The 72089-nt window shown below is 38.8% G+C and overlaps 1 protein-coding gene and 1 long non-coding RNA gene across 2 annotated transcripts; both read right to left on the reverse strand.

Annotated features, from left to right (window-relative positions):
- Nucleotides 1-2458: 2458 nt before the first annotated feature.
- On the reverse strand, nucleotides 2459-42470 carry LOC137070512 (transmembrane protein 47-like). Its single transcript, XM_067437726.1, has 3 exons — nucleotides 42090-42470; nucleotides 22164-22304; nucleotides 2459-3323 (listed from the first exon to the last, which is right to left on the reverse strand). Exons 1-3 carry the CDS (start codon nucleotides 42283-42285, stop codon nucleotides 3142-3144), a joined length of 519 nt encoding a protein of 172 aa, XP_067293827.1. The 5' UTR covers nucleotides 42286-42470; the 3' UTR covers nucleotides 2459-3141.
- Nucleotides 42471-60607: 18137 nt separating this feature from the next.
- On the reverse strand, nucleotides 60608-66315 carry LOC137071726 (uncharacterized). The gene is made up of 4 exons (XR_010904478.1): nucleotides 66011-66315; nucleotides 65652-65696; nucleotides 63520-63584; nucleotides 60608-61226 (listed from the first exon to the last, which is right to left on the reverse strand). It is a non-coding gene; the product is annotated as an uncharacterized lncRNA (long non-coding RNA).
- Between the last annotated feature and the right edge of the window lie 5774 nt (nucleotides 66316-72089).

The following is a 72089-nucleotide window of genomic DNA, read 5'->3' on the forward strand; positions in this document are numbered from 1 at the left end:
TCCTTTTGATCCAGCTGCATGTTATTAGGCAGTATGCTGGGTTCATGTGAGGGGAAGTTCTCATAAGTATGCAGCGAGAAAATGATTAATATGCTGTTGTTTCATTCCACTATTTTGCGCTGCCTTTGTCCACTTCACGTGCTATTAGAAGGCCTGAGGAAGCACTATCAATATCCTGGCAGCTCATCTGGTGGAGCTCATTACAGCAGCATGAGGCTCCAGCCTTATGTACCCATTTTTAGATCTCATTTGTAATTGTATGTCAGTTGTTCACTTTCTGTACTTTATAAAGTTGTTCAGGTAAGATAATGTTTCATCTTTTCTTAAAAAGAAAGAGAGGAAAAATTAAGAGAAAAATGGTGCAAGTTTGTTACTTCAGACTTCTCACATCCTCACCCCAACACCTGCTTCATAAATGGCCCTTTTATATTTGGAGTGTTACATTCCTTTAACACTGGCTATTCCGGGAGTGGGAACCAGTGGGGGAAGTGGCAAAAGTGACAGCCTGACCTTCTGGAGCAGAGCTTCTCAAACCTGTCCTGGGGATCCCCACCACTCCCTCGTCCCACACGCTTGATTCAGGCCATCAGTTCATTAGTAGAGACTGCAAAACTTGTCCATGCAGCAAGAACAATGTTACATTGAGTCATACAGAATTGATCCATGATACATTGAGACATACAAAATGTGCAGTGGTGGGGGAACTTCAGGACAGGTTTGTAGATGCTAAAGCTTGCATTCATGCATGTGGTAAATACTTAAATACATTGATAGCCACTAAAACCGGATTTGTGTAAAATGTACCATATAGTACTGTACAAAGGTAACAAAATGTTCTTAATATTAAACATTATTAAGATGACTAACCACATACCCAAGGTGGAAAGCAGGATTCCATAAAATTATCGAATTCTTACGTTTACACGACAAAGATCCAATAAAACTGAAAAGTTAGATCACATTGTCAAAATGACAAAACAGTCCCCGCTCACACGGATCCACGAAAATTACTAAAAATGCTGTATTACCAAATGCATTCCAGGTCAGTAGGTGGCAATGTCTCTTTGTAAAGAACTACGCGCCAAAGAAACTTGCAATATTGCACAAATTCACATCTTTGGAGTTTACACAGAGACAGAAAAAAATTGCACTTTGAAACCAGTTTTCAAAAGTTTGCATTTTGTGGTGTAAAAGTTTCGTTGAAAATGTAAATGGCCCCATAGTCTAGTCTTACAAGAGTCATCTATATTTTTTCTTTAACAATAGTTATAACTTTTTTCAAAAGTCAGTTAATGCAGTCTAAATTTGGTCTAATCTGAATCTGAGACTGGAATCAAGAACATTTAGTCTATATTTGTGACCTTACACTGTTATCGGCTATTCAACTATTGTAATTATTACAAAAACTAACTTTTCATTGTCATTTCGTTATTTTGGATAACTGTAAGCATGTTAAATTTACCCAGTTTGTGTGACAGTGAATGAGTATTCATTTAAGTCAATACAGGAAATTAATAAAAAAGTTCAATCTGATTAATCAATATTTGTGTGTTGTATCTTTATGCTTAGAGTATGGCTTTCTTAGCTTAGCAACCTGTTAACCAGTCGAGTCGGCTTTTGTTTTTTCAGCAGTGTTTTATTGATCTATTTTTCAAACGAAGAAAGGAAACTGATATGTTTGAGCTGTAAAGCCCCAGTAAGGATCTTCTCCCTAAATCTAGTATTTCAAAAACCGCAAATATCAAACAACATGACATAAAATATATATCCTTTAAATCCAAACATCTGAATACTTTAAACACATTAACAAGATGATATGTTCTCTATCAGACACAAGAAATATACAAAATGGTATAAGCAACTATATATACTGGATACTTTTTCATAAAGAAAGCAATCCCCAGAGAACTTGCTCCATTCCTTTTCCTTCCTTATGGAAGGAGATCCATGGGATATGCTGCTGAAATGGTTAAAAGGACCAAACCAAGTGGGTATGGCACAAACCCATCTCTTTAAATGTCCATCAGGACATTTAATGTCAACACTGAATTCTTGCAGTCCAGTTCACACAGTTCTCTTCATACTTCATCCGCTCTGAAGCTTGTAACAACAGCCCATCACGATCATTTTAGGCCTTCACACTCAAAATAGAGTGGGAGTGTGTGTACTTGTATATGTAATATGCTAAATTGTGTGTACTTTTAAATGGCTGCATCCCAATTTGCATACTATCTGTCCTAAATAAGCATGTCCCAAATCACATTGAAAACCGTATAAAATTAGCACTAACACTCTTAAAAATATAGGTTTCAAAAGAGTTTTTTTTATAGCGATGCTATAAAAAGAAGAGCCATTTTTGTTTCCCCAAAGAACCTTTCTGTAAACAGTTTTTAAAAGAATCATAAAGAACCTTTTGTGGAATGGAAAGGTTCCATGCATGTTAAAGGTTCTTCATAGATGCCAATAAAGAACCTTTATTTTTAAGAGTGAATGATTCCCAGACTGCATACTGGTTCTAGTGGACTTTCAAAGTGTGCATCAGCACCGTCTGGACAATAGAAACAGAGGTGTTTGTGCTGACTCACATTTGAAAGTTTCATTTGTAGAAATTTGTCAAGGTTGAAGCAGCAATAGTCATGGAAAGAAGAATTTAGCACTCCTTTAAAATAAAAGTCCCAAAAGTGATGCCTTGGCAGAACCATTTTGGGTCCCCTAAAGAACTTTTAAGTACCCATCTTAAAATAACTATTTTGTTTTCTTAGTGTGAAGAATACTTTAATAATCTAAAGAACCCTTTTCAATTATAAAGAGCCTTTAGTGGAATGAAAAGGTTCCATTGTTGTTAAATGTTCTTCATAGATGCCAATAAAGAACCTTTATTTTATTTTCAAGAGTGCCCAAGCGCAAACAAGGCATATCTAAAGCATGTGCATTGGGAAGCAGCCAACACGGTTCCATGACAAGAATTTGGTTGCAAATTGATATGAAAATGCTTATGAATTCTCATGACAGGGGGTTGGACGTAGCCTATGTTTTCTTGTGGGTATTCTGTTCTTGATGTAATAGAGATTGGTTACTTGCTTGCTTTATCAGATATAGTGTTTGAGTCTACTGAGTGAGCATGAACATGCATCGGAGCTCTTAGTACATGGCATCTTCATACATGTCTGTTCTAAGGCATAATAGGATTCCTCCTCCCAGCATGAAGATGGTGGCGCCCCAGCCCAACCCGTAGCCCCAGTTGAACTCGTGATACGTTTGCAAGACTTTGCCATCGATGAATTTGATCGGGTAGAGAACCAGAGCACACGCCTGGAGGACCACTGCAAGAGAAAAAGACAACATATCAGAATAAATGCATAAAGGGTCACACTATACTTTTCTTTCAATTGACTTTCATTCAAACGCATACAAATGCTGCAGACAGAAAACACAGGAACACGTTTTTCAGCACGTTCCAAGGTTCAAGTTTGATGAAATCTGACCTGCAATATTTTTTTTTTTTTTTTTTACATTTTTACATTGTTGCAGCACCTCTCTTCCCAGTATGACAGCAACGCTCTTGTATCTCTTTCCGAAAAAGAAGAGTGTGCTCTGATTGGTCGACTGGACCAGTGTGTTGTGATTGGTCAACCGCTTTGTCACGCCGCTTAAAATAACTACAAACTATTTAAATGAGGGATATTGTGACACATATGTAAAGAAAAGAAAACTCAATTCAAGAAGAGTTCAGAAACGGTTTGCTCTGATACAGAGAATAACTTTCTATGGAGTGAAATTGTGCTTTGTAACTAATGTCCCCGCCTTAGTGTGTATGCGGGGACATTGTTGCATCTGCATTTTCAATTCCTTGTAATAATTTAATAGAGGATTTTGGCAACTCAGCCAAAGTTCTGTTGCAGTTAGTCAAGTCTCGATGTAATAAATGCAAGTACAAGCTGCTAAATGAGCCTTTGTGAGCATCTGGTGCAAGTGACAGATAGAGTTGTGAGCCATCTGCACGTAAAAGGTAAATAGTATTTTCTACAAATATCCACCAAATGGTATTGTACAACCCGAAATGACCTTGAATTCTCATAAAAATAACTAATAATCAAATACTTTAACAGAATTAGACCATGAGGACTTCTTTCTTCTCTATTTTATGTTCTGCACGCATCAGATTTACTGTTTTTCAAATATTTATAGGCATTCAAGCGGTGTTAAAACATAATAAACAAGTTTTCTTTTTAAGAATTTCATTCTTTCAATTAGATTCTATTGATTTTCTCCATTTTGATATCAGAACAGTTTTATCACCTTGACATTTTTTACTTTATGCCACAAAATAATAATAACAATAATAATAATTCAAATAATTTTCCAGCCAGAATATGATGATCATAGAAGAGGTGTATTCAAATAACTGTTAGAAAAGACTTTAAAGTATTCTCAGATATATGAAAGCATATTTTAATTAATTAATTAATTGAATTGAATTAATGCAATTCAAGGTGCTTTGGATAAAAATGTTAAAAGTAGATGTCAGTGTTTAATTCTTGGAGTTTTGTGTAATGTCTAATCCTAAGTATGAGCAATAATGATAGTAGCACTAAAAAGTAATTAGCCAAAAAAGTTACTACCGGAGGAGATCATGTCAATCAAATACATTTAGAGGACAGAACTCAAACCAAAGCTGTTTGAGTTAGCATGTCTCCCTCTGTAAACAACAAATTAATGAGAAAATTGTGCATGCTACCATGCTGCAGGGTCTGGCAGAGTGTGTGTAGAAGACCTGCCAATGTGACACACACACACACACACGCACAGGCTCATTCCCTCAGGGTCTCCTCACACTCCTCTGCTTCTCTATGCGAGACTGAAACAGCTTCTCGGTGCTGCTGAGTAATATACCGTAAAGCTCCTATGAATTTGTTCCATATAAATATGCTAATGAAACCACAGACTATAACAAACCCAATCTCAGTAACACAGCTTTCGGATCAACAAGTAACACAGCTTCAGACACATCTGCGGCTAAACAGAACGCCCTTCCACCGAATTTCCTCCATAGGCTGAGCCAATGCTGTTGTGTTGGGCTACATTTCCAAAAAGCATTAGGCTATCAGCCAACTATGGTCACAAGTTACCAAGCATTACCAACAGCAACGTTGAATGATTCAGTTTCCCCAAAAATCATAGTTGCAATGAACATCTGTAAACACAGCAATGCAAAGTCCGTCTCTAGGGGAGTACATACATCTCATACAATGTACAGGTACTGTATGTATATGGGAATTCCTTTTTGAGTGACTGACAGCTCCAGCCATGTCACGCCTCTTTGCTCATTGTCAGTTATCCAGGAGTGACGCGCGATGACATGCTGCCGAGATGGCAACGACCAGCTCGACCCTACTTTACGCTTAAGAACTGCTCTTCAGAATCCTATGGGTGACGTCACGGACACTACGATTGTCTATGGCTTCAGCGCATGCGGCTCAAACAGCAATGCATGACTAATAATAACTATGATTGGGACTGTCATATTACAACTAGGGATGGCGAAAATTAAACATTTTCTTGACCGACCACCGAGCCTCATTAGCCGGTTGAAACCAGTTAACCGTTTAGTTTAAAATATGCTGCGCTATTTGAGATCACAGCCACGAGCCACGCCTGCAATTTCGCAACTCTGTCGCATCTCTCTATGATCTCTCTGTCGCTCTGCCTCCCGCTCTCACACACACACTGTCCGGGCGGCGCCGCATACCTTCCACTCACGTCACTTTTAAAAAAAATACTCTACAGCGCGAAACATGAGTCCCGCAAACGCGGCGCCGAGGAGCTTGTTTGTAATCGGAGGACAAATGGCTCCTTAGTTTCGAAATGGTTTGGGTACGAGGGGATCGCGTTGAAAATAAAAGGCATTTGTCTAGTGTAAGAAGCTCATTTGAAACATTGCTCATTTAAGAAAACGACAGCTCCGAAGAGACGCCGCTTTAGTTCGAGGTAGTGCTAACAATAATAAAGAAAGACAATGATCAACACCTTATGTGTTACCACTGAAATGAAGATGTAATATATTTCCAAATGTAAGCCCATCTTACGTGGAATGCACGCTTCATACTGTCGCCTGCCCTGGCTCTAACCTCGAGTGTTTTTCGCTCACTTTTTGCAAACCTTATGAACATGCAAACCCAAACGCTTTGACCTCACGCCAAATGTTTTTAGTTTATTAAGTACAAACAGGCGAGTTATGAAAAATTGAGTGTGAGGGATTTGTTCACTTCACACAAAAAGATTTTGTAATGAGATGGCTAACTGTAGTAGCGTTTAGTCCACTGTCTATAATAGCCTAATTTAGGGTGCGTTCACACTTGTAGTTCGGTTCGTTTGGTTCGTTTTGTCCGGACCAAAAAACAAAAACAAACATAATAGTCCTGGTCCGCTTAGCGTTCACACGGGCATTTTTAACAGCGAACCTAAAGTTACCGAACCAAAGGCACCGGGAGACGCTCACAACCTGATTGGTCGGCTTATATGACGTAGGAGCTCGTTTACCGAACATTCAAAACAATGCTATGTGCGGATTACACGCGCGGGCATTTTATGCGTGTACATATGGCATTATTTTTTACCTGAGAACTCATGAAGAGCTCATGAAATATTCACAACATTCAAAACAATGCTGTGTGCTGGATTAAACGCGGTCATTTTATGCGTGTAACACATGGCATTATTTTTTACCAGAGAACTCATGAAGAGCTCATGAAATGTTCAAAACAACGCTGTGTGCTGGACTAAACGCGATCATTTTATGCGTGTACATGTGGCATTATTTTTACCCGCTGAGAACTCATGAAGAGCTCATAAAATGTTCAAAACATTCAAAACAGCAGCAGGATTTCCTCCGTTGTGCAGAACAGAGACGGCCGTTCTGTCGTCTGCACCTGATAATAATGGGCAACACAGGAACTTTGAAGAGAAGAGCCAGGTATGCTTTTTGTGTTTTTTCTAGCATTTTCGAAACATGCTCGTCTGACCAAATATTGATTAGGCACTCCTCGTTGCTCTCTTCGTTTGCCCTCTAATGTTAAAGTTACTCATTTTGGATACACCGACCTTTCCGCGTCGTCAAATCAGCTGCATTATGCGTCGCATCTTGTGACATTACGTCCGGTTTTTGGTCCGTTTACATGTCTTTGGTCTGTGTTGCGTTCATATATCAATCGAACCGCACCAGAGTTCGTTTGGAAGCGGACCGAGACCCATCTTTTTAGCGGTCTCGGTCCGCTTGTTTGGTGCGCACCAGGGTTCGGATGGCAGCGTTCACATATGTTCAAATGAACCGCACTAACCGAGCAACCGCACCAGGGTTCGTTTTAATCGAACCAAACATGACAAGTGTGAACGCACTCTTAGGGCGTTTTCACACCTGAAAGTCCGCACCAAGGTCCGAACCAAAGTTTGTGTTTGGACATTTGGTTCTTTTTGGTTTGCTTTCACATTGCAGTTATCTCAGCGCACCAAAGAACTTTACATGACGCACTGGCGTCCTGTCGTCATCATCTATGTGGGCTGCATCTTAACATTGATTGGTTTGTTAGCGGACGTGCGTCTGACGTCAGTGTGTTGTCAATTCAGCGGCTAACTTTGACAAGAATGAATGAACAGACGCATCGTTGCCAATACTGTTAATATTATGGCATTACTATCTGCAGCACCAACTATACTCGAGGCAAATTCACCAAATGAACGTCCTCGTTGTGCAAACATTTTATCGGCGCCGACATGAAAGGAGAAGCTCCTAGAAGATAGGCTTTTTAGCCAAACAATGTATTTTATTTTATAGTTATGTTTAAATATTATAATGTTATTTTTAAATTTCATCTAGGCTATATTGATTATGAAAAGTGCACAGATGTGCAATATATGTCAAAGACATCGAGTCAGAAATAATTTTGACCACTTCATTAAGATTTGTTTTGCAGAAAGCTTTATTTTATATCTTAATTTTAATAAATGTTTCATCGTTTGCCTGAATTTAATAAATAAGCTTAAATAAATAATATAAAATCCCGTGACGGAGTGATCATTTGCGTTGCACATGAACTGGAGCAGTCTCATAAATAAACCGAAACTCATATAGTCGAGCACTCTGTTCACGCGAGCTGACATGAGTACACAAGCGGTTCTGGATAAAATGCTGCGCGCTCCATCACTGCTGCTCACATGTGCTGTGAGTTTAATCTGTGTTTTTTCACTAATCCTACACCAGAACTTCCTGTAAATGGTCTGAAAGTCCGAACTATATAGAAAATGCTTTCACACAAGAAACGAACCGAACCTTTGTTCTGTTTGGTCCGGACCGAGACTACCTCTTGACGTCGGACCAAATTTCGTCTGTTTGGTCCGGACCATGGTCCGAGGGAGGTTTCACACCTGTAATTTTGGTTCGTACCAAACTGAAAAGTCCGAAAATCCGGACCAAACAAGGTAGGTGTGAAAGCACCCTTAGAGATCACTTTTTTTTTTAGCCGACAACTTTGATCGGTTAACGTTGATACGGTCAACCATCGGTCAAACGGTCATCGGTTAACATCCCTAATTACAACACCATAAGATAACCATATTGTGATAAAACGGGTTTAGTTTCTGCGTTTCAGCGGGATGAAACAGAAAGAGCACATACACAACAGGAGATCTGAGGCGGCCGTTGGTGACAAGTTGTATCAGCCATTATATTAAATAATAATTTAATACAATCACATTCACCCATTTTACAATCCTACTTGCCCTTAATTTCGACAAAAAAAGCTCATTCATTTTGAACATGCTGTTTTAAGCAGCATTTGCACACCCTGTCATGCTGCTGCTATAAGCCGTTGCTGTAGGTGCATATTGCAGTGTTAAGGCTAATGATTAATCGATTCATTGATCTTCATTTTAAACGACTATTAATCATGGGGATTTGTGTAAATTGACATCCCTAGGACTATCATTTAAATGTTAGTAGTAGTAAATGACACTTAATATAAAGTACACTGTAAAAAATGTGTGGTGGTTTTTGTTGGTTTAACTTAAAAAAGTAAGTAACCTGGTTGCCTTAAAATTTTGAGTTTATTGAAATTAAAAATTTGAGTTGATACAATGAAGGAAATTAGTTTAATAAATAGAAACTCAAAATATTTTTGTATCTGAACCACATAAAAAAATGTGATAAATCATGAAGATAGCACAATTTGGCATGTTTCACTGCGTCATCAGAAATAACACACACATAATTACCCAATATGCTTACAAAATCTTTTAAAAATCTTTTAATAAAGGTTGTCGAATCTCAAAAAATTTTCATTGTATTAACTCAAAATTTTAATTTCAATTAACTAAAAATTTTAAGGCAACCAGGTAACTTTCTTTCTAAATATTTTTTTACAGTGTAGGGGTGACCCCTAATAGTCGAAGATTCGATGCATCGATATGCAGGACCGGATTCGACCACTGATCTCATGGTCGAATCGCCCCTTTAAGGCCACTGAGCTTCGCACCTGAGCTTCGCACTCGCCGCACCTTTAAAATCAGAACACATTTACACACCTACAGCGGCATTTCATGCCTGTCCGCAGCGATTAAATGTATATTTCCCTTAAATCGTGAATGTACATTGATTTCACCCTGTGCTACAAGATACACCCATCCTGCAGCTCTTCTGTCAGAAGTCGATTCAAAATTGAGCTTGCGTGTATAATGTTCACGTCGGTCTGCCTGGTGTGAGATACCTGAGACACTGCGCTGAGCTTCAGTCCAGTGTGCGACCCCCTTTAGGCACAATCGGCTTAAGAACGTGCATATAAACGCACTCAAAGTGTTCTTTTCCTCTCTAGGCAGGTATTTTTTTAGGTTTATTTATCAAAATGTTCTTTTATATATTTGTGTGATGTTCTGTGTTTCGATCGCGGCTTTTAAATGTTATGAGAGAATGGTTACGAATGTGTAGTGTACCCTAGTTTTGACCACTTTATTAAAAGTGGTGGCTGTGTGTCGTGTGTAAAGTAAAATAAAAATAGTCTTAGCCTCCTGCTGACTAGTGTCCTGCCCTTCCCAACCCGTTTATACCGTTTATTTTTTTACGGTCTATGGTTTACACACACATAGATGATCGGTCGACCATAGAGAGATTTGAAAATTCTGATTCGAATGTGTAAATCCTTAGTCGGGGACACCCCTAATATAAAGTGATGCTGCATCCCAATTCACATACTATCCATCCTACATAGTATTCGAAAATAGAATCAATATGTCCCAAATCGTAGAATGTTGAAAAGAGTATTTCCAAAGATACACGGACTGTCTACTATTTCCAGTCAGAATTCAAAGTGCAGATCAACGCGCTAACGGCTGATACTGCCCACAACCCATTGCGGGTTGGACGAGGATTTGATTAGAACTACAAACGTGGATAAAGTGTGTTAAAAAACTACAAACATGATGGATGTGCGAGTCCGACGGTTAAGTAGAGAGATAAAGGGGTTTGAGTGACCAATTTTCAGTATTTAACCTGACGAAAAATGATTTATTCAGAGTTATCCACATTATACAGAGGTTGGTCGTATAATTAGAATATCATCAAAAAGTTTATTTATTTCACTAATTCCTTTTGAAAAGTAAAACTTGTATATTACATTAATTCATTACACACACAGTTCTGTAGGCTACACAATCATAGGGAAGACTGCTGACTTTGACAGTTGTCCAAAAGACGACCATTGACACCTTGCACAAGGAGGGCAAGACACAAAAGGTCGTTGAAAAAGAGGCTGACTTTTCACAGAGAGTGTCCAAGCCCATTAATAGAGAGGGGAAGGGGAGGAAAAGCTGTGGTAGAAAAATGTGTACAAGCAATAGGGATAATCGCACCCTAAGGAGGAATGTGAAACAAAACCCATTCAAAAATGTGGGGGAGATTCACAAAGAGTGGACTGCGGCTGGTGTCAGTACTTCAAGAACCACTACGCACAGACGTATACAAGACATGGATTTCAGCTGTCGCATTCCTTTTGTCAAGCCACTCTTAAACAACAGACAGCATCAGACACGTGTCGTCTGGTTTACAGACAAAAACGAGTGCTGCTGAGTGGTCCAAAGTTATGTTCTCTGATGAAAGTAAATTTTCCATTTCCTTTGGAAATGATGTTCCCAGAGTCTGGAGGAAGAGAGGAGATGCACACAATCCACATTGCTTCAGGTCCAGTGTAAAGTTTCCACAGTCGGTGGTGGTTTGGGGAGCCATGTCATCTGCTGGTGTTGGTCCACTGTGTTTTCTGAGGTCCAAGGTCAACACAGCCGTATTCCAGGAAGTTTTAGAGCACTTCATGCTTCCTGCTGCTGACCAACTTTATGGAGATGCAGATGTCATTTTCCAACAGGACTTGGCACCTGCACACAGTACCAAAGCAACCAGTATCTGGTTTAAGGATCATGGTATCCCTGTTGGCCAGCAAACTCACCTGACCTTAACCCCATAGAAAATCTATGGTGTCTGAAGAGGAAGATGCGATATGCCAGACCCAACAATGCAGAAGAGCTGAAGGCCACTATCAGAGCAACCTAGGCTCTCATAACACTTGAGCAGTGCCACAGACTGATCGACTCCATGCCACGCCGCATTGCTGCACTAATTCAGGCAAAAGGAGCCCCAACTAAGCATTGAGTGCTCATACGTTTCATGTTCATACTTTCAGTTGGCCAAGATTTCTAAAAATCCTTTCTTTGTATTGGTCTTAAGTAATATTCAAATTTTCTGAGATACTGAATTTGGGGTTTTCCTAAGTTGAGAGTTATAATCTTCAAAATTAAAAGATATAAACATTTGAAATATATCAGTCTGTGTGTAATGAATTAATATAATATACAAGTTTCACTTTTTGAATGGAATTAGTGAAATAAATCAACTTTTTGATGATATTGTAATTATATGACCAGCTCCTGTATTTCATCTGTGAACTTTTGTAATGACACATTTGGCTATTAACTTTTAAATGCATTATTATTTAAACTGCAAACACATGAGGAGAGTCTCTGCATTAAAGACCCACAAATGGCAGATCAACGTGCTACTACATTTCTCTCCGATAAGGTAGGAAATTAAACTGAATGTGGAGGATTTTTACTCTGACAATTGAGTTTAAATGGTGACGGGATGCCACAACTAAGCAACAGAGTCTGTTAAAGATGACGAAGTAGTACGCCCAAAGCTTGCATACTCTTCGGCTATGCACTCAAAAGCATGTCGTTTTTCCTTTACAAAAAGAGTACATACTTTTAGGTCATAGTACATGTAGACGAATTGGAACTTATGTTATTATTTCAGCACTTGCACAACATCAATAATGGCAGTTTTAAACTATTGAAACAATGTGGGAAAACAGTGACTAGCCTAGGTAATTAAATTCTATACAAAAGGGTCGTACAATGGTGATTAAGCAGTGAGTTACGTTGTTGAACAGGAAATGCATCCCAGTGCAATGACTTGAAAGCACCACAGAAACTCAGTGAATCAGACTGCAATTGGATCACTTATAGACTCATTTCTGAATATTAAGATAGGATAGGAGATAGTAAAAAACATTACATAAAAATAAAAAAAAAATTACATTACAAAATGTTTACATTTTTTACATTTACAAAGAATGTAAAAATAAATGACATTCTTTGAAAGGGCTGTGTGGACATTCCAACATTCCAAGCCAAACAAACTCAAACAATCCTATTCCCAAGGTATTGGTCTCAGACTCCACACCCACAGATCATTTGTGGATTGTCTGATACATAATGCACACACAAGTCCAAGTTCCAATACGACTGTGATATTTCCAGGAAGCAGGATGCACAGGTTTTTAATAAGGCAGCATAACTAAGAATTAAGAACTAGTTGATGGATTTACCAACATCTGTAAGGTTCATGTTTTGTTAGAGAGATAGTAGAACATAAAGGAGATTGTAATTAATGCACACATTGAACAACTGTCACATCGTGTTAAATCTTAAAAAGCAGTTAAGGGAAAGTAATATAATTTCTAGGTTGGGAAGATGAATTACAAATAAAATTTGTAAGATTGAAAAGACTCATTAGTGTCTAAAGAACGTGAACCCAAATCAAATATGGTACTTAGATTAATATTTAAATCACATTGGCATAACCTGGTCATAACAAGGGTGAAATTAAAAAAAAACACCTGTTGAGAAAATTACGTTTCAATTCATTCATTGACGCCAGTTATCTAAATGGATATCATTCCCACCCGCTGATGCAGTTCCACAGGAAAAGGAACAGAGAGATCAGTATCATGCTTTTGACAATATTTACCTCACATTTTATTACAGAACAGGATATTAAAGCCCAACTTCACTTCCCCTAGTAAATGCATGGAATGTCAAAACCGTTTTGGGACACATTCCTCAAAGCGTGATGCTGTTCCTCTAGAAATATACATGCTTTCATTTACATCCTGTTTTCCCAAAAAGGGAAGGGATAAGGTTTGTGAGTCAAATGTTCTGACTAAAAATGTTATGGCATATGTTCCATTCAATAACATTACCTTGTGACTTCACATTGCCGTCTTAAGGGAGATTACACAATGGATGGAGAGGAAATTTTCGGAGTGTTAACTCAGGTCCATTAAACTGTTAGTTCACCCAAAAATGAAAATTAGCCCATGATTTTCTCCCCCTTAAGCTATCCTAGGTGTATATGACATTCTTCTTCCAGACAAATACAATCAGAGTTATATTAATAAATGTCCTGGCTCTTCCAAGCTTTATAATGGCAGTGAATGGCTGTTTCTGTTTTAAAGTTCACGGCTCTCGGGGGTTATAAAGGCCTTCTGAAGCAAAGCGATGCATTTGTGTGAGAAAAATATCCATATTTAAAACTTAAAAAGTTTGTTTAATTTTACGTGGCATTGATTCAACAAGGAGCTGAAAGCATTCTTTAGAAATGCTGGCCCAAATTGATAGGATCACATCTTGCAGTTGATGGAGATTTGTGGGATGCACATCCAGGGCACAAAGCTCCCGTTCCACCACATCCCAAAGATGCTCTATTGGGTTGAGATCTGGTGACTGTGGGGGCCATTTTAGTACATGGTCAGAAACAATGCTCAGGTAGGACGTGACACCCAATTGGCACTAAAGGGGCCTAAAGTATTCCAAGAAAACATCCCCCACACCATTACACCACCACCAGCAGCCTGCACAGTGGTAACAAGGCATGATGGATCCATATTCTCATTCTGTTTACGCCAAATTCTGTATTCTGACTCTACCATCTGAATGTCTCAACAGAAATCGAGACTCATCAGACCAGGCAACATTTTTCCAGTCTTCAACTGTCCAATTTTGGTGAGCTTGTGCAAATTGTAGCCTCTTTTTCCTATTTGTAGTGGAGATGAGTGGTACCCGGTGGGGTCTTCTGCTGTTGTAACCTCAAGGTTGTGCGTGTTGTGGCTTCACAAATGCTTTGCTGCATACCTTGGTTGTAACGAGTGGTTATTTCAGTCAAAGTTGCTCTTCTATCAGCTTGAATCAGTCGGCCCATTCTCTACCTCTAACATCAACAAGGCATTTCCGCCCACAGGACTAACGCATACTGGATGATTTTTCCCTTTTCACACAATTCTTTGTAAACCCTAGAAATGGTTGTGTGTGAAATTCCCAGTAACTGAGCAGATTGTGAAATACTCAGACCGGCCCGTCTGGCACCAACAACCATGCCACGCTCAAAATTGCTTAAATCACCTTTCTTTCCCATTGTGACATTCAGTTTGGAGTTCAGGAGATTGTCTTGACCAGGACCACACCCCTAATGCACTGAAGCAACTGCCATGTGATTGGTTGATTAGATAATTGCATTAATGAGAAAAAGGTGTTCCTAAAAATCCTTTAGGTGAGTGTAGTTAATTTATGTAAAAAAAATGGAACCACATTGCCTTACATACATAGTAACTATGTATGTACCCAATCCATACAGTATGTGCTCATTATAGTCTTATTTATGGAGACAAACACTGGTGGAAAGTTGGTTTGTGCATAATTTTGTGTGTATTTTAGATACTGTAGAGCATATTTACCATTGTGTGTAAAAGAAAGTAATTTAGGCCTGTACAGTAGTACGTTAATGAGTGTGTGGGTGGAGTGAATAAAGTAAAGGAGACAAAGAGCTTAATTTAGCCATTAAAAGAAAAGATTGCTGAATTAGGTAAATCAAAACACTGTTTGTCTAGATGTAAAAAGTGTAACGCATGTCTTCATCAAGTAATGTGGAGTATTTCTGAGTACAGCTGTGTACATCTCCCTGGCTGTTCCATGTTCATGCGACATACATCTGCATCTTGGCAAAGTCTTCCAAGTTTGCAAGTTAGAAGTCAAGTTGACAATCACTGCACTCATCCAAAAAAGAAGTTGGAAATTCTGAGTTTCCAAGTAAAATAGAAATCAGCATATCTACTAGTACTATTCACCAAAAATACACTGGTTTTCATCATACCAAACAAATTCATCTGTGTGTCTGTGAGCGTGTACATTTCCAAGATTGATAAAAAAATTAAGCTTCCTTTCTTTTATTGCACAGAAAACAATCTCAGACCGATGGGTACAGAATCAACACACACACACGCGCGCGCACACACACACACGCGCACGCGCACACACACACACACACACACACACACACACACACACACACACACACACACACACACACACCTTAAATGACCCTTCCTGCTTGGCTCCATAAGCAGACTTTTAGCCACATAAGGCCAGAAAGCTATTACAGCCGGTGAAGAAAATGCAGCCATAACAACATCTGCAGTCACAACACATCAACCGAATGTTTAATCTTTTCACTTTATTTATACTTCAATTTGAGTAAAATGTGATAATTATATTTAATTACACTATATCACATATATTAATTATATAAAAAGGATAAACACAGACACGTTTTTTTAGGTCTTTCCATATTTACACAGCACTGACTGACGCAGACCAATGGCAACAGTCACCAGACTGCAGTCACTTCTTAGACATTCCTAGACCGACAAATGGCAATTCAACATTTCTTTTCCATTCAAATTGCGGAAGAGAGAGCCGACACTGATCCGACCAAACCAGATGAAGTGTCTGTTGCTATCTGTCATTGAAGTGTGAATTGGTCTTTTGATACACAAAACCATTTAGATGCGGGATTACATGTTTTCCATACAAGCATCACTGTTCATCCTGTCAGAGCATGAGCACTGGCCACAAGACCAGTGGTTTTCAAATCCTGGTCTTAGGGACCCATAGCTCTGCACATTTTACGTGCTTTTCAGTTAGAAAAGGCTTTTCTGAGAGCTTGTAGGATAGAGTCCTCTTCTGCATTAAAATCTAAAATAAGACAGTCTAGTAAATGTGCCTGGCTACGTCATAAATGTTTTTTTGCCCACACAATCATGGCACAAAAATTGGGGGAAAATAGTTCTAATGCAATACAGTGACTGAAAACGGTCTGTGTTCTTCCAGTGGTTTACTTTATGGACAGTTAAGCATGTGATTAACAAAAAGAAAACCACAATCCAGCACTCCAGTCAATGTTATTTATATAGCACTTATATAACACACAAAAAATTATATATTTTAAAGAAAATGGGTAATCAAATAGTTGATGAGCCCCATGGACTTCCATATTATGGGGGAAAATAAAATTATACTATGGAAGTCAATGGGGCCGATCAAATTACATTCTTCAAAATATTATCTTTTGTGTTCAGCAGAAGAAAAAAAAAAATGAATACAGGTTTGGAACAAGTTAAGGATGAGAAATTATGATTTTTGGGTATTCTTTAAGAGACTGAATCTGCCGGTATGGCAATTTGATAAATTGTTTACTCCGGCTGTCCTGTGATTTTCCATGTCTCTCTCTCACACTCCCCATCTTCTAACTTGTTGGACCCGTAGACTAGTGCAGTGGTTTTCAGTTCTGGTCACGGGGACCCACCTTTTGCACATTTTGTCTCCCTTAAAAAATAAAGGTTATTTATTGGCATTGACGGTTCCATTAAGAAATGTAAACATCCATGAATCCTTTATGGCTTCTTTATGGGGGGGGAAAGGGTTCTTTTAGATTTGTATGTTCTTCACACTTAGAGCTGTTCACAGAAAAGTTCTTTGAAGAGCCAAAAAATGATTCTCCTATGGCATTGTTGCAAAAACCCACTTTGGGAACTTTTAATTTTTAAGAGTATACTCTGTTGTCATCTGTCTGAAATAAGTCATTCATCTTTCCATCGATTCCCCTCGGTTTTCCTAGACAGCTGACAGCGTTACGTACACCAATGAGGAGAACTGTCTTACATAAGAGGAAATATGTCTTACATAATGTCAAAAGACTGTCGCCAAGTAGAAAGCAGACTTTTTTCTCAGTGGTTTCAAACACATGTGTGTGTAAACAGTGAGTGTGGTGCCCTGAGAACAGCTGTATTCCTGGTCCTAAATTAACACTTGCCAAGAGCCAAATGGGAGTAAATAAAACGACAAGTACATAAAATGCTATTTGCCAGTTGGTGGATAACATTTTCAGAAGCATGCTTTGAAACTGTACTTTCTCAAGCTTCAAGCAAACCTTGTAGTTACACTACTAAACTAAAGCCATTTAAAGGGTGAACATATTTTAAAAGAAAACTATCCGATTATATTAATTATTATTAGAGCAGCATTTAGCAAGCACAGAAAAAACAGGTTAGTTCGGTTTGGACCATTGTAATAAAGTGTTACCCATACTATTAGTTAAATTGTTTAGTTAACTTTTTTTTTTTTTTATGGTAATACTTTATTTCAATTGTCACTTTAGACAATCTACAAACTATTAGAACATGTTTTTTTTTTTTTTGTGGTGTTGGGGCAAACATTTTATTTTGTACTCTGTTAGCACTCTAGTGAATATTACAGGGTTCTGACCTCAGATCAGATTGCTCCTGTCCTCTGCCCCAGTACCGTCACAACATTGTTATGACAAAAATTAAAAGAGGTTCTGGAACAGCATGATTCCTCACATGCATTCCTGAAGTGCAAATTCAGATCGATCCACACACACACACACACACACACACACACACACACACACACACACACACACACACACACACACACACACACACACACACACACACACACACACACACACACATATAATAGCAGCAACTGAGGGTTTCATGGGAGCTAGCGCTCTCATTTAGAGCATATTTTATTTGATGTAGAGTCGGCTGTTTCTGAAGGTAATTTTCTGGCATTAGAAGTCAAAGCCACTGGAGACGTTGCTCAAGGCACATCAGAAGAAGCTTTTAAAATCCTTAACCTCTGTATTCTCTCTCTATCTTTTCCCTGCACTCTCATATAAGGATAATCCTCACACTGCCAGAATCCACCCAGAGCTAACAGAGACTAAGGCCGACTCCTGAATGAGAAAGTCAATGCTGGGAAAAGAGAGGAGGGGAGAGGGTGGTTTCTGGTGAGGGAACACATTTCTTCATGCGTTCAGTAATTGGTTGGTGGGAAAAACAGAACGAGGAAGGAATTTCTCTCACATCCTCCCTTTCTTTAATTCTCAGATCTACCCTTTTAATTGCTAAAATGCATGCTTAAATGAATAATTCGCCAAACAAATTAACATTTTTGACTCTGATGTCATTCCAAATGTTCTTCCATGAAACATACACGGAATTCCAAGGATATATTTTGCAGAATGTTCATGCTGTCGTTTTCCAGACAGTGAAATTGGATAGTGATTTATACTGTCATGGGTCATAAGGTCTATACTCAAACACAACATGCATACATTTATTTTATTTTTTTAAGTAAAACCCGACCCTAGAATTAGATCTAACTGTGACCTGACAGCATTTCTTTTCTCAGCTCAACTGGATGCAAATGTAAAAGGCCATGACCTGCATGCCTGTGGCGTGTGGTGACAAAATCGACATCAAATAAGCAGGTGTAGATTTAAATGTCATTTTAAAATGCAAATGTACATTTATTAATTTAGCAGATGCTTTTATCCAAAGTGTCTAACAAATGAGGAAAACAACAAATGATTCATCTAAAGGAGGCTATAACACGAGAAGTTTTAGCTATACAAAGTTTCAAACAAGCTAATATATAAGAAATAGTGAAAGCATAGAAGAAGTTTTATGTTAGCAGAATGCAGTTAAATGTGAGAGATGAGTTTTCAGCGGTTTCTTAATTGTTATGAAGGATTTGTCTGTCTTTATAAGGTTAGGAAGATCTTTTCACCAGCAAAGAACAGCAAAAGAAAAAGTTGTGGAATGTGATTCTGGGCACCATGAGACTATAAATAAAATAAATATACTCTGATCCTACTTTTTAACATTTACTTCAGCTACAGTACGTTTTTTAACCTATGTTGCCAGTTAATGTATGAGAACATGTTTTAGTGGATTTTAAAAAAATAGTTTTGTGTGAGGAAAAACAAAAATATACAATATTTTTTTTGTAACTGTATTCAGATTAGGCAAGGCAAGGCAAGTTTATTTGTATAGCACATTTCATACCCAATGGCAATTCAAAGTGCTTTACATAGAAATTAATTAAAACAGTGGTAACAAATGCATGAGAAAAAAAAAGAGTACCATATGGACGAATAGAAATTTAAAAGAAGCATAGTTAAAAACAGTTGTAAAGACAATAATAAGAATAAAAAATAAAAATAAAAAGGTCAGATCCCTGATATAAAAATAAACATTCTTCAGTTTACAGCCTACATACATGTACCATCCTTATTAGAGCACCTCTCATTCATTTCTTTCTCAAACACGTTCATAACATCCATTTTAATCACTATTCCCTGATTTTTACTCAGTGACCTTCTTGTTAAACCCATTCTCACTCATCATACCCTCCACAGATTTACACATACTCAAACCTTTTTGTCAAACTTACTATTTCCATCAAACCCAGTTTTCACTCATCATATTTAACTCAAAAGAACATATAAAATAAACAATAACCAAAGATAAGAACAAAGGTAAACTAAAAAGATTAGTCTACTGCAATCAGTTTATAGCAACAGTTGTTGTTTTTTTGCTTGGCCAAGCATTTCAAAGTAGATAAATTGCTCATTTAAAAGTATCATTTCATTTTTTACATAATTTTATTGTCTATATAAAAAAAATAGTATATTGAAAACAATCTCATATTATTTATGCAGATGTAATTGCCTTGTTAATGCATTCATGTCACCTGTAAGATGATGCACAGATCTAATATGGTTAGGGAAAAAAGTCCCTGGAATTCAATCTAAAAGAACAAATATCAGCCCTTAAAGGGACAGTTAATTTCTGTCACTGCCCTGTTTGCGATAAATCACAGAAAATAACTTTTATTTAATTTTTAAGTAAAATTTTCAGTAAATTGACATTTTTATTTATAATTAAACACTATGGTGTAAAAATTGTGGCTTTATATATGGTCAGACACCTACATGTGTCATTACCAAAATGTTGTTAATGATGAAGTTCTTTGCACAGGCTACTTAAGACAATATTGGCTATGATTTGATGACAAATGCTAGATTAAGACACTCTTCTCCGCTCCTCAAATATACACAAAATTAGCATATTATATATATATTATATTATTATATATATATATATATATATATATATATATATATATATATATATATATATATATATATATATATATATATATATATATATATATATATATATATATATATATATAATGACAAAAAAAGGTTTCTGCCCAACAGTGATTTTCTATACAAATAATATAATTAATGTTTATGCATCACACTTGTGCATTTACCTAACTGTTTTTTTATCTACAACATTTTTCTAATATTTTTTCTTATAACAATTCAGAAATTAAATAAATATAAATAAGTATTATAATAAATTATCATTGTAAATGTTTTATTCAAAGGGTTACTTCAGTGATTTAGCATTATGCTTTGTATTTAAACTGGGTCAGTAATTATTTTTGAATTTGGTGCCTTCTAGACTGAGAGAAGAAAGAAAATGTATTTTTGTCTCATGGGGATAAAAGACAACAACTCCCAGAATGCTTCGCTGCCCTACGAGGCCACTCCCAGAGCCTCCACTGCTGGATTACTGGATCACTTCACTTTCCCACCGCGCTCATTTTCATAAAATCAGTTCAGTAAGAGAACATACACTACTATTAAAAACTGAACGTGTCTGTTCAATATAATGTGTGTGATCCGATTGAGGGTCACAGCACAAACGCAGCAGGAGTCAGATTACGATCACAAGAGCTGAGGTAATCGCGACCGCGTCATACATGGATTCACAGCACGTGTTCAGTCTGGACCATTTTCAGTTCATGTCTTTGGAAGCTTAACTTTCACAATTTGAAAAGTTGAAACACTCACTCTGCTCCGCACCGTTTACATGAATGCTTGCAGCTGCGAGCCGAGTGCTGTGAGTGCGCTCTCCCACTCCCCATGGGCGTGTGGAAAACATGCGGAAATAGCTCATACTACTGGCTGTAGCCTTTAGCCTCTGGTCAAACAAATACTCCAATGATGCTAAAAAAGGATATATGCGTAATCTGAGTTTTTTTTTCTTTTCTTTCAGAAATAAATACATAAATATCTTATCTCAGGGGGATATGAGGAGGGGGAGCACAATCATGTGAATATACTTCCGGTTTTCTACTGATACAAAGCCATATGCTAATCGCTGAAGTAACCCTTTAAGTTCATTTCTGATGGAAAATAGGTAGGTTAAATATAGGTAAATATAAACTATACCTGTTTCTGTTATTTGGTACTGTGACTCGACATGCTTGATTTGTGTGCACTGCGAATTTAGACTCGACTCAAAACTTGATGGCAGGGACTTGAGATGTACATGTGTGAACCTTTGGTGTATGGGCCTGAGAGAGTCAGAGAAGCTGGGGACATTTTTGACTAAAGCAGTCTAATAACCTCAGGTGACCCCCAGGACCCAATGACAATTACAATATAATGTTTTGTGTTCTACCCAAAACTACCCACTTTCTCATTGGATGTTCTGCCAGGTGTCAACATTCCCAGAGTTCTCATGCTAAAGGCTTGTATTCCAGCAAGATGTTAATGTGGGTCTTACCTGCTGAGAAGAGGAACACTGCAACCATACGATAGTGCTTCCTGTGTGTGCCTTTACACAACGAGATCAGTGCGATCAGAAATGCCACTAATGTCACAGATGCCCCGGCTAATAACAATATCAGCGTCGCTATCTGCCAGTCTGAAAGAGAGGGACACAAGATCATGGGTCAGAGAGATAAAGAGCTAAAGAGATCCATTTGAAACATGAAAATTCACTCTTCCTTTCGCTTTCGGATCACAAATGGAGAAATAAAAAAAGTCTGTATAATGGCAGTGAACTGTGCCCAGCTTCAACTTTAAAAAAGGTTGGAAATGTATCACAGAATGATCCCTTGGGACTCGTGCAATATATTCCAAGTGTTTTGAGGGCAAACAATAGGGTTTTGTGAAAAACAAACCCGAAATGTAATTTATTATTAAACACATTTTTATTCCTTTCGATTTCTCAAAATAGTGCACTCATCAGCTTTTCCTGGACGGACTGGATTGATGCCTTACTGTTTCACTCTTTAACGAACATAATAAATGCTTGAAGAAAGTCGCTGTTCAGGGTTATTATATGGACATGCGTGAGTGGGACAATATGGGCAGGGCATTCAGAGTACAACAGGGTGAGTAAATTATGACTGAATTTTCATTTTGGGTAAACAATCTCTTTAAGCAAACACATAATTCTAAAGGGCTACTCACACCGAATGCAAATTTTCAAAGAAACAAGCCATTAAATGGAAACAAAGGACTCTCGGGTTGTGTGAACATTTGTTTGGTGATTAACCATTGAATCATGCTGTAAGTGAAAGACTGATGTATGATTTGTCACAAGCTTGATATGAATAGTTCTAAGATGATAATTTGTCGGCCATTTGCAACACTTTGTCTTGGAGTGAATGAGCTTAACACTAAGCAGAGGCAAACATTCTAAACATCTCCAACCCCACAGAGGCTATTAAGCAAACAGATGGGAGGAAATGTCATTATATTTACACTTGCCTCTATCAGCCAAATGGCAACGTTCCATCCTTTCCCCCCAAACACTCATTTAACACCCATGTGACACTGAAAATGTTCTTCACCTTTGGAGGTGTAGGACAAGCATCACACAACCAATTAAATGTGTTGACATAGCTGGACAAGGGCAATTTCACATTAAGGCAGTTTTTTTCCACTAAAACATTTGGTACTGATCCCATTTAAAGTCAAAGTTCAATTAAATGTAGTGAAACCTGTCTGCAAGAGTTAATATGGATCACTGCGAAACCATGATAATGCAATAAATACCTGACACTGCACATTTAATATTAATGCCAAGCTGCTATAATGTTACATTTTGCCATAGTACCAAGAACGGATTATGGCTGGATCAATGGGGCTGAGGACTGCCAGGGAACTCGAGAAAAGAGCCCTAAAGTGACAGCCAACGAAAAAGTACTGTGAAAGTAAACTAATGGATAGACAAATGGTGCAATGAATGTGTGCCAGTAACTGACAAAATGATAAATGTTATTCGTCCAAGGCACTTCCTCAGCATGAATGTGGTTTCTAAACGCATTTGTACAGAATGTTGTTAGCGATGCAATTAGATACATTTTTGTAATTGTGACCATATTTGTTATATATGCAAATGTATGTATTGGTTGGACGTTTTCTCACATTTAAGGCACTGCAGACCTACATGGATTTTAATTAACCACTTAATTTAAGAGGAGGGTTGGCGCCTCAGAACCTCATTTGGCTATCATGGGTTCACTAATAGAACAGAATGCAGAGGTCAAGTTTTTAACATGCCTTTTAAACTCACATGCCAAAGACTTGTTCATGTTTGCACAGACTAGCAATTAGAAAGCAATTAAAACGCATTGCAGACAGAATACAAGAATGAATCCGGAGTGCTATTTAATGTAGATTAGTGATATGGAAATAAAACAATAGCCTAAATTCTAAAGTCACTATTTGTTATCTCTACGTAATGCACTGGTCTGTCATAATCTCAGCGAATATAAAAATGTGCAATTAAATTGTATTGATATGAGCAATCAGTATTATTACTTATTAATTGGGGCAAATCTCAGCTGGAAAAAATGGCTGCTTATGTGATAGAAGCAAAGGCATTTTGTTTATTTTATTTTAATTTTTATCTGACTAGAGAAAAAAAGAAAAAGTATGTTGTCTTCCCTTTGGCCAAATACGTAGGAAAACTTAAACACCCATAATGCACTTGGAATGTCCAGTCTGCTCCTATTGAATAGGCAAGACCAGAATCAAATACCTTTATGGAGATTTCAACTGCTTAGCAAACTTTTGGTCATAATGCTGCATCAAAGAGAAAACTGGTTTCTAGTAAAGGATCCAGCATGTTGTAGGCAATGGCTAATGTCAACAAAAAATTGTTGTAAACGTGAAGAGAACACTGCAACTGAAAGTCTGAAATGAATGTGTTTAAATTTTACACTAGATGATTCGTTTGACCAAAAAGAGAGGAAAAACTGAAAGAAACTGCCATTTCATCAATATAAGACCTCATTTTCGGAACACAAATGAAGACATTTTTGTTGAAATTTGATGGCTCAGAAAGGCCTTCATTTGCCGCAAATGTCATTTCCTCTCTCAAGACCCATAAATGGCACTAAAGACAAAGCCAATCTCACTACAGTTACTCTACAATCATTTTATGAAGCGCAGAGAATAGCTTTTGTCAAGAAAAAAACCTAAATAACGACTTATATAGTGATGGGCCGATTTCAAAACACCGCTTCCTAAACCCTCGGAACTTAATAAATCAACGTATCGATTCATGATTCATATCGTGTGGATAATACCGTTAAAGTATTAGAGTATTAAAGTAATACCGTTAAAATCTTAACGATACCCATCCCTACACACGATAGGATAGCGCTACACCAACGAGAGCAACATGAAGGTGAAGCAGAGCTCGCTGACTGATTAAACATTCGCCGTATCCGGTCGGCTAAACTCCGAACACATCTTCCCTTTTTAAGAATGACTTCAGTGCCGCTCTTTGTTCTTTTCTCAGAGAAAAGCTTAACTCCAAGTCTTCCAGAGTCGCGGTCAGAGCTGATTCGAAAGACCGCCGCCGTTTGCCAGTTTCTATATTTACTAGAAGCACGCAAGCGCAACTCGGCCGTCGTCATTATGGCCCCGCCCGCCGACTCTATACAAGATGTGATTGGGCCGTCCAGATTCTGAGGAATACAGCTCAGATGGGTATTGAGAGTGCCTAGACGACACTTGCGGGCAAATTAAATTTGCTGCCGCTAGGGTGCGTCTAGATTTCTAGGCTACTTCACTATTTCTCTCTGAAATGATGATCGTGTTGGGTAAGTACTCTGTGTATCATTAAAATCTTTTTTTTTACAACACCGGCAAAGATTGTTTATTCCAGTGCGCATGCAGACAGGGTTGCCAAGTTTTTACAACAAAACGCGCCAACTACTAGCCCTAAACAATAGCTTTTTGGGGGGGTTCTCCGGGAAAAAATGTAGTTTGGGGGGTAAAATGTGTGTTATTTTGGTAAGGTTTCCTGCTAAAATTTGCATTCATGGGTCTATATATCACATAATAGTCGCTTCAACAAGCGGACATGGAAAACAACCCGCGGAAAAATAACGTGGACTTGGCAACACAGTGCAGTTGAGCTCTGTTGACATTTGACAATGCGTCGCTTCGTTGCTCTGATTGGTTGTAGGTCTATCCAATTGATGTCTTTTCTGGTTCAGTTGAAACACGCCCCAAAATCACAGCTCAATGGAGCAGTTTCAGACTCATATTCTGACTAGAATTGAGTATGACCATGTCAGTCTAGAAATATCCCTTTCATTAGGAAGAAGAGAAAAGGGGAAAAAAAAACAAAGCAAAACACTGTTGCTCTACTAGTCTCATTGGTGTGCTGAGGCAACACGTAACCCCATTTTATATATATATATATATATATATATATATATATATATATATATATATATATATATATATATATATATATATATATATAATGTTGATGAAAGAGTAGACAAAGTACAATACAATTTTCAGTGATAAACGTCCTCTTAGAATAACTGTTTTGTCAATAGCCCTCGGCTGATCCAACTGTCTGTGGGCAGGAATTCAAAAATGTGAAGTATAATCTGTAGTTTTCACGAAAACCCTGAGGCGGTAACATTTTGCATCATCCAGCGGATTTTTGCTGACAAGTAAACTATGTTAATTTATATTGTTAACAATATATACTACAGAAATTTTAACAATACAAAGAATTTAAACTTTTCTCTTTTTTTATTACTGAACAGAAAGCACAAACCAATACCCAATACCAATAAGAAAGCACACTGCTTTCTGCTGCAAGGCATTTGTTGTTCTGAGTGTGCTGGACAGTTACTGTAAGAATGCTGGATTTCTGATTCGCCATAATACCCTGGTGAAATGTTTTATCACACTAGGCATAAAGTGTATGCCACCCTTTTCCATAATTCCACTCTAATCCCACTTCTCTTGTCCCAAATAAGACAAAAAAGGCACTCAGAGTAAATTAGCCCTTAATTTGATCCTTTTACAATAATCTCTCAGGGGCTCAAGGAGTGTGTGTCTCACTCACTCACACGCACATACATACACTTTACCTCAAACACACACTCACTGATATCTCTAAGCACTTTATTCATTTGTGTCCTCCTGGGTGTTGTGTTATTAATGAGTTGTGCCAAAAAAGAGCAGTGAGCTCAATATAACCCATAACACAAGCACCATCAGTCACAACAGCCAATCATCAGAGAGAGTGTGTGAGACAGAAAAGACACAAGGGTTGTCCCAGGGTATCCATGTCATTGATTATGCATTGAGCCCTGTTCTCTAAAAACACCACGTAAAGTGGAAAAGAACCAGAGGGAGAGTCAGTAAAAAGAGTTTGAGATGCCTTGAGCTCCACCCAGCTCTTCTTACTTCTCATGTGGACAAGGAACAGATCAATCTTACAACAAACTTTACTTTGGTCTTTATATTAGCTCTTTATACGAAGCAGTTTATCATTTATATTAAGGACTGAATTGACTTAATTGTGATGAGAGTTTGATGCAGAATAGTGAGTAGTTTTGTGAACATCAATTAAGGAAATGGTTTCATTCAAAAATTATTTACACATGCACCGCAATATGATTTTATATGTTTTTCTTAAGTGGAATATGAAAACAGATATTTTGAAGAATGTTCATGCTGCACTTTTCTACACAACAAATTGCAATATTTTTAAAGACTTTTAAAGGTTTTAAATGTTACTCTCAAATCTCAAATGCACTCACACAAGATAAAAAGTCATATGGAATTGAAGTGGACAAAGGCAAGTAAATAAATGACAAAAATGGAGTGGAACTATTACTAAAAAACATTGCTATGTAGTTTGAAACTTTCAGAAACAGCTGAATTAATTATATCTGTTAAGGACTGATATACCAGCTGTCTAATTTGGAATATCATAATTTGATTATTATCAGCCTGTGTTAGTTTCCAGTGCACATTAGCTCAATCCACAGAGTCTGATCCAGAACTAAACCTCACTGTGACTAAACCTAATCTTGTTCGAAAAGACCCAGAGCAAGTCTTACCCCAATAAAATCCTCTACATTGTTAGAATATAACGCTGGATTACCACTCTCACTTAGCCCTGCATGAGCTAATATTAATTTAGTCAAATCACACAGTAAAGAATTAAAATCACATACAGTGGGATCTAAAAATCTGAGACTGAAAATCTGGGGTTTAAAAATAAAACATAAGTAAAATTAATTAAAAGGGGACCGCCTCTTTTTACAAAATGTAATATAAGTCTCAGGTGTTGCCAGAATGTGTCTGTGAAGTTTCAGCTTAAAATACCCCAGAGAGAATTTATTATGCCATTTTTTAGTAGAAGGAAAAACATGCTGTTTTAATGCAAGTATCTTTAAATGCAAATGAGCTGCTGCTCCCCATCCGCATTTCAGAAGAGGGTGGAGCCTGTACAGCTCATGCTCAGTTCATTCTGCCAAAAATTAAAACATCTGTTTGGTTTTGATTATCATCTCTATCATGGTCATGGTCACTCTCACATAACATTACAGTTCATCATCATCGTGAATGTTTATTATCTGCATGGGTTTTTTAAACTTCTGATATAAGTTTTTCTGAGCGCACACACCTGAAGCATGTGCACAGAAAGCTGGATGTCAGGCGGCACGTACCGTACGTATTAAACAAAGTTCTCTTTCACAAATTATTGTGCTTACACTATCAAATACATGGTTAAGTCAAAAACACAAAGTTCACATAAACAGTCAGTTATATCTGTGAATGTAAACAGCAGGGAAAGAAATTGCATGTGTATATTAGATCTGTGTAAAGCAGCATAAAATACTGTACCTACTGTTATTCAGTCAGGTCCACTTAAAGGAACTGTATGTAAGAAATGTATTTCAATTGATCATAAAAGTAATAAAAGCCCTAATATGTCACTAGACATTAAGAAATCATGTTAATTTCAAATACGTATATCACTGACAACAGTAGTCCGGCCAGGATATTGTCACTTAAAAGTTGTTGTTGCAGCCCTCAACTGATGTGGATGTTGACATGTTGTGTTTTGGCCTGAAGCTCCACCTATCGACCATCACGCTCTAGTTACCACAGCTGCAGCTACAAACGTTCCTGTTGGATCCTGCAAACTTGAGTCAGGGGAAGGGGGAGGGGGAGGGGGAGAGGGAGAGGGATACACCGCTCTACAGTAATTTGAAAGCGATTGCAGTATCAGTTTTGGCCACAATCGTACATTCCTTTAAGTCAAAACCACCATAGACAAACTATTAGTCAACTTTTTATTGGCATATTTTGCTACATTTACATTTGGCGAAGTGGATTTACATTTGGCTCTGTTCTAAATTCCCCATCTTTTTCATGAGCTCCATGAAAAGCTAAGCTTAGCGAAGCTAAGGAACAGCAGCAGCACTTGGGGACAACCTCCCATGTTTTTAAACAGAGAGGTCAGCGTAAATCCCATATTGAGAACAGAGCATGCATCAATGACAACAGAATGACATTAATTAAGTTAAACTCAGTTTAAGGAGGAGCTGGGGTGGAGGTGGGTTGCAAAGCAGTGTGCAGTGGAACCAGCCAAGCAGGCAGACTTAACTAAAGCTGCGCTTAAGTAAGGCGCCCTGTTTGAGAGTTGCCAATTGGGTGCATAAAGAAATCGGATCAGCTGATATGGGCAGAGTTGGAATTTTTCCAATCAGCTGATAGAGGAGCTTGACATACATGGCCTGCCTGAACTAATACAGAATGCATGATTTAATATGAATCAAACAACAAATTAAAAACAGAGCAATTTACTGCTCTACACTTTAAAAAATAAAAACGGAAAATGTACTACCAGTACATTATCCAGTAATTTTACGAAAATTTCCGTTAACCCTTAAAACACAAACTAATGCAATGTGTAATTCAAAATACAGGTAAAACAAAACTTCCTTCATATTTAAACAGTATATTGTGCCCTATTTTTACAGACTTTTTTTTTAAAGTGTAGCAAAAATATAAACATGTCAGACTGTGTACAGCTCACTCAGTGCGAGATCTATGGTAATAGGGCGGAGTCCGCCAGCAGTCGTGGGCGGGGCTTATACAATTTGACAGAATCTCCAAACGGCTTATTCTCTGACACTGCTTATCATTTATGGGGATTATTTATGGAGATTAAAAAAGAGGAGTGGGTGGATTTTTATCATTATAGGGTAGCTGTGTACACACACTACCAAAACATTTATTTTCAAACACCATGTAAAAGTAAACTCTGCATAATAGGTTACCATTAAACAAATTGTTTAACAAAGGTAATTTATTACGTAAAGCAATACGATTCTGCACTACTTTCATCACTCATCAGATATAAGCAAATGTGTGACATTGAGCATGTAAACCTCTTTCTACAAAAGATCTGATTTCCTTGCTTTCCTTGACATACACAAGGGCCCTGTTTACCCCTGGTATTAACATCTCGGGTGATACAATCACTAGTGGTCAAGGAGAGTCAGGTTAACACCTGGTCATAACATCATGTGCCTCAAATGGATCCCCTGTGAGCAGGTATAAAGGGGAAGTCTCTGATTTCACTCACATTGATTTTGTACCTTTTCCTACACCTTGAATGTCAGTGTGCAAATCTTAAAATAAATAAAAATATTTTCAATAACTATATGTGACCAGTCACGGAAAGTAGGGACACAAGTCGGTTCTGGGGCATTTTGAGTTATTCACAGATTCTGAAAGTGTATTCTCAAAGCTTTCCAACGATGTGTAACACATGGAAAACTGATAACATTTAGAGAAGTTATGTCCATCTGAATGTAGGCCTTTAGAAAAGTGTAAACGAGAGAAAACAGCCTCTAAAGTTTTGCAGTTCTCACCTGTTCTCACCTGCAGGGAGTGAAAATAGGGCTCATTTCCATCTCATTTAGAAAAGCCATACCCCCTGTAAAGCTGCATGGTTGCTAGTAACGACAGACGCAATGGGAAAAATCAGACCGCATACTATTCATCATAAAGGATAGCAAATGCTAACATTATCTAAAAGGCCATTATAGTAATGGTTTTTTTTGGCAAGTGATATGATGCTAACGATTACAATTAAAACGACAGTTAAGAACAATAGGTAGGTATGGGAAGGTCTAAACATGAGATAACGTGTGTGTGTGTGTGTTCTTAGAATGAACACAAAACGACAAACTTTGGTGTTTCTGGAACACTCCATAAGAAACAGAAAAGTATTCTTGCAAATCTTGTTGCCTCCAATGAAATAAGTCGTTCAGGCACACTTTCTGTTTGCCGCTAGTGGATGTACTGTGCATCTGTTCGAAGGGGATAAAGACAGAGAAATAGGTAAAGTTCTTAACCGTGGCTGTAGTGTAGAGGTAAGCACATGTCATTAAGTTTTGGCGCATATCGATCAGTGGTTTGAATCCGCCTTTTGCCACACACTCTAACACAGGGAGCAGCAGACACCAGTGATAAGCCTAGGCTCGTTTGGCGTACAGCTGGGCACTAGAGGTTGCTCTCGACGGTGGGAGGAGTCTTCTGACTCCATTGGGAAGTTACCGCCCACCTCAACCAGGGCAGCCCTGGGCAATAAGGTACTACCGTGCCACAACTTGCTTGCTTCATCAGGTGCGTGAAGCAAAATAGACAGGCTTGTTGTAAAATTGAGCACCAGGCAAACACCGAAAGAAAAAGAAAGAAAAAAACGCCAGCCCTGCAGCTGGCAACCTGGAACGTCAGAACAATGTGTCCTGGCCTTTCTGATGACCTCCAGCAAGTAGATGATGCCAGAAAAACCGCCATTATCGACCACGAGCTAGCCAAGCGGATGCGAGGATTGTCAAGCTCTACAAGAACAAGGGTCACCCAGCAGCAACTGTAACAACTATCGTGGGAGCTCTCTCCTCAGCATCGTGGGAAAGGTATTCGTCAGGGTTGTCCTCCACCGCCTGCAGGTACTTGCTGACCGCGTGTATCCCGAGACACATGGTGGGTTCTGGGCCAAGCGATCAACCATCGACATAGTGTTCTCCCTCAGGCAGCTGCAGGAAAAATGCAGCGAACAGCGAAGTCCCTTGTACCTAGCCTTCATCGACCTGACCAAGGCGTTTGACTTGGTCAGACAGTCTGTTCTCTTCGCCCTCCTCCATAAGATTAGATGTCCCCCCAATCTTCTGAAGATTGTTGAGTCATTCCACGAGAACATGTCTGGCACTGTTCAGTACGACGGAGCATCTTCTGACCCCTTCCCAATCAAGAGCGGTGTGAAACAGGGGTGTGTCCTGGCCCCAACACTTTTTGGCCTATTCTTCTCTCTGCTCCTGCGCTACACTTTCAGCAAGTCCAAAAATGGCATCTTCCTTCACACACAGAGCGACGGGAACCTATTCAACCTTGCCCGACTCAGAGCGAAGACCAAGATGTGCAATGTCCTCATCCAGAAGATGCTCTTTGCCGATAAGGCCGCCCTCACTGCTCACACGGAAGCCGCCCCTTCAGCGACTCATCACCCTCTTTGCGGGGGTATGCACAGAATTTGGCCTCACCATCAGCCTCAAGAAGACCAACATCATGGGTCAGGATGTCAGCACCACTCCCATAATTACCATCGGCGATCACACCCTGGAGGTGGTGGACAAGTTGTCATACCTCGGCTCTACAATCTCCAGCAACATTTCCCTGAATGCTGAGCTTAATGTGAGGATAGGAAAAGCAGCAACCGCCTTGGCCTGCCTAGGGAAGCCTGTGTGGGACAACCACATGCTGACCCTCAACACAATGATGAAGGTGTACCAAGCATGTGTGCTGGGCACACTTCTGTACGGCAGTGAGGCTTGGACCCTATACACGCACCAAGAACGAAGACTGAATGTTTTCCACATGCGCAACCTCAGACGACTTCTCGGCATCACCTGGCAGAGATTTGCGTCTCCAACGCAGATGTTTTGGCCCAGGCAGACATGTTAAGCCCTAATATTTGCCACCCTTTCCCAGAGGCGCCTGAGCTGGCTGGGACACAAATGCAGGATGGACGATGGCCGCATCCCAAAGGACATCCTCTATGTCAAGCTCGCCACCGGTACACGGTCAACCGGTCGACCCTCCCTGCACTACAAGGATGTCTGTGAGAGGGATCTGAAGTCATGCAACATCAACCCAGCAGATCTCAAAACAGCAACTTCTGACCGCTCTAGCTGGCGTGCAAATGTCATAACCGGCATCAAGCAGGCTGAGGAGCAGAAAGAGATCCAGCGCAAGGAAAGGAAGAGCCGCAAACAGCAGAGAACCCAGCCTACCACTGCTTCCCCCATAGTACCCACTAGTGTTGGGCGATATGCCTAATTTTCCAATCGTCATATCGTCAGCCTGTGAGATCGCCGATATGCGATCTTATCGCGTCGGGGCGGAGCATTCAGTGGCTTAACTTTGTTTTAAAAAGTGGGTGGGACAGTCTCACGAAAATGCGTATAGTACGAGTGTGCAATCTCGTGGAATGTATACGTCAAAATGAGCTTTGGCTTACAAATGGTAGGCTACGCAGTTTTTTGTGTGCATATGATACACACTTTATGGCGTATTATAAGGGGATGCATCTAAACACAATATAGCGTTAGTGTCCAGATTTTTCACGTGAATAAAGGCATAGATTTGCACACTTTAAATCCTCGTGTTTTTTCTCATTAAAACCGAATATCATCAGTGATTGTACATGAAGAGCAGGGACAGTTTTTGTGCATTTTGTTTAGTGATTTTACCAGAACGAATAAAAAAGTTAGATTAAAGTGCTCTGCACATGCACGAGCCACGAGAGAAATCTGCAGCACTGAAAACAGCGGCAACGAGCGCCAGATCGCCTCTTATTTAACAATCGAAATGATGCTCTTCTAGTTAACCAGATGTGTTGTGTTTGTAGGCCTATTATTTAGGTTCATCCGTGAAGCAATCCGTGTGCAACTGGTCGGCTGTTGCATACCACAAACACAGCATTTATTCATTATTTTTTATTTAAAATCCAAAAGTTTTTACTGAACATGGCTCGTCACTAGCCTACAGCATTTTATTCAATTAATTTATTCATATTTAGATTTAGCTCACACAAGTGGCAAAACATTTAAACATAGGTTATAGCCTAAATCACAAACATTTTAAATTAGAAACTTACAATAGGCTATTCAAAAACAGCCGACTCTCGTCTTTTCTTTCGTTTTTAAACCTTTTAAAGGAAATCCTGCAGTCTCGTTTCCTTGCTTAACTTGAGAAAAAAAGCCATGTGTTGACTTTGAAACAAGAGTAGGCCTATATTTTCAATTATACAATTTAAATAATAGCCTCCGTCAATAGCCTACCTGTTTATTTTAATGCGAACAATGTTCTGTCGTTTTAATGCAGCAACGCAGCGCAGCAAAAAATAGCCTCGGTACGAAAACGATCCGTGCACTGCTGCAGACGCACCGCTCCTGGAACGGACTGACGGACAGCATCCGCGTGCAGTATGAAAGCTGTCATCCGTTAACATGGGTACGGAAAAAAATACGCGCCGCACACACACTGCAGACGGAGTATGTGTGAAACGGGCTCCATCGGAACGCGTGTTCAGTGCAGCGGGCAACATACTCCCCACCGCAACCTTCTCAAACCCGAGAGAGTAAACCAGCTGGTTTTCTTTATACAAAACATTTTTGGGAATAGATACCTGAATTGCATAACAATAATTGTTGTCTTAATTGTTTGTGGCCTTGTGTTTGTTTTAGCAATAAGTTCATTCGAGTAGCCTATACATTTGAGGTGATTTAATTGTTTTGCCGTTTTATTTGAGTTCTTTCATTGTGTTTTTTATTTATTAAAGCCTATTTCGTTATTTATTATTTTTAGGCTACCGTCAACCTGGTGTCACAGCCTGTCTATTTTAATAAACTATTTATTTCTGTAGCCCATACAGCGGGCAAGGGCTAAAACACATTATTAGAAAATACATTGTCTGCTGACATTTAAGTATTTCACTGCACTTTAACAAGAAATCTTAGATTAACGGCCAGTGCAATATTTTTTTGCTCATTTGTTCGTTGTTCCGTCGTTAAGTCGTTTGAAATAAAGCTGCTTTTACTTTTTGACTGATTGCTCTGTTCAAATGTATAGGCTATAGCCTATAATTATAATATAGCAAATTGTTATTGTATTATTATAATATAAAATAAATGTACATTTATGAAAAAAAATGCTTTAGCCTGATGATGATGATGATGATGATGCCGTTTTCGCCGTGGCTTATGTGAATTTGTGAATATAGGGCTAGGTTGATCACCTTGCAATTAAATTCTGAAACTATGTAGTTTTTTCGTCTTTAAAAAAACATTTTTTTTCACTGAAGAGTAACTCATTTTTACATTTTAAAAGCGTGTGGTGTTGCACTCGCAGTATATATGCGGCACGTAGCCTGTGAGTGCAACACCACACGCTTTGATGTTGATGTGAATAGTAAGGCTAAGCAGAATAAGTACAATTAATGTAATGATGATGATAATAATAATAATAACTATGATCATAATATTTTCATTTAATAATAATTTTTATTTATTTATTATATTCATGGGGAACGAGCCAAATATCGCCTTGAAATCGCCAACAGCTTCAGCTTTCGGCGATCTCTCTGCCTATCGTCGATACACGATACTATCGTCTATCGGCACAACCCTAGTACCCACCACGGACTACACTTGCAGCAAGTGCGGCAGGAGCTGCAGACACCATTGTCTCTAGAGACAGAAGAATGCCAACAACAGTCTACAATTGAGACTAGAAGCATTTGTAGTTGTCTCAGTCTCACTGCCATCTGCCCTATTTCAATTCAAGGTTTTTCCAGAGCATTTTGTTTTGTCAAGTTCACTCTTTCAAATAGGGCTGGGCGATAAAACGATAACGATAATTATTTTAATTTTCACGATATAATTTTATAATTACCTTGATAAAACGTTAAGAACAGTTCAATAAATTCTCGATATAATGCTTACGCGCTATGCGTAATTCTGCGCATGCGTATTGCAGACCGGGCTTCTGGGTGCTGCACGCGCTGTTGTTTACAGTCTGTGGCTGACAGGCTTGGAGGATCGGAGTGAAGTGGAGCAATAAAAATGAGCAATAGTGAAGAAAATGCAGCCCTCACGACCAGCTCGGAGGACACAGATATCGTTGACAAGTTGGTTGCTCGGCTTCAGTGGTTCGGAGATATTTTGGCGATCCCATCCAACATTAAACAGAGCGACGTGCGTGGGCTGCTTATCATAGGTTCACCACGCGGAATTTATTATCGTACTTCTTCGAAGTACTTCCATATAACATTAAGCCCAACACAGCGGTAAATCTATAAACTACATTCACGCACAGCAGGCTTATTACCTTGTTAGTTGTAGTGGGTGACTTGCAAATTAACGCTACCAAACTATAATCACTAAAACATCGTACTTGTACATCCCTATCATAATTGTTTGTCTTTGGTGATGTATTAATGACTCAGCATCGCATGTATCAAAAGAGAAATAATTTAATCCGATGTTTAAAATTAATAAAATAGACTAGACAAAGATCTGGAGATCTGCAAATACTGAACTTAGCTCTCTCTCCCTCATCTCCCGACCGGCCCACTGTCGGTGAGATGTGTGTGTGTGTGTGTGTGTGTGTGTGTGTGTGTGTGTGTGTGTGTGTGTGTGTGTGTGTGTGTGTGTGTGTGTGTGTGTGTGTGTGTGTGAGTGAGTGAGTGAGTGAGTGAGTGAGTGAGTGAGTGAGTGAGTGAGTGAGAGAGTGAGAGAGTGAGTGAGAGAGAGAGAGAGAGAGAGAGATGCACAGTGGACCAATCCACTGTGAGGCAAGAGAGGGGGGACTAAAAATGTTTCTTAACTTAAAACACTTTCTTTTCTTTTTTCTTTTTTGCCTGTTTGCATTTTTAGTGTTTTACTACTTACACAATTATGTAATAATATTATTGATATAGCCTACAGTGTAGAGTAAAAAAATGCTTACCACAATTATTATTTTAATAAATAAATCTACCTAAGTTTTAATAAGTTGCTCACCTGTTGGGAAGTGTTTGTCATGTTTTGACAATAAAGGATAGTTTAAAACCACAGTTAACCGTCTGTTTTCTACATCTTTCACTCAGGAGCAAAAATATGCCTTTACATTTTAGAGAAATAAAAATTTTACATTTATCGTGATATTTATTGATATCGACTGATATGGAAAATTATATCGTGATAATTTTTTTGGACCATATCGCCCAGCCCTTCTTTCAAATAATCAGATATGATGTATGCGTATTTGGAGCGCTGTCCATGTAGAGGGCTCAGAGCTCTGTATTTGGCCTGAACCCAAAGTACTTCCCCGTATCTCTGGTTAGGAAAGTAAGCAGGCAGTGGAACCATGAGGAAGACGGGGGTGGCAGAGGGAAGCTGAAACATTGGTGAGAAACATTGGTGAGTTAACTGGGTATTTATATAATCCTCCACTTTGCAGATTGTGGGACCTGTTGATTACTGATTGCTGACAGCTGGAAGGCATGGCATGATGATTGGATAGATCATTTGAATGCGATCCTTCCGAAAAATGTTAATAAACATTTTGTGAATGTTCCCATGGGTTTGAGTGGTAGGGGTCACTACACTAATTTAAAAGAGACTAGTATACTGACCAACATGAATTAATCACAAAGAAGACAAAGTAAGAAACAAGTGGGTCCTTGAATTAAGCCAAATTCAGTTGAAAAAATAGCCACATCAAAGGCTATTTTGACATTGTTTAAGCAAATTTGTATTCACTATTCTGGTGTGTGGTTAGATTTTACAAACCAACCATTTCTAATATCAAGTTTCACTCAGAAATACGACATTGCAAAACTAAAATGGGTTGCAAACTGGTTTGAAGCTAAAGACAATCCTTACAAAATGCATCAACTACGTGTGTGTGTCTTTCTTGAAAGAAATCCTCTTATCTCTGTCCCACAATACACACAACCCCATCCAGTCTAAATTTAAGAGTGTATCCTCAAGCTTCCCCTTAGGACAGATCTGTACAGAGAGATAGGCTAATGATAAAAGATGGCGAAGACACATAGAAATATGAACTATAAAGCAATATAGCCATAATCCCACAGAAAGCAACTCTAGGGTTCTCTTTCACACCCTTCATTCCCTGTAAGGAGCCTGCTGTAGGCTCATTATCATCAGAAGCTGCTCTGGGACTCTTCAGAGATTGCCATCTTTCTCAGCAGTGTATGCCAGAAGGACAACAAGAGAGATAGACAGAGAGAACATAAGAGAGAGAACGCACCAAAAAAACTGTTTCAAGACAAGCCATGGACCAAACTGCAGCACAGCACCAAGCAAGAAGAAAACCAGTATCTTAAAGTTTCTATCTTTTCCTATACTGCTTGCATGCATTCTCAACACTGATGTGGTATGGACTGGCCACTGGAATGTACCGTTTCAATTTAAGGTCTGGTTCCCTGAAAATGATCACTTGATGTGATGTCAATATGTCTGAAAGAAGAAAAGCTCACTCAAAATTTTAAATTCTACTCATCCAAACCTGTGTGGTATTATTCTTCAATGACCATTAAGAAATTCTGAAGCAAATTACAATTACAATAAATAGGGAATATTACAACTTTTAGGATGCAGCAGTACCATAAAAGTGGTCTATGACTCATGCATTATATTTCTGCAATGTCTCCTGAAGACATACAATAGCTTTGTGTGAGCAACAGATTTTAATTAACATTGTTATCCAACCGATTATAACAGTGAGCCACACTATTAAGTTGAGGAACTGGATCCAGATTAGTCTGATTTCTGAATGAATTATTCAGTCAGGTTTTATGACTAGTTGATTTAATGGAATGGACTCAAACTGAATCATACACTACATTTCTCATTAACTGGCTAAGGAGAATGTAAAGGTATTCAGTAAATAATGACCTGGTCTTGGAAAGACGTTAAAAATACCACAAATGCATGTGTAAATGCATGGACAGCAACTGACGAGAGGCTGTGGTCTTTACCATCATTGTTGGTGCACGGCCTCCCACGATGGAGACTCGGGTTCGACTCCTGCTTGGAGCAGGTTGAGTTTGACTGGTTAAATTTGGTGCCGTGACCCGGATGGGAGTGATGTTTAAGGCCCTGATTTTTCATTATTTGCTTTCAAGTTCGAAATAAGTGAGCAGTAATATACTGTTAGCGTCCATCCAATGCCGCCCACTCTGCTGAGAGCAAAGCTTAGATGAATATGTAAATATGTGCTGTGTGCTTTCCTCAGTTACAAAATAAGAAAACACCATGCATTTTAAAAAAAGTATAAGAAAAGCATCTGATCAATGTGAATATGTTTGCACAAGCTCTGGAATTCAGCACTTAAGTAAAGCTATGTCACATTCATTTATATAGCAAGCCTGCAAAAAATGCATGCCAATAAACGCTGCAGTCACAGGACTTCACCAAATCAACAATGTCACCAAAGTGTGCTTTTGATGGGGCGGTCCCTACGATAAAAGTTCCCGGTCGTGCTTTGAAAGCAAGCGGTGAGTAAAACGGCTTCAAATGTCTGTGTGTAGTTGGATATCGTTGCGTAAGTAAACATCAGCAAACAACACGATCGTGTATAATCAATTTATCAATGGAGCATGCGATGTATGGTGTGTGTTTAAATATTTGTTCAGCTGACCACTATAGGTGTCTGTTTATTGTAAAAACCACCCCAAACATTAGGGGTCCGTTTACACAGCACACTTCTTCATTCAAATGCGCTACTATTCCATTGTTTTTTCTATGTACACACTAGTTTGACGTGCAAAACCGTTTCGCTTGCTACTGCCGTTTAGTTGCATACAATAGTCCATAAACCAAACAATGTCCTCATAAACCATGAGTAAACACACAGAAATGTTGACAATATGCTAAATACGGTAACAATACCTCAGAGACGTCCTGCTGTTGCTGCCGTTCCTGTTCAATTTCAGCCTCCGGATCTGATTCTGGATCATATATTCATGGTTGAATCTGATTGATAGCCATGGTTTATTTAGGGTAACACTTTCTTTTCCACGCTTGAGGATGGCACAGCTTTCAGACGCTCTCATGCAATAGCGGCACGCGCTCGTCATTCTTTAGCTCCACCCACACGATACGCCTCCATCCGCTCTGTTTTTTTCGGAAGGACTCGGTACAGCCGATCTTTCTTTTATAAATATAATAAAACTAAAGACTTTTCGGAGATATGAAGAATGCAATACTACTCTATAGGTACTCAAGACTGACATGAGATTGACTGAAACTGAGTGTTTCAATGAGTGTACTAATCTTTCCAGGGAACAGACATGATTAAGTGCCAAAAGAAATAATAACTTGGATTCGGAACAGACAGCATAGCCTGAAGACCCAGCTAAGCAATTAATGAATAATTTCTTTCTTTTTGTTTGGCCTTAGCTTCATTAGCTTATACTTTATTTTTTATTCCAAATGTGATGTACATTTACATAAGTACTGGATGTGTTGGGGAATTTTATTTATATTCTGCTGACATGAACAAAATGATTTTTTCAAAAAAAAATCATTTTGCAGAACGAGATTCAAATATCCGAATGCGTAAAATAATCCGAACTTCCCACTACTGTTACGAGTCGCTCGTCACTTATTCCGTAGTGGTATTCCGGTGTATCCAATTAAGTGCAGAGGCATTTTTTTTCCTGGTTCGGTTTAAACACGCCCCATAATTACAGCCCAACGGAGCATTATCAGACTCTGATACTTTCTACATGAAAGAAGGTGGAGCCTCCCTGCACTTACCCATTACATAAATCGCCACTGACCTATGGTAGTGCAAAGGTATTTACCAGTCGTAGCAAAAGTTTTTATAAAGTTCACTTTGGCAAGTTGTTTTGAACTCCTAAAATAAACTTTTTAAACCCAAATTAAAAAAAATTGGCCTGACATTAAAAAAAAAAAAAGACACCACATCAGTTCATTCTTTAATTTAGCTTGAAGTATATCAAGCCCTTTAGGGGCTTGAGGGAAACGGATGTAGCGGTATGTGTAAACTTCACTCCCCTGGCATCTAGAGGCATGCATCGGCTGGGGTCTTTAGTGTCCTTGTAGCATGCCTGCCTCCCATGCCGTACACCCAGTTCCAATCCCGCTCGGAGTGTGTCAAGTATGACCAGTTACACAGGTTTAGTTTTTGCCAAGTTTAGGCTTTCAACCAGGGCGAAGGGCTTCTTTACCAGGGTTATTCATCTATAATTCCCATCTGGGTTTTATGCATTAAGGATTGGTAGTGCTAGGTTAGGGGTTGGGATAGGGATATGGTACTTCTCAATTTTCATTGAGGAATGTTATTCCAGGATCAACAAAATATGTTGACCTATGTCTTACTTGGCAAAATCACACTAACCAAAAAGGTCATTGTTTTGAAACCATGAGAGGGGGAATAGCTTAAATGACCACAGAATGTCTGTTTTTCTTTTCTTCTTTTTTTCCTTGTACTCCAATGAATTAATGAATTATTGAACTTTACCACATCATTCTGTATGTGGTTACCAAAAAACGTCCCCCCCAAAAGGCATGAAAACAAAGACATTCCTGCCAGCTAGACAACAATGGTGAAGAACACGCCCACCCCGTCACAAAGCACACGGGATTCGACACGAAACCTCCCAGATGGTGAATAATTGCTCATCAACATGAAGATAAACTCGTGCAACAGAAGGGTGTAAAGGGATGGCTACACATCTGTCTTTTCCAGATGATTATAGTAGAAGGACTGGGGCTCATTTTGCGCCCAAGCAGAATAAAAAAGCAACTGAACTGCTGCCGCTAGGTGTTTAAAATAGAGAAATCGAGTAAACTAACAATGACCCATTGTTCGACCCAGTCATCTGTGACGTGCACCACGTAAATTCCGCACATTTCTCAAATACATTTATGACAGTATTGTATTTTCAGAAGTGGGACGCGTTTTTGTTTTGGACACATTTGGAGTCTGTGCGCTTTGATATTTTCTCAGCTATTTTACCATATGTAGACTATAAGTGTTCATGTGCAGACACGCAAAGCAAACCGTGGCTATAAAATGCAATGTGTGACGTCAATCGACGCTAATGCAGTAATCAATTAATAATTGTTGCTGTCGGAAGTTTTTGTTAATTTATTGTTTTGTTTGTTTGTCAACGGAAAAATCGTTTACAATGTTTACAGCTCGAACACCCACCGTATAGTTCTATTATATCTATAATAATTAGGCTGTACACAGCTATATTTATAACAGCATGCATTTCTTTCATGAAAAACATTGATAAGGGCACCGGGCTGCTTACCAGACTTGAGGGTGGAGATGCAGCTCCAGCCGATCTCGAGCTCCCTGCATGACTCCCATAGCGACAGCGCGTAACCGTCCGCCGTCACCCACGCGGGGCTCAGCAGCGCGACAATGTCCAGGCAAAGTGCGAGAAACACGCAGAGAAGAGCGATCAGTTTGAACGGCCGGAACACGTATACTTCATTCACGGACATTTTCTCATAGCAGACTGTCTCAGGGCTCGCTCGCGTTGGGATATGGAGCACTGAGAGGCGGTGTAGCGCTCGTACTTCAGCAGCGAAAGTTTGTCGGGTCTGTTAAGAGTTGAGCTCTGCGTGCCGATGTCACTTTCCCGAGCACTTGAAACGCTCTGCGCACAGAGCAACGCGCCAGGCGCCACCCAACGACCAGTCGAGAAAAACACCACGCGTAGCCTACTGGGGAGATGGATCTAATACATTTCTATATAGGCTATATATAACCCAAACGACCCTCAAACATTTAGTCATCAGTATAGTTTTTAATCATTATAGTTTTTGTCACGTGAAAAACCATGACCATGGTCTGACGTTACATGACAAAAACTATAGGCTACTAGTACTACTATAAAACTACTAGGCTATATATATATATATATATATATATATATATATATATATATATATATATATATATATATATATAGCCTATAGATAGATAGATAGATAGATAGATAGATAGATAGATAGATAGATAGATAGATAGATAGATGGATGGATGGATGGATGGATGGATGGATGGATGGATGGATGGATGGATGGATGGATGGATGGATGGATAGATAGATAGATGATAGATAGATAGATAGATAGATAGATAGATAGATAGATAGATAGATAGATAGATAGATAGATAGATAGATAGATAGATATTGTCCACTAATATTTAAGTAGACCTACAAATAATCATAAAACATTTTTTATTCTGATTTGCCAGTTTACCTGATGTCCAACTTTTGCTGAACTTTTTCTTAGAACATTTTTATAAATGTCAAGTTGAAGCTTGTTGCTGCCATGGAATAAAAATAGGTAATTTAATTTTTAATTTTAAAGTAAAGTTTAGTACATCTGGAAATTCTTATCTTGTTTTCTCAAAATGTGTGATATAAACTCAATTCTGAGAATTTTTTTTTTTTTTCATCAGAAAGCTCCATATAGAATTGGTCTTTATAACTCACAATTGTGAGTTTAGATTTTGCAATACTGAGATAATCAGTCAGAATTGTGAGATATAAATTAGGAACAAGCATCAGAATTTTGAGATAAAACATTTGTTTTTGTTTTGTTTGTTTTTTTGTGGCGGAAACACGGTTTTGTGTAGGTTTGTGTTTTAGTTATTTGGACTTTTATGTTGTATTCAGCCCTGTTCTGTTCCTGTTTCCTGTGGTACATTTTGTAGTCCCTTTGTAGTTTTGTTTTTGGTTAGTTTCTTGATTGTGTCTAGGAGTGTCTTGTTTCCTGTTCATTGCCAGGTCATTTCTATGCATGGCTGTCTTGTTGCTGATCTCAGTTCTGTTAGTGTTCTGTGGTTTCCAGATAGTTTATAGCTTTATCTTTGTTCTATTCTCTTCATTTTGATTCCTGCGCTCCCTCGTTTGAGTTCGACCATGTTACACAAGTTTAATATCATAATTTTATGTAATTCGTCATATACCATACCTCATTTACCATCCCTACATTACTTCACTGAAATGAAAATGAGTGAATTCGGACACTGAGTGCACAGCACTAGTTTGTATGCTATTTAATAATCACTTAAAACATGGCAAACTGGCAGCTCCAGTAGTAATGGAAAGACATTGGAAAATATAATGTATAAACTTTAATTAACCAATTTAATAATCAATTAAAAAGGAATTTACCTGTGATGTTACGTTGTTGCCAATGGAGTAGTGGTTTGGAAAATAGATGGACGATTCAGCCTGGGTTGAGTATAGGCCTACATCAGTTGTATATTCTTTGTTGTGGTGCATTATGTGATTAAATAAGTGCTCTCAATAATGTCCACTATGGTTTTGGACACCACTACAAATGGCTGTCCCATCAAATAGTGTCTTAAGGGTATAGGGGGCAATTTCAGACACAGAGTGTGTTCAGCTTGGCACTGCACAGACCGATCAGTGTTTGACATCAAAGTACAGCGAGAACAGATGGCTTCATTTTATCACAATTTCAGAATCATGCTGACTTTTGTAATGATTCCTGGGGAAAAAAAGAAAAAACTTAAATAAACTAGAATTAAATATTATATTAGATGCCTTTTTGATAGATGTGTCATAAAAATGGTATTCTTATCAATTCAATGTCAACTTGAAAAAGAAACTTTCCTCTTAGAATTGACTGAATACCTTTAAAACCTGTAATGCTGCTTGACAAAGCATTGCCAGAAAGTAACAAAAAAAAATGTTCAAAACGCTTTGAGTTTGAAGGTTATACAAGCTGACAGATAGAATGTAGGTAGGCAGTGGAATAAAAGCCTTATATAGCTTGATATTTAGAGTTTGATATCACAGACATTCTGTCAATCAAAATTAAGCTTTAAACTCACTGTAAGCCACGGATTCATGGGGCTTTTTATAAAATGGTTACTACACAAATAAACATGCAGCTAAATAATTTGCTTATATTTATATAATAATATCTCCACCAAGCAATAATTCTACCACCAATCATTTATTCAGCAATGTTTAGCAGAATGGTTGCCAAGCAACACATAACAGACCCAGAGGCACAGTAATAAAGCAATAAGCCCCAAGAAACAGTGGTTTACAGTGAATAACTGCTGAGGGGTGTTGTTAGGCACAACATGAAACACAAACCCCTTAGCTATTATAAATTTACTCTAAACCACAGCTTCAAGGGGTTTATTGCTTTTATAAAAGGTTCTTCCATAAAAACTGTTCCGGACTTGATAATAGCCTGTCATTTTCTCACTCAAACCACTGCCACCTGCTGCTGCTTCTGCTTTTAGAGGGAAAAGATGCCCATAACTGCTTATCTAGGATCTGTAATCCTTGTTTAGGTGAGTAATGTAGCCAATCACAGACATGTTTCTACAACGCATTGGGCCAATCACAGGTGTTGAATTTCTATGGTCGACTGGTAGTCGAATCGTGTTTAGTCGAACAACATTAGTCAGCAGGAGGGTAAAACTATTTTTATTTTCCTTTATACACTGCACACAGCAACAACTTTTAATAAAGCGACTAAAACTGCCTGCCAACTGACAGACAAACTGACAATGGCTTTCTTATTTAGGTTTAAATAAAAGGTAATGTGGTGGATAAACATTTGTAAAATGTTTTTTCATAACATTTCAAAGCCGCAATCGAAATACAGAACATCACACAAATATATAAAAGAACATTTTGATAAATAAACCTAAAAATGAACTTTAAGTGCGTTTACATGCACGTTCTTAAGCCGGTTGTGCCTAAAGGGGGGTCAGACACCGGGCGTGAAGCTCAGCGCCGCGCCTCAGATATCTCACACCGGACACGCACATTATATTAGCCTGGCTCTGCCCTCCTACGTACTTCTGCTCAATTTTCATTTTCCCTCAGTACTCCGTCTGGGACTGCGGTGCATTCTTAGGTTTTCTCAGAACAAATTTTTACCGGTCCAATCAGTAAACAGAGAGGCGTGGCTGAGAACGATGACGTTGATGTCGTGCGCTAGTTTGAGTTGTAGTTCAGTAATGGCGGCGGAGGAAGATGCGAACAAAACCATTCATTCTGTTGTGGCACCGCTGCCGAATATCCAGAAGTTGAAGCTGGAGCAATAACAATCTTTGCTGGGGTTTGTTGGTGGCCCTCCTCACCAACAGGGAGAATTCGGGAAAAGTTTGATTTTCCAGCTTGCTCCGTTAGTGTTGAAGGAGTTGGCTGAAGCCATTCGGATTCGTAATTGTTTCTCGTGGTTTCAGAAAGGTCGTGTGGTGATGTAATAGCTGTCTTCAAGAATATATCACTTCAAAATTCACTGTTTATAATCTTTTTGACCACTGCAGAGCACCGTACAATTGCTTTGCTGTTATTTGGATGCATTTTTTAGACTTGTATTTCTTTAAAATGCTGGCAAGTATTTACAAGAGCAATATGTTTCATCAAGCAAGTTAAAATAAAAGCACGTAAACATTTGAATTGGTCCGTTATTTATAGCAGCATTAGTTATCATACTAAGCATATTACATTATATTTACAGCATACAATCATGTTACAGATCACGTGATCAGCGCGTTCCCGATCACAAAACTGTCCCCTCCACCGTGGCGTGAATAAATCACACTCCGAAGGCACGAGTTTTATTTGTAGGTGGATTCAGCTTAAGCGTGTATCACAGCCTCTTTCACTTTGGCAGGATGAATTTTACTGTAGTCTTCTCAAAAAGCATGTTTTCATTCAGGAGATTCATTCATCAGTCAGTGATTGACTGTTTTTGCTCTATTTCAGCAGCAAAAATAGTTTCAACTTTCAAACAAAGATCACAGAAGAACCTAGCGCATCTGATGTGACTGACAATGGCATAAAGTTGGCTTGATGTTGGACGTTTGATATATGCAAATTTAGGGATCATCTCTTAAGTTACATATATCATTGGTACACGTTTCTATCTACAATAACACTTAAAGAGGATGACTCAGTCATAAAACCAACTGTAAATTGTTCATCTAGGTGTCAGGTATGCAAACTTTTTTTTAATATTTAATAAAATAAACTGTCAAATCACATGAAAGTTTTTTTTTACTAGACTGAGTACACACAATGCTAGATATAAATATGTCATAGCTGATAGAACACTGATACAAATATTGTTTAATTAATTATGTATTTTGATTTTTCAGACAAGCAGCTTTTTAGTGTTTCTCTGTAGATTAAAGGGTTACTTTAGCGATTAGCATATGGCTTTGTATCAGTAGAAACCAGAGCCTAAAGACTACAGCCAGCTGAGGGAGCCATTTCCGCATGTTTTGAACCCCTGCATGGGGGATGGAGATCACACTCAGAGGTCAGCTGGCAGCTGCAGGCATTCATTTAAACGGATGCTAAGCAATGTAAATGTTTTAACTTTTTTAATTAATTTGAAAGTTAAGCTTCCAAAGGCATGAAATGAAAACCCGCCAGACTGAACACGCATCGTGAATGTATGCCGCGAATGTGGTCGCGATTACCTCAGCTCTCATCACGAGAGCTCATCAGCTCATTTATGACGTTAAATGTAATCTGACTCCTAATCTGAGTTAGTGCTGTGAGACTCATGCGGCGACTCTATCTTTATATTGAACAGACACGTTCAGTTTTTAATTGTAGTGTCTGTTCTCCAACTCAGTCACAGTGATTCAGTAGCGGTGGCTTTGGGAATGGCCTCACATGGCAGCGAAGCATTCTGGGAATTGTAGTCTTTCATCCCCATGAGACAAAAATACATTTTCCGTCTTTTCTCAGTCTAGAAGGCACCACATTCAAAAATAATTTCACATTTATACTACATTAATGACCCAGTTTAAATACAGATTCATCTTTTTAGCGCTGAAGTACCCTTTAAGGAGTTTTACACACAACATCAACTTTACAGTGACTTTACAGGAAATTCATGGTTTTCTGAATAAATGTGTCATAAAATGTGATCTGATCTTCATCTAAGTCAAGGGTATTGACAAAAATTCTGATCTTTCTTGACTTTATTAAACACACTCATTCAACATTCAAAATGGCAGTGGAGAAAGTAAGTGGACCCTTAGAATTAATAACTGGTTTATATTAATAACCCCCAAGAACATAGCATTATAATAAAGTATTTGTTTCTTGCTGGAGAAAATAAGTTTTTTTGGAATGACATGAGAGTGAATAAATGATGACAGGGTTTTCATTTTTTTTTTTGGACTATCCTTGTAATATAGTAATTGTGTCTATAAATTAACTTAATTTTAAATAGTATTAGAAATAAAAATCTCATCAGCACTTGAGCAGGAAACTTTGTGCATGAAAGTTTGACGTCAAACCTCATTGGGACCTGGTGCCATATTTAAAAACACAATTTTGAGAGCTACGATTAACTGAACCTTTCTCCTGAGAAAGAGCATTTCTCTGGGTCTCCAAGTGACTTTTATGTTGGTGCTAAAAATAAAACACTGCAGAACTGTAAGTGCACTGTGCGGAATTACACATACTGTAGAGTCTGTAGAGTCTCTTCTGACCTTAAAACACTAGAAACAGAAATCCATGTTAATAGGCCTGTAATATGAATATTTGGATTTAAAAAAAAAAAGAACAATTCTTAACATAAAATAATGCATGTTAAGTAGGTTTAGTAGCGTCTTCAGAAGTCTTCAGTCATGATACACACTATGTGAACTTCATCCAGCCATAATTAGCTGTACCTTTTGCTGATACCATGCATGACAGACAATGATATGGGAGTGTCTGGAGAGAAGAAAGAGATAGGAAAAGCTTTTGGAGGAGGAAATCATAGCATAGATGATTTATAACGAGAGAGACAGAATGAGCCTTTTAAAGATCCCAAGCTGCACCAGCAGCTGAGCACCGGAACAGAGTATCATGAGAAGTGTACAAGCACACCCACACAAACACACACAGATACATAGCAGCACAGACACACTCACATAGAAACGACACTTGTACATACAGATATGCATGCATGCACACAAGCACACATTTATGCATATGCAAAAAGATGCTGTTCAGATGTCTGAACTGGACATTCCTTGCTTGCCCTGCCATCTGCCTTCCCGCTTCCCTGTTTACTCATCCCGTCTCCAGGTCTGACTTGTTAGCATAATTGCCATTCCACAGTCTTTCACAGTTCATCTGTCTACACTCATACAACTCTGTCACATATGTGTCAGAATATACTGTAATTAATGATGCTTGCTAAGGTAATGAATGTTATACGAACGTCACGGTTGTAGCTATAGGGGTAAAAATGATCCAAAATGTGCATATAGGTGCATGTTAGTTGGGGGGATGGCCTTATTATTCCTGAAGAGTCCAGAGCAGGTGACCAGAATAGCTAATCAGAATTCCTATCTGCTCTGATGGATATGAATGGTACACAAATTGCATGAGTTGAGGAAAAGGAGAAAAGCCTATATTTCTTGTGATTCTTCCCTGGCAGGTGTTAAATGAGCAAACTGTGCATATACTGCCATGTTGATCAGACTCACCAGACCCATAGGGTGAGGAAGCACACCACACAAATCACTGTACACTGTACACACACACACACACACACACACGTCTGGTGCGCTATCTTTCTGGGGACTCGCGATAGATGTAATGTTTTTTATACTGTACAGTCCATATAATATACCCTCCTAAACCTACCCATCACAGGAAAACACAGGAAATATTCAGCATTTTTACTTTCTCAAAAAACACATTCTGTATGATTTGTAAGTGTTTGTACCCATTGGGACCTCAATTTAGGTCCCCACCGTTACACGATCCCCAATGAGTCTGTGCGCATTCAGATTGATGTCCCCACCAGGCTTGAAAAACATGTACTCACACACACACACACACACACACACACACACACACGCACGCACGCACGCACGCACGCACGCACGCACGCACGCACGCACGCGCGCGCGCGCGCGCGCGCGCACACACACGTAGTGTTTCCATGTTTTATGGGGACTTTCCATAGGCGTAATGGTTTTTATACCGTACAAACCGTATTTTCTGTCCCCCTACACTCCCCATACCCCTAAACCTACCCATCACAGGAAACATTCTGCATTTTTACTTTATCAAAAAAAAAACTCCTGTATGATAATGATTTATAATTTATAAGATGTTTTCCTCATGGGGACCTAAAAATGTCACCACAAGGACAAGGATTTCGGATATTGCCATCTTTGTGAGGACATTTTGTCCCCATAACGTAGGGATTACCAGGTGTTTGGGGATGCAGTGTTCTCTGCTATCTATCTATCTATCTATCCATCCATCCATCCATCCATCCATCCACCCACCCACCCACCCACCCACCCACCCATCCATCCATCCATCCATCCATCCATCCATCCATCCATCCATCCATCCATCCATCCATCCATCTATCTATCTATCTATCTATCTATCTATCTATCTATCTATCTATCTATCTATCTATCTATCTATCTATCTATCTATCTATCTATCTATCTATCTATCTATCTTAGAATGTTTTTGACTAATATTCTGTGTTGGATTGAATAATTCTTTGTTAAAAGATAAAAGTGTTTCCTGTGCGTGAAGAACATGCATATATGGAAAGCTATAGGAGACGCTCTGGAAAGCAACAGTCTCGAGGGATTCACATTAGTGCTCGAGCACACTCGTTGATAGATCGCTAATAAACATCCGAGGGTCAAGGAAGCCGTTGATATTTAGCGGTATGTATCGGTGTGATTTAATCGACTGGAGGATTTGACAGATAAGAGATGTCTTTATTTAAGATGCATAGCCTATAACAAGCCTGCGGTATCACCTACACGCGCAAGGTCATTCCTGGCATTAACATCAAACGTGGCGCGTCTTCATGATCTGTTAAACGTTTGTGAGACCGCCAGAGAGAGGTGCGGTTTAAAAACGACACTTTATTTAGGCTACTTGTGATATCTAAGGTGGGGCAAACTGAAATCGCGTGGGTAATGTTTTAGTGCATATAAATCGTGTCTGATAGGCTACAGACGCGGCCACACTCTCGCGCGACAAACAGACGCTTCTTTCACTCACGACGTGACCACACACACACACACACACACACACACACACACATCTGTCTTTTCTTCCTGGATACTCCAAGATGATGGTATCGACGTCTGCAATATATGCTGAATTCAAGTATAGTTGCATTGCTGCTTTAACAACATGGGAAAACGATGACTGGAAATAGGACTTGATTTCAATAGCCTACATTTTTTATACCCTAAACAGGCTATATCCATCTTTCAACATGATAGACGAGCGAATCATTTGGAGGAACTTTTTCACGCCCACACCTGACGATTTCCCAACACTTTTGCAAAATGGGTCAACCGAGGAACCGATTTGGACCACCACCGTGTCGCATATAGGACGTCCGGACCCCAGACTGCCGAGTTTATCCACATATCTTGGACTTTTTGTCTGTTTGCTCCTCTTTCTTCTGGCCCTAATGATTGTGATGCTTTACCGGATGAAACACACAATCGCCCCGTTACCGTCAGACGTGGAGAGCGCGGGGCAAACGGAGATGTTTCCTGAGGTAGAGTTACGCGCTGTCTGATGGTGTGGACCCATGCGCCTCGCTATCGTTTTAAATGACCGATCATTTAACTTTTGATTGCTTACACATATTTTGACATCAATTTTATTTATGTAATTTAATAACAATTGTTATCATCTGCTAATGGCGTAATATTGCTGTGAAATTGTTTTGATTGCATTGCATTCACTGTAATACATGGACTGCTTTAGTGGGAACCAATGAGATGGCTGTACAGTAGTACACATGTTGAGTGTTTGGTGGTAAACATTTTTTACATTGATATTTCAAAAGCCGATAATCAGGTTTTTAATAACCAATGCCGATATCTATTTCAATGCATCTTCTTTAAGATAGATTGTATTAGGCTATGTCATTTTTTCTTCAAATGAAGGCTAAGAGGGACTCATTCAAAGAGTTGTAACATTTGTAACTTTTGATAGGCTATGGATCGTAAAAAAAAATAAAGGGGGTGACAAACTACAAATAAAATTCTGGCTGCCATCTAGAAAAAAATGCTATTAGTTTGACCAGATATTATGAATATTAGACAATGTGTATGAGTTTACATAAAGACAGGCCTATACATTGAATTATGAACTTGTTTTGCGACTGTTACAAAAGTATGTTTTATGCAGGCTATAGTGTAAAAATATCTAAATACAGCTTTTTAGTCAAACGAAATAAGAACAGAATCCAAAAGCACAGGAAACATAAAACAGAACATAAGCAAAGGTGTGTTCACACTTGGCATGTCTGGTTTGATTAAAACAAACCCTGGTGCGATTACTCTGTTAGTGCGGTCCATTTGAATAAGTGTGAACACTGCCATCTGAACGCGCACCAAACAAGCAGACTGAGACCGCTGAAAGACATCGAATTAAATATGAACGCAACACGGACCAAAGACACCAAAGACTGTTTTTCTCATCATAGCCGTGATGTTGCCCATCACAGTTTGGTATAGGAACCGCGTCTCCTCGCAGCACATCTTTATTTGTGTGTGACGGAGGGATTTCTGCTGCTCTTTTGACTCCTTTATACATTTTATAAGCTCTTCACAGGTCTTTAGCTGGTCAAAATACCATAATATGTATTCTACGCACATACAATAAGCACATTTAGCTGCACACAGCTTTGTTTTGGATGTTTGGTAAACCCTGTGACAAAATATCCATCATAATAGCCGGCTTGTGTACAGAGCCTTATGCTTTTAGTTTCTGTATCTTTATGTTGGTTAAAAATGCCAATGTGAATGCAGTGTTAAAATGCAATCGGACCAGGACTAACAGGGTTTTTTTTGGCCCAGACCAAACGAATAAAGCGAACAGAACTACAAGTGTGAACATAAACCTAAAATTACAAATGACAAAACAACATCAAACAGGCATGCAAAGAATATGTGTAGTATGAATGTAATCCAGATGTACTACTGGCTTTTTCATGTGACGTATGATGTCAGTTGCATCTCTTGTCTGTCATTCATGACTCCTCTCTTTCCTCATGGGATAATAAAATTTCCATCGAATGCGTACTCTAGAATCTCAGCAGAAATAAGAGATCATTCAGGGACTTGATGCCTACTATTTTTTGAATAATATGGCTGAATCCGAAGTTACATAATTCCCCTAAAAAAACAGTATGTGAAAAGAGTAAGAGGACACTACTTCCGCAGAGAGGATTTATTGGTCAACTCATTCACACAGTCACTCACCTGTCAAAATAGCTAGATTTATAAAAATCATGGATGCATCTGATCGCTACACAAACCATAGTGCTATCTTAGGATATGCTACCAATGTAATACTAAAGCCTGGGACACACCAAGCCAAGTCAGAAGTCAGAACTAGCAGAGATGAAAGCCGACTAGTCAACAAGAAAAAAAAAAAAAATTCTCGAGGTATAAAGAACAATGTTCATTCTGTCCGGGACATTCCATACTTTTACGAGAAAAGCAGGTGCCAACATGTTTCTATTTCTCCACATTAACCCCACTCACTTTAAAATTCGGACCAATCCCACAATAGTTCTCAGATACCAACAAAAAAAGAGCTGCTCAGATGATGTGTCGAGAACAAGATGTGAGAACTCCCAAACCAGGACTACGAGAACAAAATGACCTGATTTTGTTCTCGCAGACCTGGGAGCGAGAACTTTTTTCTCTGTTTGTGCTGAGTATTTTTTGAGGTTTTGGTCCCAAAATTACAAAAACTACGACTTTATTAAGCATTTTCTTCTCTTCCATGTTTGTTTTCAAACCTCAAATAAAGATTCAAACGGTCATGAATCAGCGGATTGATTCATGATTCGGGTCGCCAGTGTCACGTGATTTCAGCAGTTGGACACGCGATCCAAATCATGAATCAATCCGCTGATTCATGACCGTTTGAATCTTTATTTGAGGTTTGAAAACAAATGCGGAGAGAAGACAATGCTGAATAAAGTCGTAGTTTTTGCTATTTTTGGACCAAAATGTATTTTCGATGCTTCAAGAGATTCTAATACACTAACTGATGTCTCATATGGACTACTGTGATGATGTTTTTATTCCTTTTCTGGACATTTACATTATAGTTTGCTTACACTTAGATACGCTCTCGGACTAAATATAAAATATCTTAAACTGTGTTCTGAAGATGAACGGAGGTCTTACTGGTGTGGAACCAGTCATAAATGACTGAATTTCATTTTTGGGTGAACTAACCCTTTAAGTAATTATCTGTCTATATCAGCAGGTATCAAAAGTCTGTTTTTTAAACGGGGAAAACATGCTTCATTCTAGTCAGCTCAAGTTATTAAGAAAACATTTATGCATTCGAATGCTCAGGTAAAATGAGCTTTTATTCTTGAGCACTGCAAATAGTATGGGAGAGAAATTGGTCATGCTCCATAAGAGACAGAGAGAATGCAAAACAATGCAAGCATACTCCGGGCACAGAGACTAGTCCAAAATCATTTAGAGAACCTGAACATCATCCAGAGTTTTTGCAATTAAGCATTGGAAAATTGCCGTTGGAAATAATGTCTGAATGAGTCTCTTGTGTTCAAACGCAATTTGTGGTTTTGTGCTTTTTAAATTATTTATATTAACAAACTCTCAGTGCAACAGAATACTTTTGTGTCTTTTCTACAGAACACAAACCTTTTTAATACAGCTTAAGCTTTCATTTTTATATCATAGATACATGAACTGGTTTTATTCTAGTACAATGATATTCATCAGTATGAATCAATTCAACCTGACTACAGATACAACAGTGAAAGTGTTTAGAAAAATAGAAAATAAGACATGCTCCTAGATCAACATATTTAGTTGATCCTTGAACAACGTTCCTGTCTGAAAATGTAGCTCTACGCCTAACCCTATCAATACGTTACCCCTAAAGCCAGATGGAAATGATAGGTGAATAACTGATGTAGAACCCCTGGTTGTAAGCCTAAACTTGACATAAAGCTGTAAATTCATCTCTTAAATCGGATTGGTTGTATAGATGTTAATCCAGGAACATGATGCTCTTGGTTAAAACACATTCACCCTATATTTTCAGTGTGGCATTGTATTTAAACCAGTCACTAATGTATACAACAAGCTTTGAAGCGAACAGTGCAAAACAGTACTCAGTTGTCTTTTTATTACACAGCCATTAGGAACACAGGTGGACCCCTGTATCATATTGAATCGCTCTGCGTCTTATGTGCTAATGAAATGCTTAATTAAGGCGAGCCTGTGTGAATTGAATATTCAAACAAGCGTGTTGTTATAGGAGAGTGGGTGGCGTGTGTTTGTAGGGGGATATAAGTACTTCTGAGCTAATGGAACTGCCCTTGCTGCTCTCAAAACGCATGAAAGCTAATTGACTGAGAGTGTGCCTGGTTTAGCATCCCTCTTTCTCTTTTCCTTTCTCAGGAGGGGAGCGAAGTATCCACCTATTCTGCTGACTGATCTCATCCAGCCCTCATTTGCCAGTAACATGTATGGAAGGTCTGTTTGTGTGTGTGTGTGTGTGTGTGTGTGTGTGTGTGTGTGTGTGTGTGTGTGTGTGTGTGTGTGTGTGTTTTACACAATATTTGATAGTAAAACGACTGCTATTGGAGTATATACATTTTTTTATCTAAAATGTAATATTGTTATTCGGTTCTGTTTGTAAAGTGTGTTTTAGTAAAGTATGAGTAAAGTGAATATGACTGTGTAAAGGGGTGAATATCATGGAAAAAAATATTTGGGTCATATTTCATCCCATAATGAAAAAATAAAATTAATTATATTTTGTGTGAAACAACTGCAGCCTAATGTAGGACCATTAATATGGATTTTTTCCCTGCACCATAATTAAAGACATCATATGCTGATACAAGCATTTGTTGTTGTTGAATTAGCATTAAATTCAGTTCAAACAAACTCTGCCACTGCCAAGATGTATAATTGTTGTACTTTGCAAAATGTATTTCACTGTTACCATGACACAAATTTTAACACAAACTAAACATAATATGTGTCCAGCCACCACAACTTAAACTTAAAGCTGCAGTCTGTAACATTTTTTGCTTTAAAAAATATCCGAAAATGTTTCTTTGGAATGTACATAAACAGACTGTGTTCAAAACTATCTCCTTACCTTTCACAACGGTAAACTTAAGCTTTACGCAAGAAATTTTGAGCATGTCGCCATTCATTTTTGCATTATTACTTTGCATTATTAGTCTGTATACAAAAAGCTATCTGGCTAGTAGTAGTATCACATGGTAGGATGCTGCAGGTGGTAGATCATTTATAGCCTTTTCTCACAGCAGCTGGAATAATTAAATGTATAATTGTGATGGTGGATTGTAATCCAGAAAGGTCCAAACAACACTCATCAGTGACAACTGGAGATTTAGTCAAAAGCAAAAGATTAGCCTGTACAGGAATTTAAATCTACAGGAAATGCTAATACACACAAAATACACAGTCACGCAATCTTTATTTTGTTACCATTCACAATTTGAGAACGAAGTATACGAATAATGTGAGAATGAACCAGTTGCTAGTTCAGAGCCAGTGCTAGTGCCAGTTCAGAGTTGGTTCGACTGACGAGCCTTCTAAGAACCGGTTTGGCTTTCCACAGGCTACAGAGCCACCACAGAGCCAGGTCTTACATCATTCTATACGTCTCTTCTTTCTCAGCAATGCTAGCGAGGCAGCGGGAAATACAAACACAACAGGCTTGTTCGAGTTGCATCGGCGCTGCACAGAACGATCCACATATGATATCAAAATACATAAGGAGTCGTAAGATCTCGCTGTATTTGATGTCATATGGCTATCGGGCTGCACAGTACCAATGCATCTCAAACAAGCCTTCCATTAACAATGGCCAATGTTGCATTACTACTGATGCAGAGGACTTAACGATCCTACATCCGCATCAAAACACAGCAAATCCAATGCATTCGTGCAGCTCGCCGTAATTTGTATAGACGGAGATTACAATCGAGTAGATTAGCTCAATTAGCTGCTATTTAAAAAATGGTGGAACTCAAGTTTGTGTTCATCTTGTTGGTCACAGTAACCCACCCCCAGCCGCTAAAACAAGCGGTTCTTACTTCTAGCCCAGCAATGTTTTGGTGCTACTTAAGAACCACATTTCCTGGCTCGGAGCTGGTGCTTTGTAGCCTGGCTCTGCCTTCCTACGTAATTCCGCTCAATTTTCATTTTCCTTCAGTACTCCGTTTGGGACTGCGGTGCATTCTTAGGTTTTCCGTACGATTGCTTTGCTGTTATTTGGATGCATTTCTAGACTTGTATTTCTTTAAAATGCTGGCAAGTATTTACAAGAGCAATATATTTCATCACCACTCAAACAAATTAAAATAAAAGCACTTAAACATTTGAATTGGTCCATTATTTATAGCAGCATTAGTTATAATACCAAGCATATTACATTTTATTTACAGCATACAATCATTACGGACCACGTGAGTAGCGCATTCCCGATCACAAAACTCTCCCGTCCACCGTGAATAAATCCCAATCTGAATGCCCAGTGAAAGTTAAAGGTTTTATCCTATAATTTTATCACTGAGGTGGCCTGCACAAGTGCACATTTATGTTGTCGGATTTGTGTGAAACAGGCGAAGGGGACATGACATACGTCACAACCAAACGTTAGCGATTGGTTATGGCAGATCCAATAGTTTTAAACCTCAACAGAGTGCCCGCCTTCGTGGAAATAAACCCTTGTCAATGGAGAGTGGCCAGACTCCATGTACAAATGAAATGTACAAGAGTCTGGTAAGACCAGGCTAGGTGCTTTGGGTGTGGAAAGACAAAGAATCGATTTTAAACTTGGCTCTGACAATGAACCAGCACCAGCACTGCCTAGGTGGAAAAGGGGAATGTGATTCCGAAGTACAGAATCGACAACTGACAGCCACACAAATTCCTCAAAACATTAGATTCATCCACACCAAGGACACACAAACATAATGATATAAAACTGTATTTTTTTGTGAAGAATCAACAACAAGTGGGACACATTCATGAAGTGGAATGAAATTTGTTGGATATTTCAAACTTTTTTAACAAATCAAAAACTGAAAAATTGGGCGTGCAAAATTATTCGGCCCCTTTACTTTCAGTGCAGCAAACTCTCTCCAGAAGTTCAGTGAGGATCTCTGAATGATCCAATGTCGACCTAAATGACTAATGATGATAAATAGACTCCACCTGTGTGTAATCAAGTCTCCGTATAAATGCACCATGATAGTCTCAGAGGTCCGTTTAAAGCGCAGAGAGCATCATGAAGAACAAGGAACACAGCAGGCAGGTCCGAGACACTGTTGTGGAGAAGTTTAAAGCCGGATTTGGATACAAAAAGATTTCCCAAGCTTTAAACATCCCAAGGAGCACTGTGCTAGCGATAATATTGAAATGGAAGGAGTATCAGACCACTGCAAATCTACCAAGACCTGGCCGTCCTTCTAAACTTTCAGCTCATACAAGGAGAAGACTGATCAGAGCTGCAGCCAAGAGGCCCATGATCACTCTGGATGAACTGCAGAGATCTACAGCTGAGGTGGGAGACTCTGTCCATAGGACAACAATCAGTCATATACTGCACAAATCTGGCCTTTATGGAAGAGTGGCTAGAAGAAAGCCATTTCTTAAAGATATCCATAAAAAGTGTTGTTTAAAGTTTGCCACAAGCCACCTGGGAGACACACCAAACATGTGGAAGAAGGTGCTCTGGTCAGATGAACCAAAATGGAACTTTTTGCAAAACGTTATGTTTGGCATAAAAGCAACACAGCTCATCACCCTGAACACACCATCCCCACTGTCAAACATAGTGGTGGCAGCATCATGGTTTGGGCCTGCTTTTCTTCAGCAGGGACAGGAAAGATGGTTAAAATTGATGGGAAGATGGATGGAGCCAAATACAGGACCATTCTGGAAGAAAACCTGATGGAGTCAGCAAAAGACCTGAGACTGGGACAGAGATTTGTCTTCCAACAAGACAATGATCCAAAACATAAAGCAAAATCTACAATGGAATGGTTCAAAAACAAACATATCCAGGTGTTAGAATGGCCAAGTCAAAGTCCAGACCTGATTCCAATCGAGAATCTGTGGAAAGAACTGAAAACTGCGGTTCACAAACGCTCTCCATCCAACCTCACTGAGCTCGAGCTGTTCTGCAAGAATTTCAGTCTCTCAATGTGCAAAACTGATAGAGACATAGCCCAAGCGCCTACAGCTGTAATCGCAGCAAAAGGTGGCGCTACAAAGTATTACACTGTAAAAAAAAATCTCGTAAAAAAATGGTAAATGACTGGCAGCTACGGCTGCCAAACAAAAACCGTAAAATTAAAGTAAAATATCTTAATTCAAATAAAATGCAAAAACAATAATTTTACAGAAATTTTCATTAAAAGATTTATTGAAAAACAATGTTATTTTACAGATTTTTTCCTTGTTTAAATTAAGGTGTTTTACCTTTTTTTTACGGTTTTTGTTTGGCAGCCGCTGCTGCCAGTCAATTACCATTTTTTTATGATTGTTTTTTTACAGTTTAAAACTGTTATTTCACGGGCATTTACCAGATTATTACAATCAAACTCTTTCAATAAAATGACGGCGCTGATAGTTCTACAGAGAATTACTGTAATTTTACAGGCATTAACCAGATTATTACAGTCAAACTCTTTCAATAAAATGACGGCGCTGATAGTTCTACACAGAATTACTGTAATTTTACAGGCATTTACCAGATTATTACAGTCAAACTCTTTCAATAAAATGACGGCGCTGATAGTTCTACACAGAATTACTGTTATTTTACAGGCATTTACCAGATTATTACAGTCAAACTCTTTCAATAAAATGACGGCGCTGATAGTTCTACACAGAATTACTGTAATTTTACAGGCATTTACCAGATTATTACAGTCAAACTCTTTCAATAAAATGACGGTAATGGTAGTTCTACAGAAAATTACTGTTATTTTACAAGCATTTTCCATATTATTACAGTCAAACTCTTTCAATAAAATGACGGTAATGGTAGTTCTACAGAAAATTACTGTTATTTTACAAGCATTTTCCATATTATTACAGTCAAACTCTTTCAATAAAATGACGGTAATGGTAGTTCTACAGAAAATTACTGTTATTTTACAAGCATTTTCCATATTATTACAGTCAAACTCTTTCAATAAAATGCAAAGACGTGATAAAGATTTAAAATTATTTATTTTATTTTGGCAGATAAAATAAGTCTGAAAACAGTATAAGAAGAATTCAAATCAACTCAAACTCTGATTTGCAGCATTTGTTTACACAATTTAATAGTGTTTAAATTATGTAAAACAATCTAAATAAAATGGAATGATTCCATCATTAAATTATTGATATTGATATAAATAAAATACAACATTTAAACTACTTCAGTAATTAACAATAGTTTTATCAAATTCTCAAACTTTAGGATTATGGCTATACAAGACTGTGTAACACTTTACAAAATGTACAACGTTTATTAAAATTATACAGCATTTATTTATTAAATGTTAAAGGGTTAGTGAAAATAATGTAACTTATTCCTCAACCTCATGCCGTTCCACACCCATAAGACCTTCGTTCATCTTTGGAACACAAATTAAGATATTTGTGTTGAATCCGATGGCTCAGTGAGGCCTCCATAACCAGCAATGACATTTCCTCTCTCAAGATCCATTAATGTACTAAAAACATATTTAAATCGGTTCATGTGAGTACAGTGGTTCAATATTAATATTGTAAAATGATGAGAATATTTTTGGTGCTCCAAAAAAAACGAAATAACGACTTATATAGTGATGCCCGATTTCAAAACAAGAAGCTTTGGAGCATTATAGATCAGTGTGTCAAATCAGCAGTTCGGAGAGCCAAAGTCACATGATCTCAGCAGTTTGGCGGTTTTACACGCGATCAGCGTGTCAAGCTTCTGAAGCTTCAGGAAGCAGTTTTGAAATCGGTCAGTTTTTTTTGGCACACAAAAAATATTCTTGTCATTTTATAATATTAATATTGAACCACTGTACACACATGAACTAATTTAAATATGTTTTTAGTACATTAATGGATCTTGAGAAACGAAATGTCATTGCTGGCTATGCAAGCCTCACTGAGCCATCGGATTTCAACACAAATGAGGGGGGTACAATCCACAAACCGTCTCTAACTCGAGATATCTGATTACAAATATAACAGTCTTTTATTCAGAATTCTAACAAGCGTTTTAAGAAGTAACAAAAAAAAAAAAAGATCCATGATTTGTTACCAGAAGATAAAGCAGATAAAGAACAATCCTTCAAAATACCAGTAATCAGCAGGGTCCTTGGTGCATCTGGGAAGAAAAAAAGAACACTATGATTCTCTGAAAAGTCTTAAAAAAAAAAAAAAAGATTTTAAATAAATGTTTTTTTTTTATTATTATTATTTTTTACTTTAAACAAGCTCAATTTAATGTAATTAAAGTTTTCTTTTTGTCTTCTGTTTCATCTGGTAGGGTCTGGTAGCTGAGGGTCTTTCCCTCAATATTTTTAAGGGAATTAAATATAGGATTAATGACGGCATATTTTTTAACTAACTAAAAAGACATGAAAATACTTGAGATGGTTTACCACCCAAAAATGGAAATTCTGTCATCGTTAACTCATCCTCATGTCGTTTCAAACCTGTATAATTATTTCTTGATATATTTTGAGGAATGTTGGCAACCAAACTGCTTTCCTTTGTATGGAGAAAAAAAAAAAAACACTGAAAACAAATTGATCAAAATAAAGAAAGTCATACATGTTTGGAACAACATGAGGGTGAGTAAGTGATTGATAGACTTTTAATTTTGGTGTCAACTATCCCTTCAGTTTGTGTGTAGAATTTCCTGCAGAGTGTAGCTCTAAACATCTGCCTGGAATGTTCTGGTAGTTCTGAAAACCTTGATTAGGTGGTTCAGATGAGTTTAATTAGGCAAATTCAATTAAAAAATGACAAGGTTTTTAAAAAATATATATGCTTTATAAGGGGACGTTTACACAACGCGTTTTGGACATTCATTTACACAACAATGGAGTTCTGGTGGCCTGAAAACACAATGTTTTTGAAAACAATACCGTTATCTCTGTGTAAACTTAATGGTGATGGACACACATGCGCATTACATGTTTAGTTTATAGGTATGCGTGTTTGAATGCATATGTGCGCAGACAAGGTAGGTCTGCGCACATATGCATTCTTTACCAATGGAATTGCCAAATCACTTGTCTAGAATGTATTAATACAGAGTTATTTAGTTGTTTTCGTAGAATTGTGCAAACAGGGATTTTTCAATAAATTATTGTCATTTGTATAACATTTTTTTAACAAACACGTCAGTATACACATCATGACAATAATCCAAGAGAATTGTGAAGCTCACATGATAAGATAACTTATTATTATTATGTAGTTTCTGAAGCATGCTTTAGTATAATGCAAGTTTATATTCAGATTTATTTTTCTAAGCACATTTTACCAATTAAAATCCAAAATTATAAGTGATATATTTTTTTTAAGAAAGGCTCGGAGTGAAAAATGTCTTGTATTCAGGTGTGCATCATTATTACACAGGTTTTCATTTATAGATAAACTGGGCAAAAAAAAAGGATTTAACTTAGACTGGAACGTCCTTTTTTTAAATACCCATGAGAAAGATGCAATACTAGAAATTGCACAATTAAGGCATGCCCATTGGACAGCAAAACATCGATTCAGAAAAAAAAACAGGTGAAGAAATAAATTAACTTCTAAAACAAATATGAATTAAGGTGAATTAGTTGTGAACCATCAGGAACCCTTTAGTCTCCAGAACCACAGGACCAGACACCACCAGAACTGCAACCTACATAGTCTCCAGAAGTGCAAGGTGTCAGGATATCAGAGACTTTTAAGAACCCTGAAATATGACCCCCACTTAATAAGAATCACAAGAGTCACTCTCAATCTGTCTATTATGTATGTCTTCATGTTTGATTCTTATTAAATGGTGTTTTTTAGGATTCTTTACCTAACTGAAGTGTCTGAGATGTCAGGACACCTTGCACTTCAGGAGACTCCAGGTAGGTTGCAGTTCTGGAAAATCGGCCTGTTTTTGTATGACCCTGCTGAATCAATAAGCATTTTGCTGTCCAATGGTCACACCTTAATTTTGATTATTGCATTAGTATTGCATCATTCAATTTTAATAATTTTTGACTCTTCAGTCTGAGTTAAATCTCTTTTTTAGCCCATTTTACCTTTTTCACTTTCAGGCTTCTTTAATTATACATCCCTTATAAATGATTTAATAAATTAATAGTAGTTATCAAGATTAATATGGTGTGGAATCATAGACTGTAAAAAAGATGGACAACAAGTCAGTTTTTAGGACTTGTGTGGCACACTTGTGTGAAATGGGTAAAATGTGCTTGGAAAAAAATAAGATCAGAATATCACCTTGTGTAATTATGCACACACTGTAGGCCTATATGGACTCACAAAGATGAATCACTTTTCCAACAATCTGTGGAAAGCTGGGATGGCATGATGAAGGGAAAATAGAGCATTTTGGAGTGCATTATACCTTTATGGTCTATGGTTTTATATACTGCATTGATACTTACTAGTGATGTACTTGTTTCTCTGTTGGTACCTGTTCTGCCCTGTAAACATTGTTCCGATGCTTGATCTAAAGAAAAGGAAAATAAAATAAAAAAAAGTTAAAATGAGCTTTATCTACTTTTAAAGTTTTATCATTAGCAGTTATCACAGTTGGAAAAGGAAATGTCAAAAATACTTGGAAAGAAACAGGCAGTCAAACATAATTTTAATCTCTCAAAGACAAGCACAAGCTTCATCATATTTTTATGTTGCTAAAAAAAAAATATATATATATACATACATACATACATACATACATATATATATATAAGAAAGCCGTACACACCGTGTATACTATATATATATATATACATATATATATAGTGAAAATTGAAGTGAGCAGCAAGTAACCATTTTGTCCTCAAAGTTGATGTGTTAGAAGCCGGAAAAATGGGCAAGCGTAAGGATTTGAGCGAGTTTGACAAGGGCCAAATTGTGATGGCTAGACGACTGGGTCAGAGCATCTCCAAAACTGCAGCTCTTGTGGGCTGTTCCCGGTCTGCAGTGGTCAGGATCTATCAAAAGTGCTCCAAGGAAGGACCAGTGGAGAACCGGCCACAGGCTCATGGCACAGGCTCATTGATGCACGTGGGGAGCGAAGGCTGGCCCGTGTGGTCCGATCAAACAGACGAGCTACTGGAGCTCAAACTGCTCCAGAAGTTAATGCTGGTTCTGATAGAAAGGTGTCAGAATACACAGAGCATCGCAGTTTGTTGCGTATGGGCGGCATAGCCGCTGACCAGTCAGGGTGCCCATGCTGACCCCTGACCCCGCCGAAAGCACCAACAGTGGCACGCGAGCATCAGAACTGGACCACGGAGCAATGGAAGAAGGTGGCCTGGTCTGAGGAATCACGTGTTCTTTTACATCACGTGGATGGCCAGGTGTGTCGCTTACCTGGGAAACACATGGCACCAGAAGAAGGCGAGCCGGCGGAGGCAGTGTGATGCTTTGGGCAATGTTCTACTGGGAAACCTTGGGGCCTGCCATCCATGTGGATGTTACTTTAACACGTCCCACCTACCTAAGCATTGTTGCAGACTATTTTACACCCTTTCATGGAAACCCTTTCCTTGGTGGCTGTGGTCTCTTTCAGCAGGATAATGTGCCCTGCCACAAAGCGAAGTGGTTCAGGAATGGTTTGAGGAGCACAGCAACGGGTTTGAGGTGTTGACTTGGCCTCCAAACTCCCCAAATCTCAATGGCAAATCAGCATATTTTAATTATGTGACACTGAAGACTGGAGTAATGATGCCATGCAATGTGCTTATTTCGAAGTTCAACAAAATTCAAAGTTAATGATTTTAACCAGAATTCATAATAATACTAAATAACTGAACAACATCCTTGAATATTTTGTGGGAGTGACACCCCTAGTGTAACAAATCTTAGCGGCCAGCATGATGTAATAGTCATAGAGAATAGGGATTCATATTCAGGTTGTGCCAGAGGCACTATGTGCATTTTTATATTTGAATGGAGGGGTTTAAAGGGATAGTTCACCCAGAAATGAAAATTAGCCCATAATTTACTCACCCTCAAATCATCCTAGGAAGTATATGATTCTTCTTCCAGACGAATACAATTATATTACAAAAGAAAAAGAATGTCATATACACCTAGGATGATTTGAGGGTAAGTAAATGATGGGCTAATTTTCATTTTTGGGTGAACTATCCCTTTAACACTTATAATTTGGCAACTCTGGGTTCATTGGGGGTCATTCCTATGTTCCCCACGTTTATATGGCACATAAGGGAAACATGACTATGATCCCCAAAAGATATAAAGTATGCTCTAATGACTCCAAGATTGGAAACAAGACCCTAAAAACATAGCTCACCCAAAAATGAGAATTCTCTTATCATTTACTCACACATATGTTGTCTAAACCTGAATTAACGTTACAAGTGAAACGTTACTTCTGTTTTCATGTGTTGTCTCCCACACGAATGACCTTCATATCTTCAACAAATGAAATTAAATATTAACATAACGACAAACTTCCAATAAAATGACTAACGTTACTACTGTGCATATCAGTAACGTTAACGTTATCAATTCACTGTCTTCGTGTTAGTATTACAATACTTACCACCCCTGAAGATCGTGAGGCTGGATTTTCTTCCCAAAATTTCTACTGCGGTTTCATGAGGGAAACAAACACACAACAATATTAGCTATTTAACTTACTTACTAACAGAGGTATTTTCAAAAGTCAGTTCACTCAATCCAAAGCTTCTATATTGATTTTTTTTTATCTCAAACCTAGCTTATAATATTAACACATGCAAACAACGACAATAACGATAGCTGGTAGTTAATGATTACAGTATGTAACTTACTAATGTCGTTATTGGGGTAATCGCGATTTGATTATCACTTAAACATTTATATCTTGATGTAACAGAAGATTTTAAAAAATAAAAATAAAACTAACGTTAGTTAACTTACCTTCTGCAGTTCCAATATGTCTGTTACGTTGGTAAAAGTTGCCCATATGAATTTTTTTCTTTTTTCTTTCTTCTTTTGTCCTCCATTAACATCCCGCAACTTAAATTCGCCCAAAATATAAAACATTTTTAAAAAAAATAACCAAGTAGAAATCCATGTAAAACCGAACAGAACCGAAGTTAGCTACTGCATTACAGATGCCCGAGCAGTAACGTTAACGTTAGCAGCGCACACACTCACTCTACAACAAACGTATAATTCAAATTTGACCTGTAAAAGGCGCGCGCATTTGTCATTGGCCAGTATACCGGATGACAGTCAGAATAACCAATCATGCTCAAAGCAATACAGAGAGACAATGAATTAATGATTTGTTTAAATTGTGTGTGTGTATATATATATATATATATATATATATATATATATATATATATATATATATATATATATATATATATATATATATATATATATATATATATACCAACCCCTACTCTGCTAAACACATACAGCGTAAACACTGCATATGTATTAATTTCAATTTCTGCATCTTGGTGGCATTACAGTTACATTCATGTGACCTATAATGACCCTTTTACATTTGTACAAATTACTGACCTTTCCTTTAGAAATAATATTGCCTATTGTCAACTTTCATTTTTCCTTTTACTGTGTGGCACTATAACATAACTTGTTGATTTAGGGTGGATGCTCTGTCCAAAGCAACACTTGTTTGCTAATATTGCCATAATTCCATACAAGTTACACCATACACAGATGAGGCTTTATGACCACCTTCCTAATATTGTGTTGGTCCCCCTTTTGCTGCTAAAACAGCCCTGACCCCTAAGATGTTAGCAGCAGATCCTTTAAGTCCTGTAAGTTGCAAGGCAGGGCCACCATGGATCAGACTTGTTTGTTCAGCACATCCCACAGATGCTCGATTGGATTGAGATCTGGGGAATTTTGAGGCCAAGACAACACCTCTGCTTTGTGTCAGGAGCATTATCTGCTGGAAGAGCCACAGCCACCAGGAAATACCGTTTTCCATCAAAGGGTGTACACGGTCTACAACAATGCTTAGGTAGGGACGTGTTAAAGGAACATCCAAATGGATGGCAGGACCCAAGGTTCCCCAGCAGAACATTGCCCAAAGCATCACACTGCCTCCGCCGGCTCGCCTTCTTCCCATAGTGCATCCTGGGGCCATGTGTTCCTCAGGTAAGCCACGCACACGCACCCGGCCATCCACGTGATGTAAAAGCACACATGATTCATCAGGATTCGTGCTTTGTGGTCCAATTCTGATGCTCATGTGCAAATCATGGCGAAAAAAGGCCATCATTTACCCACCAAACCTGTACAAGTTTCTTTTTCTGTTTGTTATGAAGAATGTTGGTAACCAGCAGCTGACTGTCATCGACTACTGTTATGGAGGTCAGTTTGAAGTCAGTTAGCTGTCTGGTTACCAACATTCTTCATAACAGCTTCTGTGTTCAAACAGAAAAAGAAACTTGTACAGGTTTGATGGGTAAATAATGACAATTATTTTTATTTTTTTTGGTGAACCATCCCTTTTAACTCCCGAATTTAATAGAAGAATGCTTTATTTTCAAATGTGTTTTTTTCCAAGGTTTTGACAAAAATAAATGTGTTTAACTATCATTTGTTTTTTCCTGATACTTATTTTACTTTTGTCAGAATTCTTGGCTTTCTTCATCTAGGCCAGAGTTGAATTTGTATATAATTTAAGAAAACAGAAAAAATACCATAATATAGTGATTTTCTCATAAATATTTGATTTACTGTTATTTGTCATTAATGATTTAATACTAAAACTTGCAGTCAAAATATTAATTTACAGATATTGTTTGTAATTTTACATTAATGTTTATCAAATTTATGAAAACAGAGATCTACTCTATAAATAATAGTCATTTTCCTGTATAAAAAATAAGAATTACTGTTATTTGTCATTAATGATATAGTCCTTAAAATAATAGTCAAGTTGTTAATTTACAGATATTGTTTGTAATTTTACATGAATTTTATGTAATTTATGAAAATAGAAAAAATTACTGTATAAACAATAAGGTAATTTCCTGTATTAAAAACTGAGAATTACTGTAATTTGTCATGAAGGATATGATCCTTAAAATAATGGTTGAGTTGTTAATTTACAGATATTAATTGTAATTTTACATGCATTTGTATGTAATTTATGAAAACAGAAAAATACTATATAAAAAATACAGTATTTTTTCTGTATAGAAAAATAAGAATTACTGTAATTTGACATTAATGATATAGTCCTTAAAATAATAGTCAAGTTGTTAATTTACAGATATTGTTTGTAATTTTGCATGAATTTTTATGTAATTTATGAAAATAGAAACAAATACTGTAAAAATAAGGTAATTTCCTGTATAAAAAAACTGAGAATTACTGTAATTTGTCATGAATGATATATTCATTAAAATAATGGTCAAGTTGTTAATTTACAAATATTATTTATAATTTTACATGCATTTGTACGTAATTTATGAAAACAGAAAAATATTATTTAAAAAATACAGTAATTTTCTTGTATAAAAAATAAGAATTACTGTAATTTGTCATTAATGATATAATCCTTAAAATAATGGTCAAGTTGTTAATTTACAGATATTGTTTGTAATTTTACATAGTTTTAAACATAATTAAAAATTACAAAAAAATACTGTAAAAAATTTAGAGTTATTTTCTGTAATTTTAGGATTTTTTTTTACAGTGTAACTTAAGGGGGCCGAATAATTTTGCACGCCCCATTTTTCAGTTTTTGATTTGTTAAAAAAGTTTGAAATATCCAATAAATTTAATTCCACTTCATGATTGTGTCCCACTTGTTGTTGATTCTTCACAAAAAAGAAAAAATACAGTTTTACATCTTTATGTTTGAAGCCTGAAATGTGGCAAAAGGTCGCAAAGTTCAAGGGGGCCGAATATATACAGTGCCTTGTGAAAGTATATATATATATATACCAACTGAAATATTTCAGGTCTTTTATTGTTTTAATACTGATGATTTTGGATTATATATATATATATATATATATATATATATATATATATATATATATATATTGTCACGGGGTGAAGAACCACTCGACAAGGCAGGCTTCGTGAAAAGTGGCCCCGGAGGGTAGATTTATTTACAGTGAAATCAAACTGGTGAAGGAAGGGAATCCGGTGCGTGGTGGCTGGTGCTTTAAGTGCTCTTCAGTGCTCAATCCAACCAAAAGTGGGGGACCCAGACGTGCTCCAAAGGGGTGGGCTGTCGGTCACTCGCTGCTTTCTGGGGAGAACAGAGAAACAAAGGTTAGACCAGCGTTTTGTCGGCTCAAGACCTCAGTCTCCCCATCTGCTCAGTCTGTGCTGCTTATGTGGCTGTGGGCTGATTGGGAGCAGCTGTGACCGATCAGCCGGCGATGAGGAGGTGCAGGTGTTTTGTGTTGGTTACCAGGGCGACGCTGATTCTTCCGAGGATGCTCGTCACATTCCCCCCCCCTAAGCGTCGCTCTGGTCCTGTGAACAAAAGGAGACAGCAGGGGTGATGTAAGGGGAGGGTGGGGAATGACCCCTGACAGACCTGCATACGCTGTCCAGATCCGTGAGAGGCCATCGGCGTTCGCGTTGGCAGCCCCGGCCCGATGTTGTACCTCAAAGTGGAAGTCCTGGAGCGCTAGGAACCAGCGGGTCACCCTGGCGTTGGTGTCTTTGGCGCGGGCCATCCACTGTAGGGGCGCGTGGTCTGTGACCAGGGTAAACTTGCGGCCTAGGAGGTAGTACCGGAGCTCCAGGACTGCCCACTTGATGGCCAGGGCTTCTTTCTCCACGGTGGCGTACTTCCTCTCGGCCGGGGACAGCTTCCTGCTGATGTAAATGATCGGATGCTCCTCACCTTCCTGGATTTGGGACAGGACGGCTCCCAGTCCTGTGTCGGAGGCATCCGTCTGCAGCAGGAAGGGGCCGCTGAAGTCTGGAGCACGGAGTACGGGCGAGGACGTCAGCGCTGCTTTGACTTGGGCAAAGGCCTCCTCAAGCGATGGGGTCCAGCATACTTTCTCCGGCTGCCCCTTCCTGGTCAGGTCTGTCAGGGGGGCGGCTAAAGAGGAGAAGTTGGGGATAAAACATCGGTAATACCCCGCCAACCCCAAGAAGGCTCGTACCTGGGTCTTCGTCCGGGGTCTCGGGGCAGAGTGGATGGCCTCTACTTTCTTTTCCTGCGGCCGTATGAGGCCTCGGCCGACTTGGAAGCCCAGGTACTTGGCCTCGGAGAGGGCTAGGTGGCATTTGCGGGGGTTGGCGGTGAGTCCAGCCCGCCGGAGCTCCGAGAGCACCCTCCGCAGACGATCCAGATGTTCCTCCCATGCCTCGGAGTGGATCACCACGTCATCTAGGTAGGCGGCTGCGTACGCCTGGTGGGGCCGCAGGATGATGTCCATCATTCTCTGGAATGTTGCGGGGGCCCCGTGCAGGCCAAAGGGAAGGGTCCGGTACTGCCAGTGGCCACTGGGGGTTGAGAAAGCAGTCTTCGGCTTAGCCGTTTCAGATAGGGGTACCTGCCAATAGCCCTTGGTGAGGTCTAGGGTGCTGATGTACCGGGCCCTTCCGAGGCGGTCCAGCAGCTCGTCGACCCGAGGCATGGGGTACCCGTCGAATTCGGAGACTTCGTTCAGGCGGCGGAAGTCATTACAAAAGCGGAGGGTGCCATCCGGCTTTGGGACCATCACAATGGGGCTGGACCACGGACTCCGGGATGGTTCAATTACCCCCAACTTTAGCATTTGTTGGATCTCATCCTCAATAGCCTGCCGACGAGCTTCCGGGACGCGGTAGGGCCGTTGCCTGACGATGACTCCTGGGGGGGTCTTGATGTTATGCTGGATCACGTTGGTCTGCCCGGGTTGGGAAGAGAACACATCCTGGAACTGACTGACCAGGTGCTGCAGCTCCGTCTTCTGGGCAGCCGAAAGGTGAGGGTTGACGTCCACAACCACGGGGTCGGTGAGACTCAAAGCCGCCAGCTGGTCCCGGGTCCCCACCCACTTCTTCAGGAGGTTGATATGATAGAGTTGCTCTGTCTGCCGTCGTCCAGGTTGTCTCAGCCGGTATGTTACTGGTCCCATTCTTTCCAGTACTGTATATGGTCCTTTCCATGAGGCCAGGAACTTGCAGGCAGAGCTGGGGACCAGTACCATGACGCGGTCTCCGGGCTGGAATTCCCGTGGTTGGGCTGCCCGGTCGTAGTGGCGTTGCTGCGCTTGTTGGGCCTTGCTGAGGTTTTCCCGGACCAATGGCATCACTCGATCGATCCGTTCTCTCATCTGTCGAACATGTTCGATGATGGTGCGATGAGGGGCAGGCTGCTGCTCCCACGCCTCCCTGGCGACGTCCAGGAGCCCACGTGGTTGACGGCCGAACAGGAGCTCAAAGGGGGTAAAGCCAGTGGAGGCCTGGGGAACTTCGCGGATCCCAAAGAGCACGTAGGGAATCATGAGGTCCCAATCCCGCTTATCCTCCGCCGCCACGCGTCTAAGCATCTGCTTTAGGGTCTGATTGAATCTCTCTACGAGTCCGTCCGTCTGAGGGTGGTAGACCGTGGTCCTCAACTGCTTCACTCGCAGCAGCCTGCAAAGATCCGCCATTAGCCGGGACATGAACGGGGTCCCCTGGTCAGTCAGGATCTCCGAGGGGAGGCCGACTCGGCTGGCCAGCAGAAACAGCTCCTGGGCGATGGACTTCGCGGTGGCCTTACGAAGGGGAACTGCTTCTGGGTACCGGGTGGCGTAGTCGACGATTACCAGGATGTGTTCGTGTCCGCGGGCAGACTTTGGCAACGGCCCCACTATGTCCATTCCGATCCGCTCGAAGGGCACCTCGATGATAGGCAGCGGAATGAGCGGGCTGGGGGGAGGGGTCTTGGGCGAAGTGACCTGGCAGGTCGAGCAGGCTTGGCAAAACCGCTTCACTTCGGCCTCCAGGCCTGGCCAAAGGAAACGGTCACGGATGCGCTGAGTGGTGTTGGCTGTCCCGAGGT

Source organism: Pseudorasbora parva, chromosome 3 (genome assembly GCF_024679245.1).
Source record: "Pseudorasbora parva isolate DD20220531a chromosome 3, ASM2467924v1, whole genome shotgun sequence".
Taxonomy (NCBI): Eukaryota; Metazoa; Chordata; class Actinopteri; order Cypriniformes; family Gobionidae; genus Pseudorasbora; species Pseudorasbora parva.

What these genes read in the sequence shown, in the direction of transcription:
- LOC137070512 (XM_067437726.1), bottom strand. Translation starts at nt 42,285, where the DNA reads ATGTCCGTGAATGAAGTATACGTGTTCCGGCCGTTCAAACTGATCGCT. An exon ending in CATCTCCACCCTCAAGTCTG is followed by an intron (nt 22,305 to 42,089) that starts GTAAGCAGCCCG and finishes CCTCTCTTTCAG; the next exon opens with ACTGGCAGATAGCGACGCTG. An exon ending in AGTGTTCCTCTTCTCAGCAG is followed by an intron (nt 3,324 to 22,163) that starts GTAAGACCCACA and finishes TTTCTCTTGCAG; the next exon opens with TGGTCCTCCAGGCGTGTGCT.